We start from the raw sequence: 72,089 nt of genomic DNA on the forward strand, positions 1-72,089 counted from the left end.
CATTCAAATGAATTGCACATTAGCTGTACTTAAATTGCACTGAAATGTTTGGTTAATATGAATAGTAAGTTACTGCAATTTGCCTTTAGTTGATTTACCTTAATGTACATAATCTGACCTGAAGGTGTCATGGTTCTGAATTAGTGTCAAATCTTTGATTTTGTTTCTCTGCCTGTAGTATTTTTCTTTCCAAAATTCAGAAAAGAAATTAGAGTTATTTGAATGTTCTGATAAGAAATCACATTAGGAGCTTGCAGCTGAACTTAATGTACAATTATTATATTTTCGTAATGCAAATTGTCGGACGTGCAAGCAAAAAATAGACCTATAACTCATGAACTGTGTTATTATTGGGACTTAAAGAAACAATACTATGTACATGAGGCTGTCCTTAGTATTGGCTTCTTGGCTTGGCAGACATTACATTATGTGCTATCACTACCATTGAAAATTTTGAGTTTCTCGTATCAAATTCTCAATATGTAATTCGTAGTGGAATTTCTTTTGCTCTATATTCTGAATATGTAATTTTTTTTTGTGTTGACTCTGCATCAGTTCTTCTGAATGCATGTCCTCTTTTGATGTCCTACCCAAATGTTGTTGAGATCACAGATCAGTCAAGTGTTGCATGCTATACAAAAAATTGTTAGTAAATAGCGATAAATTTTAACTGAACTGATGTACAAAAATACACACATATATATTGTAACTGCCATTGTGTATGATCGCATCCTTATTTGTTTCTTTAAAAAAAAATGGTGTGTTCAGTACCTTATAGTACTGTTGGTTGCCTGGTTTCCACGCATATGTTGAGAATTTGAGTCAGCTTTTGTTGTTTTCAGTTGCTTAATGGGTTTTGTGTCCGACTTGTCTTCAAATCGGGCAGGAAAAAGGTTTTCCTTTCTTTACGTGCTGTCAAAAGGGCGGGAATACATGTCTTCTCTTTTCGGTTGGTCCTGAAAAACCTGATTGAAATCTATACTACTTAAAAGATGTGTTTAGTGTCCTATTCCGCCGATTCCCGTTTCGCTCTAGATTTTCTGCCCGATTCCCGTTTCACTCGCACATTCCCGTTTCCGCTCCCCCATTCCTGTTCCCTGGTCCAATCCCGCTCCCCGTCCAACGCACGCGCCACCGCAGCCCTCATCCGCCCCTCCCCCTCTCACCTCCCTCTTCAATCCAATCCCTCGTGCAACCTCCCTAACCCGCAACCCCCGCCATCACTCCCTGGAACCCCAGTGGCGGCGATGCGCCACCAATCGCCATCGCCTCCTCGCCTGGTCTCCACGCCACCGCCTCCCCTTCTAGGGTTTTGGTTCCATGCGATCTCGCAGCCACGACAACCGGGAACACTAGGAGCGCCTCCTCTCCATTTGGATCTTGAGTCGGCGACCCAATGGGCAACGGCGGGCAAGACGAGGGCAAACGGTGGGACAGATCCGCCTCTTTCCGGGGCGGAGGCGGCCACGCGGATCTTCCCGCCATGGGCGTGCACCCTGGGCGAGTGCCCCGTGGAGCTGGGCGTCTCGGCAGACCATGGGCTAAGCTCCGAGGAGGTAGCGACGTGGCTGCATCTATATGGGCCCAACGAGCTGGAGAGGCACGCGCTGCTATCAGTGTGGAAGCTTGTGCTCGAGCAGTTCGACGACATGCTTGTGCGTATCTTGCTCCTGGCAGCCGTGGTCTCGTTCGTGCTCATGCTCTATGACGGCGCCGAGGGTTCCTCTGTGGGGTGCGATTGCCCAAGAAGTGGAGGGGATGGATTTGGGTCAGTCAATGAGGAGCTGGTTGTGGTCGACGGGCAGATCGGCGATATCCTCCACTCATTGCAGTAAGTTCAATCGATTTGACTCGTTGCAATTTGGGCTGTTTGTATTTGTTTATGTTTCCCACAAATGATCATTACATCTCAATTTGCTTGCTGTGATCTTGCGAGTGGAGCACAAGTTTAGAGAGCAAATTATTGACCTCTAGGGGAAAAAAAATGTCTTTTTCAATGTTTGCGGGTTCTGCTTCTGGATCTATATAGAAATGGTAGCATAACGTGGTGAAAAAATAGAGGTGGATTGATTGATGCATTGGTTGAATTGTGTGCAGAAATAGGTTCCAGAAGCTGGACAAGATCAAGGATGCTAGTCACCGGAGCAACTAGCTGGAAGAGCTTACTGATAAGATGCGAGATTGTAAAAGGTGATTCGTTCTCTTTTAGTTTGATCCCCTTTCTGTGCTATATAGCTTTTAGCAACACCCTCCTTCATAGAGTAGGGCAGTTGGAAATGCTAAATATAAATACGATGCTCGTAGAGAAGTGGCACTGCTTAGCTCATGTTAATTTAGTTTTTTTTTCTTATAATCATTTCTGTATCTTATCACAAATATGCTGCACTGCATATTACCTTGTTTCACTATTCTACTGCTGGTGAGTGGTGACTACTTGCAATCTCTGCTTTTAGAATCTTAGTGATGGGATCAACCAATAGTTTGCAGGACAAACAGATATGTGGTCACTTAATTTTGATATTGAATGAGCAGCTTCATGAAAACTGATATTTTGCTCTTTTCATGTGGTTTTATAGACTTATCAAAGACTTCGAGCAAGTTTCAAAAGGCGAGGCAGGGCGTACTGATCTGAAGACCACAAATAATGCTACATGACAGAAAGCAATCGATGGTACTATTGCCGAAAATTGTTCTAAGATATGTGAATTTATACATCTTCCAGTTCTGATTAAACAACTTCTACTAAACCATAGTTTGCCTTTCTTTGGAGATCAAAGAATTAAACTCTTATGTTGCTCTTAAGAAACAGTGAGTTTTGACGTATCTCCTTGCACCATATTCTCATAGTATATCCAACTTTTCCTTATGCACCTATAACAAGTTGAACTTGTGTTACTAACTTCAACAACATGATTATCTTTCTCATAAACTTTAGGGAATGCATCTCCTCTAGGTTTTGGTAACTTTTGATGATACTTACATCAGAGATTTTTTGGGTTGGAGACATGCAAGTGAAAATAAGCGAGTTGGTCTTTTTGACAGTCCAAGTGTTGAAGATGGCTTTGGTGAAGAAAATATCCTGTTAGGATCAAGTAAGTGGCGACACCACACTCCCTAAAGTGCACCAATGTGTATGATCCCTTTCAAGTTCGAAGGCTAAGAATATATTAGACAAACCTATTTCCTAGGTGTTATGTTTAGTCATGAAAGTTTTGAAAGGAACAAGCCTCTGACATCATCGGCATGGATTTGTATAGCTCTTCAGATTACTGAGCCATGTTTTTTTGGCAGACATGACAAACAAACAGTTAATGGACCATGGCAATCAACTAATGGATGATACTAATCAAGCTATTGCATGATCTAAACAAGTTAGTTTTCTCTTGTGCCAGTGTTCATTTATAACCTACATCTGAGCTTCTAGCATCATCTTCCAAGGAGCAAATGTTGATCTTGTGTTAACAAGTTGAAAAGTTTGTGTTTAGAAAGATTAATTTTGCATCCCCATATGATCCTGTCAAGATCATATGGACTCAAATTGTAAGATTGCAAGATTGCGCGAATGAAGCGGACACAACACAATGATAGCCTGACTCCCGTTTTGCAACACATTATGTCCAGTGTGCTACATTATATGATTGCTAGGTGCTTCGCAACAAACACAATATTGTTGATAGTGGTAAAAATACATGCAATTATTATTGATGGGAAACACATTTGCACCAGCATAGCTATGACACAATCTTTGCAAAGTTCCTTCACGATTGCGCATAGAGATTTTTTATAGGTTATACGAATCTGCAACTACTTTAGAGTTGGACAGGAATCACCTATACACATTTCATTTTTCTATGACCTACTAGACAGACCATGGCAATTGAAAATTTGAGTATGTTATATGAATGTCTTCCCCTTCGGTTGGATGCTACAATTCGAACCGCTTTATATGATGTGAACAGTTTGGAAGACTTTCAAATGCACTAAAAAAATTGTAAAGCATAATTAAATAGCCTATAAAATACTTTTATTATGATGATGGCTGGTTTTAGATGAGTCAATAGTATTATTGTGTGTAAATTTTTGGCTCCCGTTGCTACGCACGGGTATTCAACTAATAGTTGTAGACCACGACCGTGTCCAGCTGTAGATTGTTCATAATAACCATTTATAACACAATTGGCATCACGTTATCAAGTGAATTCGAGCATTGAATCTATTAAGCATTTTTTTTGCTTCCGTCATAACGCACGAGCACTTTACTTCACTCTATTGATATATTAGGCTTGGCGAGCATGGTTGTACCTATTCTCCTCCCCTCCTGGTTGAGCGGTCATTTGATATGTGTTTTTGTGATTTGAAGTCTATTGATTCACATAATACTGTTCTCATATACTGTTGTATGTGGTAATTGATGTAATGTATTTTGGGATGTCAGATTAGTCCTGATGTCATGCATTTTATTTTCAGTGTTGAGTCTTGTGCCCTTAAATATTAGATTCTAATCCTTGATGGTATATTGCTTAATGGATTCAATGCTCAAATTCATTTGATAACGTGATGCTAATTAAAATTATCTATCATCTTTTTTACATATACGAGGATAAGTTACTAAGACATGTTGTCATTTTGTATTAGCTTTATCTTTACTGTCTTATAAAATTTTTTAGCTTATGCGCACATGCATACATATCCCATGTTGCAACCGTGCATGCTTTTTTTTTCTTTCATCACAACGCACGGAAACTCAACTGGTGCCAAACGATTTCAGTCAGTTTTTATGCTTTTTTGCCTGTAAAAAGCTGACTGCAATTCAGATCTATTGCAGTCAATTTTTTACTTACTATTTAGGGGTCAAAAAATGGCTGAAACACATAGTAGAATCAGTTGACTTTACCGTTTCCCAAAAAGTGATGGATTACGTGTCAGCTTGCTACTAGCTGAAAAAACTGACTGTGATGTAAAAGAAGATTAGCTGAATACCAGGTAATCACTCCCTAAAGAAAACTCGTAATTTTCCATTCCTCGCAAGCGAAAACGAAAGAAATAGCAAAGAAAAATCGCGTACGAGATCACCCCACCGGGGCCCAGCCCAACACATGTCCGGCGTCGTTTCCCCATGTCCTACACCAACCTGTAGCCCCCGGTCGCTGCCATCCTGCTAGCGACACGGACGCGGACCCCGCCCCCCGGCCTCCTCCCCGAACCAACGGCTCACGCTTCGCCACTGCACCCGCGCCCCGGCCTGCCGCGCACGGGAAACACCACGAGTTTGCTCCCTTGCCCCCCTGCATGGGCCCAGGAACCGACAGCCCTCGCCAAGCGCCGGGCGCCCTGCGAACCGACGGCTCTCGTTCCGCCTCCCCCATCCCGAGGCCCTCGCGCTTCGCAGTCTGATTCACCGGACGAGCTTGTTAAGAGTAGTTATATTTATCGAATATAATAGTATTTAATTGGTTATATTTATTCAATAAATTAAGTTAAGTTATTATTTAATTGATTGGATCTGAAAGTGTGAGAATTAAAATTATAATTAGTTATTTACATAAAAATAATTTTAGAAAATCGATAAGTAGGTCTGACCGCATGAATTGATATAGAGCTTGCATATATCATATCAAGCTACAAGTGTAGCTCTTTTTGAATAAGATAAAATCGTATATTTATATTTATCGAGCTAAATTAAAATAATAAATATAAATAATCAAACACGTTTTGTCTAAAATTATATACATTCAGCTAAACTAGTTGAATATAAATAACAAACACATTTCTTTTTTTAAATTATATACATTCGCTAAATTAGTTAAAAAATCTAACAACCAAACACATATTTCTCTGCAGAATTATAAGCATCCACGGACTACGCTGCCTCCTCGCCTCCTCGCCTCCTCGCCTCGGCATATACGCCTCCCCCTCGAACCCGTCGCGCCGGTGCCGGTACGCGAGTGGCCCCCGCGCCCGTTTGTGGCCGCGCTGGTGCGGTCATCGTGTGGCGCGCGTGAGCCGGCCACTACGCGTGAGCCGCCTGTCACCCGCCCGATATTTTCCTGATCCTCGCTCCGTCGCCGCCTACTTCTACTTGAGCCCCCGCGCGCTGCACTCCCTCGACCTCGAGCCGCCAGCCAGCCGCTTCGCTTTCCCCCGGGGCTGCAGTCAGCGCAGGGTAGAAGGTATATCCGCCATTTCCATTTCGTGCCATTTCTTTGTTTTCCTCCTCCTTTCTCCCCCTCGTTTTCATTTCGAAATGCAACCAAAGCGCAACGGTGTTGTCAGTCTTGCAGTTTGACTGTGGTGAGAGATTTTAGGGGTGCTTTGAGGTTTTGGTATTGTAGGAGGGGGAAATGGGGGCTTGTACAGGGGAGTTTAAGGGTTCAAGGATTATATGTTTTGGCCACTAGGAGGTTGTCATGTGTGTTTGCACTTAGGAAGAGTGTGATGTGCGCAGCGAGGTCTGCTAGCTTCATTCCTGCCTTTTTCTTGCTGTTTCACAATGTAGCAGCTGAAGCTCCTTCTCCACCGATCGAATCTGCCTCCTGCTCCTGCACGCTCCCGATTTTGTGATATGTGACATCAGGTTCTAGGAGAGTAGTATAGTCTGTGTTCTGCTCGAAAACTTGCCCCACTTACGAGGTAGGTGGCCAGAGGATCCGAGAAAGTAGTCATGGGGTCAAATTCTCCAGAAGATGTTGTACGCTAAGGTTTCTTGGTAATTGCTAGGCAGTTTCGATGAAGATCTCAGAAACCTCACAAATTTTGTGTAGATTTAGAATCTTGGATAATAAATGTGGCCTTCACTGCGATGGTGTCACATTTTAAAGTGGCGGCCCATTTTCGTGATATGGGACTGCTATGCCAACAAATTAGCCCCTTAAAAGACTTCAGCATCTTCAATTTGACTGCTGTAATCTCAAACAGTGGCGGATCCAGGATTTTTTTTATAGGGTAGGCATCTAAATTTTTAATACTATAAATTTGGTAAAGGGGTATAAAATTGCACAAAAGATAATACAAATTCGGTAATTCGGTATAATATTATAAATTTAACAATAAATCACAAATTTATAAAACCGTAATATAAATAGTCTCAACATGATATAAGGTCTTACATAAATAGAAGATTACATCATATTATGATACTATTCTAGATTCTTCACTTTGCGCTTTTGCATGGTCATGAAAGACTTGATTATGTCATTCTCATTTACCTTGGAGAAGATATCCAGCTCGATATATGTGACTAAACAATCATTTAATAACTCATCACCCATTCCATTTCTCAATTTATCCTTCACTACACCTAATACCGAAAATACTCTTTCAACACTTGCCGTCGCCACCGGTAGGATCAATACCAACTTAAGAAGCAAATACACTAAGTTATAAATAACATGCTTATTTGTTTCAACAAACCTAATAGAGAGCTCACCAAGATTGTTTAGACCTTTGAATCTATCATCTTTCCTCATGTCATAAATGAAGTTATCAAGTTGGAGTTCAAGTCTTATCAATTCCACGCTTGAAAAGTCTTTGGGATAAAACTTGGCAAGCCTAAGGACTTTGTGTGCATCATAAGAATCAAAAGAATTGAAGGGATTCAAGGCTGACATGCAAATTAGCAACTCCATATTTACCTCATCAAACCGATTGTCAAGCTCTTACCGAATTTGATCAATGACACCAATATATACTTCTCTTCTATAATGATCATCAATTGTTTGAACTGGATAAAACCGTGGGGATCTTGCATGAGGCACATATCTACCATCCAATGCAGGAATATCAATTCCATGTTTAATGCAAAATAATTTAACCTTTTCTTCAAAGAATTCTTCCCACCCATGAGACCTCATTTGTTGCAGTCTTCCCTTCGCCAAAGTCACAAGTGACATTGCATTAACAATATCTTGGTCCCTCTTTTGCAAAGATTGAGACAATTCATTTGTGTATCCAAGAATGATAAGTATCAAGTGTGCATTAAAAACAAACTCAAATGACTCCAAAACATCAACCATAGCATGTATATTCGGCCAATTATTTCTTTGTTTGGGATCCTTTCCAAGAGTTATAAGTACTTCTCGAATTGTAGAATACATATCAATAATGTGTAAAATAGTTTTGTAATAAGAACCCCACCGAGTGTCACCAGGTCTAGTTATCACCATCTCTTGATTTAATCCACTACCACTGTCTATTTCACCCAACTCTAGTGCAGTCTTAAGTTTTTGAGCTCTAACATCTCGAAGCATGTCATGGCGCTTACAAGAAACTCCAATAATATTCAGTAAGCGAGAAACTTGTCCAAAGAAAGTAGCACAACCAACATTTCCTTTGGCAACAACAACAAAAATCAATTGGAGCTGATGTGCAAAACAGTGGATGTAATAAGCAGAAGGAGACTCTTTCATGATCTATGTTTTCAGCCCATTAATCTCTCCTTTCATGTTACTAGCCCTATCATATCCTTACCCACGAATTTGAGTAAGAGTCAAGTGGTGACTAACAAGTAAAGACTGAATTGATGTCTTAAGTGACAAAGAACTAGTATTAGCTACATGAATTACTCCAAGAAACCTCTCACATACCCTTCCAAGTTTATCAACATAATGTAAACAAAGAGCTAGTTGTTCTTTATGTGATATATCACTAGACTCATCAGCTAGAATTGCATAGTGGTCATCACCAAGCTCTTCAATTATGTGTCTAGTGGTTTCCTCGGCACAACATTTAATAATTTGTTTTTGTATATTAGGGGAAGTCAAAATACAATTTCTTGGAGCATTTTTCAGAACAACCTTATTAACCTCTTCATTATTTCCTGCAAGCCAGTCCAAAAGTTCAAGAAAGTTCCCTTTATTGCTAGATTCCTCACTTTCATCATGTCCACAGCATGGCAAACCTTGACGCAAAAGAAACCTTAAACATCTAAGTGAATAGGTTAACCTAACCTTGTAGAGACTTAGATCATGTTGTGACACCTCAAGAATAACATCATCAATTGGTTTACCTTGCACAAATAAATCATATCTCTCTTGCGCAGCTTTGTGAGCACTATCGATACCTCCCACATGTTTCTCAAGTGCATCATTACCTATGTTCCAATTTCTCCAACCATCCTTAACAAATTTACTGCCTCATTTGCTAAACAAATAACATACCATGCAAAATGCTGCATCCTTCTCAATACTATATTCAAGCCAAGGATATTTATGGAACCAAATAATACTGAAGCGACGATCCTTACCGTATATGTTCCTGGTTGGGTAATCATGGGCATAAGGTTGGCATGGACCTTTTAAAATATATTCTCTCCGTATCGCATTTTGATCATTGACATTATAGCTTGCAATAGGCACTCTTAAACCAGGATCATGTTCGAGACGATCAACATCACAAATTGGTGATGGTTCTTGTTCTTGATGCCGCTCTTCAGTTACAACCGGAATCAAAATATGATGTAGTTGTTCTTGAGATTGCTCTTCAGCCATAGCCGGAACATGAGATGGTTCTTGTTCTTGAGTTTGAACATACTTCTCAGCCGTAATTTTCTTTGTCTTTGCTTCATATTTTCGGAAAAGCGAGGCAATATCTCCTTGCTTTTCATCTGTGCAAGGTCGTCAGTCGTCACCTGAACCAAAATTCCATGGCATAAAAATCAGCAAATCAGCACGGCACAAATCAGCAAAATTCCATGGCATAAAAATTGAAACAGACAAACCGGAAACAACTAGATGGCTGACACTAGCTCACCTGTGAGGAATTAAGGCTGTGACTGCAGGAAGATGTACATGTATTGAATATTGATTGACACGCTTCAGAGACTTTGTCTCAGCCTCTCAAGTTTGACACTCTAGTACTCTACGACAGTATGACTTGTCACTTCTAAAAATCTAAGCCCATACCTCTGTTCGGTTTCCCTCTGACTCTGAGCGTCCGCCGTCCGCGTGACCGCGTACGGCGTCACGGGCGTCCGCGTCACGGCCTCACGGGAGTTTGCATGGCTGGCGACTCGCGATTCGCGAAGACCCGCAGGCAGCCGGCAGCGACGCAACGTGCCAGCGTCTGGGCGTCCGGCCGTGCGCAGTAGCGCTGGCGCTGACGCGCTGTGGCCTGAGGCGTCCGCAGAGGCCGTGAGGTGTCCCGTCCGGCCATCCGGCGTTCGCACTACGCAGAGTGGCAGAGTCGCAGATGATAATCGCAATCGCCAGATGAGTTCGTGACTGCGTCAGGTGAGGATTACGAGGAGTCGAGGAGGTGAGGAGGCGTCGATTTGGGCTGTTTTCATTTTTTAATCGGACTAAATATTTTAGAATGGGCTAAATTTTGGGCTGGATCAGGGTAGTCCTGGGCCTACCAGAACCACCCTGTGGGTCCGCCCCTGATCTCAAACACCTCGAAACCTCAAAAAAGTTGTACTTGAATTTAATCTCACGAATATTTGTTCGATGCCCGTCTAAAGCCTGAAAACCATAATCATTAATCAACATGTGGAAGTGTGGAATCAGTATGTTCTTGACTTTTGCGCACCAATTTGTATGCATATATATATATATATTTTTAATTTGAGATGCATACTTGTGAGTCATGACTTTATAAGTATTTAACATCAAAATATTTGTGCTTCTCTCCACTGAGAATACTGTGCTTAGGAAGCGTTCATTTATCATGTTCTCGGAATCAGAATAATGTGAAAAACTTATTATCTTCTTTTGGCATTTAACAGGTCATCACTAATGGCTGCAACAATGGGTTCAATTTCCGCTTATCGTTCTTACCAAACAAATGGCCCCGATTCACTGAAGCAGTCATGTCACATGCAATTCCAACAATGTTGTAGCAGTGGAGTTAGGTTCTTGAGCAAGCACTTCCAATCCGTGCAAAGTAAGACACAGCTGCCCAAAAGATCTACAAACAATGGAATTCATCCTAAGGCTGCTAGGTCTCGGGCACCTATTGTATGTTCTACTGGAATGACCATAGTTTTTGTTGCAACTGAAGTGCACCCATGGTGCAAAACTGGTGGCCTTGGTGATGTTATAGGAGGACTACCCCCAGCTCTGGCTGTAAGTATTCTTTGCAACATATTGTTAATTTCTATAACCAAAAGTTCCAAGGCTCGAGTCCATGCTGCAGACCAGTTATATTCTGGTGTCCCTTGCCAAATTCTTAGGTAATTAGGTTCAACTTAGAATATCTGATTACCTTGAATTGAACTATGGAGACTAACTCAAGATAGTTTCTTATTGTACAGATGCTTAATGCAGGCTATTTCATATTTATTTCCTTTCTTTTGAGATTGTATTGCATAGACATTTCTATGTATTACTATGTTTTACGTGATGGACACCTCATTTATTCATAGGCAATGGGACATCGGGTCATGACGATAGCTCCTCGCTATGACCAATACAAGGATGCATGGGATACAAATGTCCTTGTTGAGGTATAAGTTTTAATTTGGTCTGTATTGCTACTTACCTTGCATTTAACTTGTATCAGCTTTATGACATTTTATATGCTAAATATGTTTTACTTCTGCAGGTAAATGTTGGTGACAGGGTAGAAACAGTTCGCTTCTTCCACTGCCACAAAAGGGGAGTTGATCGAATTTTCGTTGATCATCCTATGTTTCTTGAGAAGGTCTGTTAAACTGTATAGCTGTGTCCTCATCCGAATAGCCAAAGCATGTGTGGTAACCTTCCAGTGTTGCACTTGAATCATAATACTCCAGGTATGGGGCAAGACTGGAGCACAATTGTATGGTCCTACCACTGGAACTGACTATGGGGATAACCAATTGCGGTTCTGCCTTTTGGCCCTTGTAAGTAATTCCAATTCAATTTACATTTCCACATGCTTGGAAAACTAATGCATTCACATTCCAATGTTAAGGTATGCTTTAAGGTTCTTAGTAGTCTTTAGCAATCTTCATCTCTTGGCACTACAGCTGAATCTTGCTGTAAACTTCTCAGTTTTCCTTTTTGCGTTACACAAACTAATAATATAATTTCAAAGAAAAAAACTAATGATATAATGGGTCTTGATATTTTTCACTAAAAAGATTGCCACTTAATGCTTTTCACTACAACAATTGGAAACCACATGATGCCACTCAAAAGATGAAGATTGTTATGATTTGCCATTTTCATCTTTTATTTTCTCATTTTCCTTGTCATTTAGGCATTATTACCACATCGAAAATGCCCCTTCCCCCTTTATCTCGTCCGCACCCTCGGCAAGGTTTAAAAAAGAGCCTGGATACATCATAGAGTAGCAAATTGTTGACCCTAAAGAGTTTTTAGCAATGGTGAACAAACCATGTTTGTTATTGCTTGATTAATACTGTACCCTTTGGCATTTGCTCTTTTGATAACGCAACGTCTTATTGAACATTGATTTTGTAAGCCTATTAAGTGGGTATGTACTAAAGCAAATTATAACTACTATCGTTAGATCTCATAAACATGGCAAATTTTTTAGGCAGGGCACATCCTCTTTCTCTAGACATCTTCAAAATTGAAACTATAAATCTTGGCAAGGTAATGCTGACCTAAGTTTTCTAGGGTCATGTGGCTAGATTGTAGGTCAGATCGGTCTTGGGACTCAGATCTGGTGGACAAGCTGCATGTTTCATCTATAAAGCCTGAAATGGCTGCTGTGTAAAGTTATAGATATTCTATTGTTTTTCTCTATTCTTTATACAGCTTATTCGTTAACATAATCTTTTGTTTTCGTGAAAGACTTTTTACTTTAGTAAGTTGATGCAGTTGAGTATGAGTATATTGCCCACCTTTCCTCAATAAATTAAGTTATTGGGCCAATCAGTTTGTGATGAAATTTAATATGGTAGTGCTAAGGGATCTGGAGTATGAGACTTGAATGGAGTAACTTGAAGATAAAAAAATGTGTCCACTGTCTGCTCATGTTGACCTCTCAAGTCCATGTAGTAGATTTGAACTTTTGATGAAGCCTAGATGTGATAGGAAGTGTTGAAGTATGAGCATATTGGCCACCTTCCCTCAAAAGGTTATGCTTTTGGGTGAATCTGTTGGTGCCGAAGCTCAGTATTAGGTAGGCTCAGATTTGGATCTTGGATACATGGAGTAAGGTGATCACTAACCACAGTTTGAAGTTTTGGGCAAGTCAACTATTGATTTATTCATTGTACATTGGAATCCAAATAATTTCTCTGTTTGATGTTATGTTAGTGGAATTTATTCTAATCCAATTACCTTTTTTAGGCTGCATTGGAGGCTCCAAGGGTTCTCAATCTCAACAATTCTGAATATTTCTCCGGACCGTATGGTAGGTTTTTCTATTAGATAAGCTAATACAGTCACACTGTCTTACTGACTAACAATCATATTTTTTCAATCAGGAGAAAATGTTGTCTTCGTAGTGAATGACTGGCACACTGCAGTTCTGCCATGCTATCTGAAGAGCATGTATAAGCCAAATGGAATTTATGTGAATGCTAAGGTATCCCATTTCCTCCTCTCTTTTTTTCATTTTTGAGCAATCTTGTGAACTCAATTGGTGGGGAGTAGGAAAAGGGCTTTCTAGTTTTGGTGCCTCACAGATTTTCGTTTTATGTTTTCATTTGTGTACTGTGATCTTGTAGGTTGCTTTCTGCATTCACAATATTGCCTATCAGGGTAGATTCGCCAGAGCAGACTTCGATGTTCTTAATCTACCTGACAGTTTCTTGCCTTCATTTGATTTTATTGATGGGTATGGGCCATGATATTCTATTGCTTCATTAGATATTCAGTAATCAGTATGTTCTGTTTAATTCTTTGACACCAGCAGCATGCAAATGTGTGCAGGCATTTTAAGCCTGTAGTAGGAAGAAAGATTAACTGGATGAAGGCAGGGATCAATGAAAGTGATCTAGTCCTAACGGTTAGTCCACATTATGTCAAGGAACTCACTTCTGGCCCAGATAAAGGTGTTGAATTGGATAGTGTCCTTCGCACAAAGCCTCTTGAAACTGGAATTATTAATGGCATGGATGTTTACGAATGGAATCCAGCAACGGATAAGTACATCAGCGTGAAATATGATGCAACAACGGTAATGCCACTATTACGAGATTACATGTAGTTTCCACATATGGAGATTTCTTATTGGATTGGGGAATTTTTTGACGTGTTACACCCACACCCTCCTCTCTTCCATTTATATCACTATTTCATATACACCCCTCTACTTTTATATATATACATCAACACTCCCCCTCAAGATGGACTAAATATATTGATCATGCCCATCTTGTTGCACATGTCCTTACTCACTAGGGCCTAAACCCTTGGTAAGACAGTCAGCTAATTGGTAGATTTTACATACTTCAATCTTAGCACTCCACTATCTAGCTTCTCTTTGATAAAGAAGCTATCAATCTCAATATGCTTGGTATGATCATGTTGCACGAGATTATTTGCAATGTTGATAGCGGACTTGTTGTTACAGTGCAATACAACCGTCTTGTTCCTCAACACTTTGAGCTCAGATAATAGACCCTTCACCCATATCATCTCACTTAGGCTCAATGACATTGCTCTATACTCAGCTGCTGTTGTTGATCTGGCCATCACATCTTGTTTTTTGCTTCTCCACGACCCAAGATTACTCCCACAAGAACACAATACCCTGAGGTAGATCTCCCGTCATCTATGCTGCTTGCCCAATTAGCATCACAATATCCTTTCACATTCAAGTGTTGGTTTTTTTTGAACCAGAGACCTTTTCCAGGACAACTCTTCATTCAAATATCTTACAATCCGATATACAACTTCTAGGTGTCCAGTCCTCGGATCATGCATGTAGCGACTCACCACACTCACCTAATAAGAGATGTCAGGTCTTGTGTGGCACATATAGATGAGCCGTCCAACTAACCTTTGATAAGTCTCCTTGTCAACTGGATCATCAAACTTAGCACGGAGTTTTATTCTTATCAACTGGTGGAGCTGTAGGACGACATCCAAGCATTCCTGTTTCAGCAAGCAAATCAAGAACATATTTCCTCTGAGAACTATACCTTTCGAGGACCTGACAACTTCAATTCCAACTATACTTTGTATGTAGGTGAGATACTAGAGTATGACATGAAATTGGTTATATCACTATGCTCGAAACCATAATGAGCAGGTGGCCTACAAGTTTTACGTTCACATTGTAAAGCAAGCAGTAAATTTGCATGTTCAATGGGAGGAGGGGAATTATTACCACTTGTAGAGGAGCTTGATGGAGAGTTCTGGGGAGAGAGTTGGGACTGGAGCACCTGGTACATTGGATTGAGATTGTTTATTAAGCTGCATTGAGTCCTCTATACCTTAATCAAATTGTTTGATTTATCCCCCTGTTTCCCAAAGCGCCTTCTCCTTGATTTCGTTGTGCTTGCCACCATCTTTATCATTCCCCTCTACCTGACCCCCGGAACTCACTTGCTTCACACAACATGGGATAGTGCCAACAACTATTTCTTTCCTTGTCACACTGTTCCCATCATCAACTGGTTGTTCCTCTAACTCTTCCCTCACTGGCTCAACTAGAGCTGGAATAGTCCCTCCAATCACTTCTTCAACATTCTCCCTCTCTCGACAGTCACTCTTAGTGGCAGGAGAGAATGCCTCCCACAAATGGGCAAGATCATCTTGATGCTGGTAGTATGGCTCCCATTCCCAAAACGTTACATCTATACTCACAAACAACCTCTTTCCAACTGGATCCCAACATGTATAGCTTTTCTGACTAGATGCATACCCTACAAACACACACTTCATTGCATTGGGGTCCAATTTTCCAACACGAGCCTGGTGATCTCGTACAAAGCATACACATCCAAAAACCTTTGGAGGAAGTTTGAACTCCCTCTTTCCTAATAGGAGTTCAGTTGGAGATTTCATACCAAGAACTCTTGTCGGCAGACTGTTGATGAGGTATGTCGCCGTCATCACCGCCTCACTCTATAGGTACTTTGGAACATTCATTTGAAACATAAGAGAGCGTGCTACCTCCAACAAATATCTATTCTTTCTTTTAGTAACTCCATTATGTGAGGGAGTCCCAGGGCAAGTAGTTTGATGAAGCATCTCCGTCTTAGGTATGTTTCAAACTCATGATTGACATATTCCGTCCCATTATCACAACGGAGGATTCAAACATTTGCATTAAACTGGATGGTCACCTTCTTGTGAAAATCTTGGAAGCATTTGATCACGTCACTCTTATGTTTCATCATGTAAATCCAAGTCATACGTGTAAAACAATCAATAAATATAACAAACACCTTGAGCCACTCACAAAAATAATAGGGCATGGACCCCAAACATTAGAATATATTAGCATGAAAGGTTCACAACTTCCAAGTTCCATACGTAGACCGTGCATGCTTGCCAAACTCACAAACATCACATACAAGTTTCCTCCTGTCTACCTTTATTGAACATTTCGGGATACATCCTACTCGAACTCTCAAAAGATATGTACTAGTCTACGATGGTGCAACAAAATATCTTACTCTTTCCCTTCTTCCACTGCCAGAGCTACATCTTCTCAGCCAATGTACCACAACCCATTATGCCTGACTCCAGTCCCAATCCTCTTCCCAGTTCTCCTCCTGAAAGACATAAGATTCTCATAAAATAAGGTTGTGCATTTGAATTGATCAATGATATAGTTTACACTTTACAGAAAGGAGATTGACTGAAAATGATGGAACATAAAGAACAGAGGGTAAAGTAATGTGGTGTGTGTATTCTATAGATCCTACACCTTTAATGGGTTGAGAGGTGCCATCTGTTGTTTGAATAATTTCTAAATGTGTGTAGGATGTGTAGGACATGAGAGTGTCATACGAACATGCCACATGCCTAGGTGCACCTGAGTCTATGATCCTGTTTAAATGTGGGTGATATGATACAAGTGCCTATGCCTAAGTACCTTTGCCCGCACAAGCATAGTTGGCAATGTTACCAAAGTGAGTGGCATGAGTTATCATAGTCTTACGAGGAAGTGTTAGTGGAGCTTTCAAAGGCTTTGCCCTTTTGCCACTTCACTCACTGCATGGTCTGCTCTCCTGTCAGGGTTACTGATGAAACATCCTCTGTAACTGCCACATTGGCACTGGAGCCACCACGACCTCTACCTCAACCTCCATGGCCATCACCCCGATCTCCTCGGCTGCCACCACGACCTCCACAAGTCCGAGCCCTACCACCATTATGGTTCTCGATTCAGGGCAGTTGTAGCTTAAGTGCCCTTTCTCTCCATAGTTATAACACTCCCTATCATCAGTTGTGGTATAGACTAATTTCACAGGGTTGTTATTGCTCATGACACGAAGTTTGCTTTCCTCCTGAACCATGACTGAAATGGCCGCTTCCATAGTAGGAAGACTATCCTAGTGATAGAAAGCAGCTCTCCTGCTCTCAAACACAGGGTCAAGGTTCTTCAAGAAATGAGTGACCCTTCTATCCTCCACCCATTTCCGTATAGTCTGTGCATCGTTCAGAGTTTCCATTTGGAGTGGAGCATAGTGATCCAGCTCTCCCCACAAGTACTGCAATTCACTTGCATATTGTGCAACTGGCCTCCCTTCCTACTTTACTTCATCCACCTTGCTCTGAATTTCCACCATCATCATCACATTCCCTGTTCTAGAGTACATATTCCTCGATGTCTTCCATATCTTTACCGCACTTCGCATTGCTTCCACCATTTTGCCGATAGATGGAGACATACATGCTAGTAGCTATGCCGCTATGACAAAATTTGTAGTGTGCCACACACTCCCTTCACTGCTAAGCTTACACACTCCCTTCACTGCTAAGCTTGGCAGTCCTCCTCTAAGAAGTGCTCGTCCTCTTTCACGTAACACCACTTCCACTCTTCTAGCCCAACTCAAGTAATTCTTGCTTCCCTCTAACTTCATCTCATTTGGCATAAGCTCTAGCTTCAGTTCATGTTGTCTTGGCAATGTCCAAGGGTCAATCATGTCCATCCTCATAAGCTCCTGAATCATACATCTCATCTCAGTTCTTGTGATCAATGGATCATCAACAATGATTATAGCTTCTTTCTCCTTCCTCTTTGCTTCCATTTCCTCCTGAGTTATCATCGTCACACAAAGAACAAGTTCCACCTGAAAAGCTCAACTTCAGCTTCCACCGCGATTGACGACTGTATCATCCAGCCTCTCGGCAACCTCCACGACCCGAGCCTCATGCTTGAGTTGCACAAGCTCCTTCTCCTAGGTGTACTGCTTGGCACGGGTGCGCGGGTGAAGATGAGTTGCTGCTAGAGGCTACCGTGTCAGAGCCTCTCTCCCTAGCCCTAACGTCCATTGCTCCTGGACCTCCTTCGGCTCGGCCTTTGCGGCGACCTCTGCGAGGTAGAGGTCGACTTTCTTTCGGATGAAGACCTTCTTGTGGGAGAGGTCGGCACTAAAGTCCTCCTCGAGGTGACGGCGCAGGGTGGCGTTGGTTGTTGTGTTGAGGTCCGAAGACCGTAGCACCTCCCGTAACGCTGCCGTGGATGACGCTCTAGTCGCTGAGGCCCTTGCGGCCTTGAAGGCTCGTCGCCCCCGCATGCTTCGCCGATGACTCTGCCGTCGCCGTCTTGGCCGTGCTGCTCACGCTTGCCGGTGAGGGGCCCGGGGATGGGGTCACACATCGGAAGCTCCTCACCGCCGATAGGAAGTAAGCTCGGGGAAGTCACCCCACTTCCTCTCCACGCCCGGCTGCTTCCTGGTCCCACCGAGGCTACACCCGAGCCACTGCCAGCTCTCTTCTAACCTAGCCTTGATACCGAATTTTCTCGCGTGTTACACCTACACCCTCCCCTCTTCCATTTATATCACTATTTCATATACACCCCTCTACTTTTATATATATACATCAACATTTCTCTACTTAATGAGGTAATTTGTCAGGTAACCGAAGCGAGGGCTCTCAATAAAGAAAGGTTGCAAGCTGAAGTTGGATTGCCTGTGGATTCGAGCATCCCTGTTATAGTTTTTGTTGGCCGTCTTGAAGAACAGAAAGGGTCAGACATACTTATTGCAGCCATTCCAGAATTCGTGGAGGAGAATGTCCAGATAATTGTTCTTGTATGTTTTAATTTAAGAAAGAATTCTAGTGCTTTCACATGACACAATACAAGCTGATGGTCGCTGAGCGAAATTTCTTTTGCTCTTCAGGGTACAGGAAAGAAGAAAATGGAGGAGGAATTGACACTGCTAGAAGTGAAATATCCAAACAATGCTATAGGCATAGCAAAATTCAACGTTCCACTGGCGCATATGATGTTTGCTGGGGCTGATTATATTATCGTCCCAAGTAGGTTTGAGCCCTGTGGTCTCATTCAATTGCAAGGGATGAGATATGGAGTGGTAAAATTTCTTGTTTCACTTGTTACATTCCAATTTGAGTACTTGAAGCGTTAGGGCACATTTTCTTACCATGGGTATTATCTTGGTTCTCCATAACATGTTATAAAATACTACATTATTGATCTGCATAGTCATTTTGTGGTTAATAATTTATGCCACAAAGACTTGTATAAGTGGAAAAGGTGGAAATGGCCATGAATGAAAAAATGCTGCAAATATTTTTTAGGTCCCCATCTGTTCGTCCACTGGAGGACTTGTCGACACGGTAAAGGAGGGTGTTACTGGATTTCACATGGGTTCGTTCAACGTCGAGGTAGACAATAGTAGGCAATCACTGACTTGTTACTCTCAGGTTCAGGAAATAGTTCTTGATTATATCCTTCATTATCTTGTAGTGTGAAACTGTCGATCCAGTTGATGTCACAGCAGTCGCTTCAAATGTCAAAAGAGCTCTGAAACAGTACAACACACCGGCATTCACTGAGATGGTTCAGAATTGCATGGCGCAGGACCTATCTTGGAAGGTATGTTCAGATGCAAAGTTTTCCGTTTACCATTGACATGCAATTCTTTTTTCTCAAGAAATGATAAATGGATAACCCCCTCTTCTCTGACACAGGAACCTGCGAAGAAGTGGGAGGAGGTGCTTCTGGGCCTCGGAGTCGAGGGCAGTGAGGCAGGCATCGACGGCGAGGAGATTGCACCACTAGCCAAGGAAAACGTGGCTACTCCCTGAAGTCCAATGCCTTGGGAGTATGCATTAAGCGATAGGAAGCATCTTTTAGGATCCCAACTGGATGGCTTGGGTTAAATTTATTAGCCTTCAATGTAATTATGAGTCAGACACCGGCAAAGCAACCATTTTCGCCTCCACTTCATGTGTAATATAATCCCTGATTTTCGAGAAAGCCATGCCTGGTTTGATTCCCGTGTAACGGTAGCTGTGGCTTGCCCCCCTTTGTTCAATTGCCATCCTTGTGTAAATAGCTTATGCCAGCGGGTATCTGGAATAGTCCCATCTAGTAGGGTCTTCAAGGACTTGTTTGTCTTGTATGAAGTAGCTCGTTGTTGTGCATAGTTCACTTCTTAGTGGAGCATTAGGACTTCGTTTTCCTACTGTTGTGTAACAGCAGGGTTGTGTAGCCTACTACATCAATAAATAAATCAAACTAGAACAAGTTGATGGATATCAAATAGAGTTCCGGAGCCTTCAGATTACAATTAGACGTTTCCGCGGGGCCATGATCTTCTCGTGCGGACAGCCGCTAACAGTACCAGGAGATACATGGTGTGTATCCCTATATCTATATTTATTGAAGAAATATCAACCAATAAATCAGTCTCAAAAGGCGAATAAACAATGAACATTAAACGTAGATATGTGGTTCCGATGCCTACAAATTATTAGCAATATAATTAGACACATTGTGTGTATCCCAATCTCTATATATACTGGAGAAAGATCAACAAATAAATCAAATTAGAAAAGTGGATAGATGCCTACAAATTGAATGGATAGATGCGGTTACGGAGCTAGCCTTCAGATTTATTAACAGTACGAGGAGAAATGTAGAGTGTATTTTTGTCTCTATATTCATTGGAGGAACTAGCATGTGCGCGCGTGCAAATGCGCGGTGTTGGGTATGATCTTAACAATAAATCCGTAGTATACTAGATGATGAACGTATTGATCTACGTTTTTATTAGATGTATCTCGAACTAGATCCAAGAGCACAATAATTCACCAAGATTTAGCCCTTCCAGAATAATAACTCTAAATCCTGTGTATTGTCTTGTGAGTTAGGAAAACTTATTACAAAGTGTTTTCTGTTAACCTTACAAGCAGAATCTTCAACCTTTTATATATTAGGGAAAAAGATGCACAAACAAACGAACTGTGCCAAACCCTATGGTAGATCTACCTTTGATGGAGCCAACTACCCTTAGCCCATCATAATGTTGGATAGGCATGTCTGTTATGCTCTGATTGTCCTGCATGCCCTATACCATCACCGAGCACCATCACGCTCACCCTTCAGACCATACCGTGGTATTAAATGCTACAGGACGGGTCACTGCAACTCCATGCTACCCAATGACCATGCCTCGCCGAAAGCAAGCGTCTAGGGAAGAAAAATACTTGAATGGGCAGCATTGAATGAGACTTGACTGATTAGATGAGGACCTGCTTTGCGACTAGCAAGTGTTGGTTGCAAGATCTTGCTTTGTGACCAGGGGTTGGTCGCATGAGCCTCGCCCTGGTCGCACAATGCGGTCGTGGTCTTGATAATACCTACTGTCAGTTGACACTTAGTGGCGCGGGACCCGCCTCATGGGGTACCCCCTTACCTATTACACTGAAGTAGTCTCCAAGCTCCCTTGTGTATATGGTGGACTAATGGTTCACCATAGGGATTCATCGTCGCCGCATGTACGTGGTTGTGGATGGGTCTGGTTGCACCCCTGGGGCCTAGGTGATCATAATTTTGCCCAGGGAGTGGTTGATGCATGCCACGTGGTCGTGGTCGGGTCTGGTCGCACAACTTAGTCCCCAGGTGATCATAAGTTTGCCCAGGGAGTGGCCATTGACGCAGTCCACATTAATGATCGACTCAGAAAACCGTATCCTGAGGGGAGGTTAAATGACCGAAGAGAGAGAGAGAGAAAGAGGAAGATGTGGGAGAGAGAAACATTAATCGCCACCAGACCCGAGGGAATTTCGGTTCCCCACGTACTCATCTTCAAATTTCGTGTGGATCCAACCCCAAGACAGTTGAGACACCATGGCAACCCTTTAAATTGGAGTACCCACGGCTCCCCACGAATCCTTTCGTCATCTTCCTTAACCTACAAGACTTCGCACTCAGACCCCTTCGTCTCCGTCTCCATTCTTGCCCTCGCCGCATCCTCCATTTCGTCCGATGGTGCGCGCCAGCAACGGGCTTGCCTTCTCTAGATCCAAGTGCGACGAGGCGAGGTCGAAGTCGATGTACGATGCCAGTCTGCTCACCCGCCGCCTTTCCTCGGGGTACCACGCCGGAGATAGCACGCACGCTCCCCGCTAGGAAAATATCATGTTGTTCCTCTCATTCTACTTGGTGGGCCTCGTGCCACCCTTCTCTGAGTTCTTCACCACCGTCATCTCCTTCTATAACATCTGCTACCTCCATCTTAACCCCAACTCCATTCTCATGCCAGCATCTTTGCTCACCTGTGTGAGAACTTCATCGGGGTTGAGTCGTGCCTCAACCTCTTTCGGTTCTTCTACACTTGCCGGTAGGTGATTGGGCCACCCACCAGAAGCTATGAGTTTTGCCTTCCCGACGACGCTGTGGAATCCTACATTGAGGTGGGCCTCAAGTCGTCTCGGTCGGGCTGGAGGGAGGATTGGTTCTACCTCACAACAAACAGTTTCTTGGACAACCAGTGCATGCCAAACGCGCCAGGGCATGTTACAGACAATGGGGGGAATTCGCCCATGACTACCCTAGAGTTACTAACCCTGGCCAAGCGGGTTGGCCATCTTCGAGAAGCCAGGCTGACGGGGTCGGATGTCATCCGTGACTTCATTAAGCGTTAGTTGTGCCCTCTCCGGTGGTGAGCACATCCGGTGTCTGGTCCGAGCGATATCACCCGAGAGAGTGGCACAGGTAACCCCATCGCCGTTTCATTGGTGTCACCTTTTTGTTTGGGTGTGCGACCTCTCACGTCTTTTCTATTATTAAGATCACACTGACGATGTTGTTGACTCGTGGATCCGGATCCTAATGTCGGCCTCCTTGAGGAATGACGGTCCTCCGGCCGGTGCACTCCCACTGTGTGATCTCACTCAGTTGGAGAGAGCGCAGCGCGGGAGGGTAAATTGGTACTTCAAAAATTTCCGCCCCTGAACCTTTTCAAGACTTAGATTTTCACGATTGGCGCCATTGCAAGGCCTACCTGAGGTCGACGTTATACATCCAATCATTGACAAGGTTCTAGAGGTCTCCGATCTGGCCACCTTAGGGAGAGGAATTCGCCGCGGTCACCATCTCGACTCCCGGCAGAGCATGGCCCCGCCTCCTCCTAATCCATCTAGTTGTGCCTCCGAACCATATGGTCATAGAGATGGCCAGCCTGCCCGGAACCAAATGCCAACCATGTGCGGAGGTTCTATGAGCACTGCTGATCAGCAGAGAAGCGACCAGCCTCACCCTGAGTCAGCTGGGGCCGACCAGATAGCTCATGGTCCATTGTCGACCCTGGGTGGAGGTCCTGCGAGTGGCATCGGCCCGCAGAGGAGCGATCAGTCTTGCCTTGAGCTAGCCGATGGTGACCAGGCTGCACGCCAAGCCTCCGCTTAAGGGGAGAAAAGGTCGGCGAAGGATTCAGCTTCCGTAGGGGAGCCCAAGCGCACTCGTGGGACACCGACCACTCCTGGCTTGATGGCGAACATGACCTCCTCCTCGCCCGGTCAACTCAACAGCTTTGCAAGGTCGAGAGTTGTGCTTACCCCCACTCCCAACCACGTGGTAAGCCTTCCTGGTAGGCATAGGTATTTTGAGTCCTTTTGTGACTCCGTAATTTATTGTTGCTACAGATCTTCTACCCTGGTCAGGACCCCTCCCCCAGCACCTAGGCTAGATATTTCAAGCCCCGAGCCTGCAGTGGCCCCGACACCGGAAGTACCAATCGTGACCCCTGCTTCTGCTGAGACTTTCGTAGGGCCCGCTCTTGCCTCCAATCTACTTTCCTTGGTCGCCAGCCTCCCTGCTTCTATTAGCAAGATGATCACTGAGGAGGCGGTGGACCACAAATGCGCCGATTTGGAGAGGTTGGTGGCCGAAGAAAAAGAGGTGAGGCGCTCACTTCAGTGGGAGAATGTCACGTTTTAGTGGGAGAAGGTTGTACTTCAAGAGGAGAAGGCTGCGCTCATCGCTCATCATTGCAAGCTACCAGAGGTTGAGCAAATGACGTGTGGCTTTCTACAGGATGCCTTCATGGCAATGTGGGGGCCTCTAAGGAGCATTGGGCTGGAAGAAAATGAGCCAAAGGAGGAGTTCGTGTAGGGCTGGGCTTACGCCATCCATGTATTAGCGGAGAAGTTCACCCAGCTCTCGGGCATCCTGATGATGCAGGCAACGGAGGACATTGTGAAGGCGGTGAAAGACACAACATGGTACGCGCTCCAGTGGTACCACAGTTGTGAAAGTGCATCTAGGCCCCCTAAGTGGGTTTTGGCTTATTGATGACAAAACGATTAAGGATCTAATATGTTTATCTAAGTCATGAACATGTTTAAGTCTTAGTTGAGAAGACATATGACGTTTGATGCCCGTCGAAAAGAAAGGAGAAGCAACTAAGAGTACTCAATAGGATTTAAATTCTTTTATTTTTGAAATTGAGTCTAGGATAGCCGCTCTATTAAGAGGGTTGCATTTGATTGCTTGATTAGTGTCTCAATGCTCAAGATATCCTTTAGAACCAACAAGTTGAGAGACACACTCACCCACAGACACCGGGTTAGTTCTGCAAAGTTCACTGAGTCCGGATACTCCGGTGTTCACCGGATACTTCGGTACTCAGTATTTAGTCCGGAGTCTCCGAGGTAGACTCCGGCAGAGGGTGCTCGATTCCGATTTATTTTTGTTAAAAAAGGACCGGAGTCTCCGGTGTTCACCGAATACTCCGGTAGTTGGTGAGTTTTAAGGCCGGAGTCCCCGAGGGAGACTTCGCCAGAGGTCAATCGGTTAAGTCTTTATTTTTATTAAAAAGACCGGAGTCTCCGGTGTTCACCGGATACTCCGGTAGAGAAAAAGTTTTAACCGGAGTTTCCGAGGGAGACTCCGGCAGGGGTGTCTCAGTTAGCATTTATTCTTTTTGATAAAAAGACCGGAGTCTCCGGTGTTCACCGGATACTCCGGTACCTGGAGAGGCCGGAGGGTCCGGCAAGTCTCCGGACTTAGTCTTTTTGAAAGCCCTGTCAGGACCGGAGACTCCGGTAACTTAACAGAATTGTAACGGCTAGTTCTAACACGTTCTGTGACCGTTTTGACGCCGTTTTTGGATTTGGGGCCGGATACTCCGGTGTTCACCGGATACTCCGGTCAGGTCTGACAGAACAGTAACGGCTAGTTTTTGAGAGAGGGCTATAAATACTCCCACACCCCATGGCATTTAAGGCTTGCTGTTGCTGATGAACTTTAGACTCCTTGAGCACTTTAAGAGCATTCAAAGTCCCTCCAACCACCTCTAGTGCATAGTTTGCAAAATTTAGTGAGTTTGGGTTTGTAGAGAGTTTAAGCCACTTGAGCATTGAGTTCTTCCTCGAGCATTCGCTGTGATCTTTACTCTTGAAGCTTCGTGCTTCTAGACGGCAAGGTATCGCTCGTAGAGCACCCAAACTTTGTGGAGTGCCACGGGAAGTTTGTAATCAACTTCAAATTGAGTAAGGAAATTCTAGCTTGATCTTTGTGGTCGCTAGAAGAGGATAGGGTTGGAAAAGATCCGGCTATTTGTGAGATCCTCAACGGAGACGTAGGCACTTCTTTGTGAGGTGGCCGAACTCCGGGATAATCTCTCGCGTTCTTATTTGTGCAATTTACTTAATCATGTGAAGTTGTGATTCTTCATATAAATTGCCTTAGTGATCATCTTACTAGTATCAATTGTTATTTTAGCTTTGTGATAACTAGTAGACCTAGCTACAACTTTAGATTCTAGCTGCTCGCTTTAATTCATAGTTGTTCTTGATTTCCTGTATAGACCGGAGACTCCGGACTAGACTGGATACTCTGGACCAGACCGGAGTATCTGACCTTCACCGGAGTATCCGGCAGATTTAATCCGCTGTTTTAGTTTTAATTTTCAGAAAAGCCTATTCACCCCCCCCCCCTCTAGGCACTTTCAAGTTGCAACCCCAACTTCAACCTTGAGGCCATCAGGGAGGGGGTCATGGCCATCAGTCTTGAAGCCAAGGCAAAGCTGCAGGCGGAGTGCCAGGGGCAGTGAAGTATGTAGGGTATCTCTTCTGGGTGGAGACTATCGAAGAGTAATTATCATGTTGCAACTTAGGCATGTATCATACCTTGAATGAAGTTATTTTGCTTCCCTGATGGGCTTGTGTCATTGTTGTGGTCGTAGAGTCCTTGATCTGTCCAAACCTCTTGCTCGCTATGAGCCCACAACCACAGCCATCGAGGACACCAATGACCAGCGCAGTCAAGAAGTGGTGGCCGAGTGTGAACTTGGGTTCACGATCGAGCGAGAGGAACTTGCAGAGAGATCTTAGTGGTGCGAAAGTCTTGCCACATACTAAACCAAGTGTAGTCTTAGGCTAGTCGAGCAATTCCCAACTAGCTAATCCCTGCGTGCTCTGCGACCTGTTTTTGACTAGCTTGTCAGGAGGAACTGTTCGCGGTACAAAGGGACTTGGAGCAGACGATGAGAGAAAATGACTAGCGGCGGACATATTTTTATGATTGCCTTAGTCGGGCATTCACCCCCTTTGACTCGCTGCTTCAGGCCATTGGCGTTCATATCCGCCCAACCCCGAGTATACCATGACTGGTTATATTGACTAGTTTTTGGCAGCCCCCGAGGAGGCAGGTGACCATGAGCAGAGGCTTTGAGATACCATCGGTGACCACCTTTTTGAGGTCATAGTTTCTGGCGCCTGCCTTGCCCTTACCTGCATTAGCAATCACTTCCCCGACCTCAACCTTGCTCTGGTAGTTTCTGCAGGCTTTGGTGGTGTTCAGCAGACCACAACGGAGCTTGGCGACCATGCAGACTCATTTCTGTACGCCGCTTGCTCCCTCCTTTGGACCGTCCAGTTTGACCCGCTGAGGGGCCTCTTTGGATCCTGGGGACACTAAAAAAAATCATTAGAACTAGTCCTTGAGCTATACCCAAGCAATCACCTTATAATATAAGGACTTGCTTTTGTATAACTTTTCCCTATGTTCATGTGGTGATTAGGCTCGTTATTTCTTAGAGGGGATCAAGGATTTCCATACCGTTTGCTACCTAGGATTGTGGTGTCCAGGACTGCCCTTAGAATGACAAGCTCTTAGATGGTGACCAACACTTGACCTGAGTTAGGACTTGTGGCCTCGTGGTCATTATCCCTCGGCAGCCCATATTCCGGATATTGCGCGAGCATCTATTTTCATTCATTCCCTCTATTTGGTACTCACAACATGAGCGACTAGGCACAAAAGACTAGAAGCAAGAAAAGGAATCCTAAACTGCTCTCGTGGCTACTGACCAGATGGTTTAAATTCTGAATCAGAAAAACTTACAAGCCGATGGGAGACCTTTCTTGTCTGGGAGATCCTGCAAAACAGAGCGTATGGTATTTGAATCGGAAAAACTTACAAGCTGAGGGTAGTGCGGTCTTGTTCGGGAGATCTGCAAAAATAGACAAACAAGCTCTGCTCGAGTAGCCCTACACATAGAACTTTCGCAACTGATTTATGTTCCAAGAATTATGCAATTCAGGATCGGTCCTCCATAGCTAGCTTGACTATACTAGGTTGGGTAACCTCGACCACTGTGTAGGACCCATCCCACTTGAGGAAGAGCTTATTCTGACCTGCCTTATTCTGGATTTTCCTTAAGATGAGGACGCCTATGACCAGGGTCCGCTCCTACACCTTGCGGTCATGGTAGCGCCTGAGACTGTTGGTACTGGGATACTCAGATTAAAGCGCGATCGCGGAACTCTTCAATCAGGTTTATATCATCCTCTCATAGAGCCACCTAGTCATCCTCTGAGTAGTCGGTTACTCGAGGAGACTGGAGAATGATCTCAGAGGGGAGCATTGCTTCAACGCCAAAGACCAAGAAGAACAGAGTTTTGGTTATGGCCCTACTGGGGGTCGTTCGCAGTGACCAGAGTATTATGGGGAGTTCATCCACCCAGTGTCTCAAGTAGCTCTGAAGTCGATCAAACACTCAAGTTTTGACCCCTTGCAGTACCATCCCGTTTGCCCTTTCGACTGGCTCGTTGCTCTGGGGGTGTGCCATAGATGCGTAGCATATTTTTGTCATGATCTCTTCATAGTAGTCTCTAAAAGCACAACTGATAAACTGACTCTCGTTGTCCGTGAGTATGCATTTTGGACTGCCAAACCACACTACCACGAATAGGAATTCGACCCCTCCAGGGCCTTGGGGAATGGTCCCACAATGTCAATCTCGCAGACAGCAAAAGGCCTAGAGAGTGGTATGGTTTGTAGTGGTTGAGCTGGTAGGTTAGTCTATCAGCCATGGTACTGACACGGCTCGCATTGTTTCACTAGTTTGCAAGAACCCTAGAGGGTTGTGGGCCAATAGAATCCTTATCGGGACACATTTTCGATCATAGTGCGGTATGAAGCATAGCTACCACATATGCCTTCATGGATATCAGAGAGCAGCATGCTCCCCTCTTCCTGAGTGATGCACTTCAGTAAAAGGCAGTTGCTCCCCTACAATAAAGGCATCCCTCTACCAGTGAGTATCAGTGGGCTTGCCACGTGACCTTTTCTACTGATGCATCATCATTAGGGATCGCTTGATTATGAAGGTATGTCAAGATCTGATCTATCTAGGTTGTACCTGAATCAAGCTGGGTGACCACATGATGGCCGCCCAAGGACTGCACCAAAGGAGGCATTGCCTCCAAAGGTATTACCTCAGGTGCTCCATTTCCAAGAGGAGCATTCCCTTCACCTTGGCCCAAGATCGCGGTGGATGGTCATGTGAGTCTTTCTTCAAAGACTCTGACCTGGACAGGTGCGCGAGAAGAAATGACGAGGAAGTTGTCCCTACGCAGGACATACTTAACCTCGAAACTGATAAAGCGTTGCTCCATCTTTCTCACTTCAGAGCACTAAAATTCCTTTCGCACTTGGTTTACGATCAGTAGCGAGTCCCCTTTCACTAGCATGTGCTTTATACCACGTGTGGAGGCCACTTTCATTCCTGACAAGAGTCCCTCATATTTTGTAACATTGTTATGGCATAAAAATATAACTGAACCACGTACCTGAGGGTGTTGCCAGTATGTGAGGTCAAGACCACTCCAATCCCACTCCCTTCAGCGTAAATGACCCATCGAAGTGCATGGTCCAATGCTCGTCTACCTCTGGTTGTTGTTCCTGCTCGTGCTCAAAGGAGGATCACTCAGCCACAAAATCAACTAGTGCTTGGGATTTGATAGTCGTTCAGGGGATGAACTGAATATCAAATTCCCCAAGCTCTACTGTCCACTTTGTTGTTCTTCCTATCATCCCTACTGTGGAGGATTTCTCTAATTGGGAGCGAGGAGATTACCTTGATTTTGTGGGCTTTGAAATAGTGCCTGAGCTTGCGAGAGGCCATCAGTATGGCATATAGCAGTTTTTGTGCCTGTGGATACCGAGCCTTTGTGTCATGGTGGACTTCACTGACGTAGTACACTGGTCGCTGAAGACCCTCATGTTCGATGACCAGAACTGCACTCGTGACCTGTGGGGTAGCTGCAACATAGAGCAATAGCTCATTGTCTGGTTAGGTTGCGGTTAGTATAGGATGGGAAGAGAGGTACATTTTGAGATCTTGGAAGGCCACCTCAGCTTCTGGCGTCCACTGGAAGTGGTCACTTTTCTTTAGGAGCTTGAAGAGTGGCAATCATTTCTCCCTAATCCTCGAGATGAACCTGCTCAAAGCTGCTACACACCTTGTTATTTTCTAGACCTCCTTCAACTTAGTCAGGGATCCCATTTGGTCGATAGCTCTGATCTTGTTTGGGTTTGCTTCTATTCCTCGACTGGACATGAGGAAACCCAAAAAATTCCATGATGGGACTCCGAATGTGCACTTCTCCAGGTTCAGCTTCATACGATACCTTCGAAGGTTGTCTAACATTTCCTAGAGGTCTGCGACCAGATCATCCTTCGTTCTTCTCTTTAAGACTACGTCATCAACATATGCCTCAGCATTTCTACTGAGCTGTGGTCGAAGGATGAGCTGGATACATCACTGGTAAGTGGCACCGGCGCTTTTCAAGCCAAAAGGCATTTTTACATAGCAAAAGACTCCGAAGAGCGTTACAAAAGTAGTTTTCTCCTCATCTACCCTATTCATACTAATCTAATGGTACCTTGAACGAGCATCTAAAAAGCTTAGAAGATCACTATCGACAGTTGAGTCAACAAGCTGGTCGATCTGGGGTAGAGGGAAAAGATCTTTTGGGTACGTCTTGTTGAGGTCAGTGAAGTCGACGCATATCCTCCACTTACCATTAGACTTTCGGACCATTATGGGGTCAGTCAGCCATTCTAGGAACTGTTCCTCTCGGATGAAGCCTACTTCTATGAGATTGTAGATCTCCTCGTGAAGTGCTTCCTTTCTGTCAGGTGCAAACTGACACTCCTTTTGCTTGATAGGTCATGCGCCAAGTCATAGAGACAACTTGTGCCTGATCACGTCCCTAGGGACTCCAGGTATATCAGACGGACTCCAAGAAAAGACATCCACGTTCACCTAGAGGAAAGTGATAGCATGAGTTCCTATTTAGGGTCCAGGCTGGCCCCTATCTGGACCATCCTGGATGGGTCAATGTCGTTCAGGCAAACTACCTTGAGCCGATCATCGGGATTGACAATAACATGGACCTTCACCGGGCGACCACTAGGCTCGGTATTCTCTGGCTACGACTTGGGAGTTAGCTCTACCATGTCGAGGCTCCTCTTCTCGCAGTGCAAGGCCATCTTTAGATAGCCCAAAATAGTGATGGCTCCTTTGAGACCAGGGATTTTGATCGCCTGGTACACATAGTTGGCGACGGCCATAAACTGGGCCATTGTTGGTCGCCCTAGGATCATATTGTAAGCGGTCCCGAAGTCCACCATATCAAATAGAACCTTCTAAGTCCTGAAGTTGCTTTGCGAGCCAAAGGTGATAGGCAACTCGATCTGCCCCAACGGCTTGGCCAAAGAGCCAAGGGTGATTCTGAAGAAGGAAGTATACGATTTCAACACACTTGTTGGGATCTGCAAGGCGTCCAACGTGTTGGTGAAGAGGAGGTTGATGGAGTTCCCTCCATCGACTAGCACACGCCCTATTTGGAGATTATGTACCGTGTGCTCGACGACAATGGGGTAACAACAGGGGCACTTAACGTATGTGGGGTGGTCCGTCTGGCTGAATGTGAGGGGTACATCCAACCACTTCAGGCGTGGACTCAGGCCTGGCATGGTCGAACATTCTTCGCAGACCACCGACTTGTACTCCTTATTTGAGGAGTACGTTGCCGTGCCCCCAAAGATATGATGGATCATGTGCTCGGCCTGTTGGAAGCCCAAAGCTGACTGGTCGGGGTTAGCCCCATCATCGTTGCGCCTGGGCTTGCATTCCCTAAGCTGTTGGTCAATGATGCCTCGCACGACCTTGCATTCGGTTAGGTCGTGGGCATCGATATGATGGATCAGGCAGTAACATCTGCCCTTTTTCCCATCCTTCTTCTCAAAGCATCGGCGCGGTTGGTTGGTTTGCTTGACAGCCATGATGTCGGGCGGTCCAAACTTGCGCTTGTTTTTCTTTTTCTCCTTCTGACTGACTCCTTTGGAACAAGCGGGCTGGTCGAAGGTTTGCTACGACTTCACACTGATCTGGTGCTCTCAGGCCTCGGCGGCTTGTGCGCATTTGTCTATGAGCTCAAAGAGCTCTGTGGTGATCTAGACTTCCTTGGTCGCTAGCTTTTCGACCATCATCTGGTCTCTGATCCCCCTTCGGAACGCTATGACCACTGACTCGCCCGTGATGTTTGGAATGGTATTCCAGCATTTGGTGAAACACCAGATGTATTCTTGCAGCAACACGCCATGCCACTGCCTGACCTAGTACAGGTCACCGTCGACCCCTGGTCAGGCGTTGGTCCCATGGAAGTTGGCAATGAACCGATCACACAAGTCTTTCTAGACCAAACTGACCCGCGGGGGAGGTTCATCAGCCAAGACCGTGCTTAACTGGCCAAGGTAGTCGGGAAATAGTTTATCATGACCTTCCCATCACCTCCCACGACCTCACTATGGTGGTGTAGATTTGCATGAACTCCTATGGGTTGGTCGAGCTATCGTATTTTTCAGGTAGGACTAGCTGGAACTTGTCCAACCAACGCACCTCTCGTAATCAGGTAGAGACATCATTGCACTTCATCCCATAACGGGGAGCCGCTCGCTGTTGGGCTGCTGCACGTGCTCGGGAGAGAGCTGACGGTCCTGCAGCCCTAGCGAAGGAACAGAGGAGTCTGATGCCTCCCCATGGGGGGAAGGCGAGTGATAGGGCTGCTTGCCCTTGTCTTGATCTCGCCGGGAGCAGTCCTCTTGTTTCCGGGTGGCCCTCTTGCCCTGGATTACATCGCGAAGGTCGCGGTGGCAAAGCGTGTCGCACAGGTCAGTAGGTGGACTATCCCAGTGTGGTGGGGGTCTCCTCATACTCCATGTCACTAAGGGAGCCTGGAGTTAATCTTACCGCGGGGCCCACTACAAACCCTGCCGGCCATCATCTCGATCATCCCTTATGGTGGATGGGGTGGCGGCTGCCATGGTTTGGCATTGAGCGATCTCTACCAAGAGGGCGAGGTCGTGCAGCCACGGTGCTATTGGTGACCCTTCTAGTACCGCCACCGGCGGGTGGCTGAGAAGTACTCGTGAAGTATGTAAGTTTTGCGCGGGGGTCTTGGTCTCGTAGTCGAGTTGCTGATCGCGGAGCAACGATACATCGTGAGGGGGAGCCCCCATCATTCGTGCTCCACGTGCGGTGAGATGGCCTGGAGGACACCATTGCCAAGGTCTCTACCTTATGCGGGTGTTTCTTCATGTGGCATTGCTATTGCTGGGACAATATATGACCATCTCCATTCCTGGTGCCGAACTGGTTTTCCTCTTGGCCTACAGCCTGGGGCTCACCTCCGGTTCATGTAGCATGAGTGTCATTATTGCCCTCCACTACGTGGGCCGCCATGCAAACTTCTCGTTCGGTCTCAAAGTCTTCGGACTCTGGCTTGGTGTCCCACGCTTGGAGTACACCAGACTCATCTGGGTCGTACCCCATGATGAAAACCTTGTGATGGTCAGGGTCCATGAAACGGGATTCTGTAGCCATCATGGATCTGGATGTGGATAGCCCAACACAGCCTCCAAACTCGCAGAAAATGCGAAAAACGCGCCTCTACCTGGCGCACCAACTATCAGGGTATGATCCCTGACAATGAATCCAGGGTATACCAGATGACAGACGCGTTGATCTACGTTTCTATTGGATGTATCTCGAACTGGATCCAAGAACATAAGGATTTATCAAGCTTCAAACCACCCGAGGAATAATAGCCATACGTCATGTGTATTGTGCTATGAGTTGAGTGAACTTGTTATAAAGTGTGTTCTCTTGTCCTTACAAGCAGAGTTTTCCTTTATATATTAGGGGAAAAGATGAACAAACAAATGGACCATGCTAAACCCTGTGGCCAATCTACTCATGATGGAGTCAACTACCCTAGCCTATCATGTTTGCTCTGCTTTGGTCGTCCTGCATGCCATGTACCATCACTGAACATTGTCACGCTCATCCGTTAGACCATCCTATGACTTTAAATGCTACGGGAGGGTCACTGTAACTTCACACCGCTCCACGACTATGCTTCGCCAAAAGCAAGCACTTAGGGAAGAAAAATACTCTAGTGAGTAGCATTAAATGAGATTTGACTGGTTATGTGAGGATCTACTCTGTGACCAGCCTCGACCAGTAAGGACTAGTCATAGGATCTTACTTTGCGACTAAAGGGCTGGTCGCACGAGCCTTGCCTTGATCACGTGATACGACTATGATCTTGACAATACCTACTGTCGCCTGACACTTAGCAGCACGAGGCTCATCTTGTGAGGCACTCTTTACCTATTACATCGACACTAGGGTAGTTATATTATATTGCAAATTTTACCTAGCATATATGCTATAATTTCCTTACCACGGCACTATGCTTTAGCTTACGGTCGACCATTAAAAGCGGGAATATTCTTTCTTCATATTTCCACAGTTCGTTTGGACACATGATATAGCTCATGAATTGGAGTTGAAAATGAAAATTTCAGCAATCAATGTAGTTTGTCTTTTATTTGCCCTGTTCGAAGAAAATGTGGTTTATTTTAACCAAGACTTCTAGATTATTCATACAAAATGAGCCGCATCGATTCTCACTACTACATATAAGTCTGTTACAAACGATTTTAAACCCTGTTACAAATAGATTTTTAGGCCATCTAAAAAAAGTATCAAACGGATAAAAATGCATCTGTAACATGGGAGGCATAGACGTTTTATTTTAAGCCACAGACGATTCTCATGAAAACCACCTGTAATCTATGTAAAAGGGCAAAAAAAAAAAAAACAGCTTGCCTAGCTGCCCCCTCCCCCCCCCAAAAAAAAATTATCAGAGAGCATTAGATTGAAGCAACCTTTTTAGTTATACAAGAGCAACAGGGTATTCTAAGTTAATCTGACAACAGATATATTGGAAATTTCAAAGAATCTCCTGGCAGTATCTAAGTAGATTCTAAATTGAAATTATAATGACCTTTAAAAAGAAAGAGCTCTGCTTCTCTTCTCTACCTCAAACCATCAGAGCCCCAGATCATACTACAGCTACCTACACTACAGCTAAATACCCCAAAAAGTGCAGGATCACATCCCTCCAAGTGATACTCCATTTCGCCAAAACATGGTATACACCAGCACTGCATTCAAACTCCTCAAGTTGTCCTTTTGAGCTTCTTGGATGGATGAAACTATTGCCATTTCATGAAGCTGAAAACATAGATTATGTTACTTTATGCTCAATAAAACTCAGGTGACAAAGGATATTTAAGTGTTCACCTGCTGCAGGTACTCCTCGACAGTAGTTGCTTCAGACAAAAAAACATCCTCAAAGGTGGTCTGCAAAACATCAAATCGAGCCACGATTTACACACATAGGCAATCCAAGATGTGATGTTCAAGGCCTGCAAATTTATGATGACAAGCAAGCCACAGAAGTGCATAGAGCAACAGAGCAGAAAGTTGTACTGAGGCATTTTTCTGATCAATTAGATGTCTATTTGGCATAAGGCACCATGTCAAACGCAGAGGCAGATTAGGTTATATCGAATCAAAATGATGTGGGGCAAATCATGGTTTGTTTGATAAAGGAATAAAAGTCCAATCATCTTATTGTAGGAAACACAATAGGGAATGGTTAATTGCAACATTACAACAACGATATCTGCATATTTCACAATTGGAAAACGCACAATTCCTGGTCTGCGGTATAGATGGTTATGTAAATCATACTGATGCGTCCGTACATTGCACCTGCTATGCTGCTTCCAACAAAACCTAGATCCTCACTAATAAATTTGCAATAAATACCACATTACAATACATTTGTGACTGGGAGACGGGACATGGAGACATGCTCTCGGGGCTAATTAAAGGGGCCCCGGAGATCTATTTAACTGGTGGCGGAGAGTGACTGGGATGGCGCCTTAGTGCAGATGGTCTTGGCCTTGAGCTTGGTGGAGAGTGCTTCGAGCTGGTCCAGGTTCCTCTGCGTGAGCCACAAACGAACCCTTCAGGGGCGGAAGCAAATGCGCCGAATTGGCGGTGGCGGCGAGGGAGAGACTCGGCGGGGAAGTAAACGGAGCACGCACCTGGACGGTAGGGAAGTGCGGGGTGGGCGCGGCCTGCTCGAGGAGCTTGGTGGAGGAGTGGAGGCCCGTCCACCCGCTCATCTCTGCGTCGCCCCCACCGCTGGTGCTGCCGTTGACGCCGACCATAGCCGCAGGAGCTGGTGGCACGGGCGGTCACCATCTGGGTCGTGGATCTGCAGAGAGGAAGGAGAGGTGAGGGGATCAGGCCAAGAGAAGCAAGATAGAGAATGGGAGAAACACCGAGGGCTGCTCGGTCGGGAGGAAGTGATTGAGAGAGAGAAAGGGGAATGTTAGGGTTTAGTTATTTGGGCCACATTTGGGTCGCGAAACGGGATCAACTATATACTACAGATGGTTTTCTATCAAAACTATCTGTGATGTAAGATTGATGTATGTGCATGTCACAGACACATTTTTCTAAGATTGTCAGTGATATAAGATCATATATGGTTTTATATAAAAACCGTCTATAATCTTTTAGATGAGTCGACATTACACCCATCTCCAACACTGCCACAGGTGGATTATAATAAAAATCGTCTAAGGTATGTAGCAATCAGACACGACACGATTCTATCACAGACACTACTACTGTAGAAACTCCATTCACTTCCGGCTCCAAGACCACCTTCACTGTCGGTTTTAGAGCCGGCGGTGGGCAACGGACAGTGATAGTCGTGGACTATCATTGCCGGCTAGGTGGACCGGCAGTGAAGAGCCTTATCACTGCCGGCTCAAGGATTCAGTCGGCAGCGATAAACCTGAAATCACTGCCGGCTGAAAGATTCAACCAGCAGTGTTTTGCCTCTTCTCCCTCCCCTCCTCCCTCTCTCTGTCCTCTCTGTACTCCCTATCACTCCTCGATCTCTCCGTCTCTCTCTCAATACATGCATACAATGATATATATATTTAAAGTAAATAAATAATAAATGCACCTCATTAATACACAGTAATGAACACATATTTTAAGTCATAGGCATCGACAAACACACATATGTACATAATAGTTCTCACAGGTCACCCCCTGAAAAGTCCGTCGAGTTCAGCCAGTCCAGCATCCCTCTACCTGTACCTCTACTTCCTCTCTCCTGATGAGGACCGCGTCTCCGCACTGTCGACTGTTGGCGTGTGTACATCCGGGGACGCGGGGGGCCCGATGGTGGTAGAGTGTTGGACCTGGTCACGCTTGATCGACTGCAGCGTCGTCTAAGCTCCAGGCTCGCCGCCGTGTAATCAGTACTAAAGTCTTAGAAGTAATAAAGAAATACGGCCTTGAGCCATATCATCATCGCCACTATTTTATTGTATTTCAAAAGAAATATTTGCTTCTCCATAGAGAGCATTTAATGTATGAGGCTAAGCATTATGGCATTATGTCAACTGGTTTTCGCAAAACCAAATATCAAAGCAATTATGAGCATTATGGCATTATGAGCATTATGGCATTCTGTTTGCTTCCTTTGAACCAAATACACAGCTAGAAGATCTTGATAAACAATTCTCTGAAATACTACAACATCCTCGACAGAGTTACTGAACAAGTGACTAAACACTGGAAGAGAAAGAAGCTCCTGTATAACAAGAAGCTGTCTGCGCAACAGAATAGCAGGAGCTTGAAGCCTCAGACACAGAATCATCAACCTACTGCTCTATCATACATCAACTCATGTCCAGGAGTTTAATGCAAATTAGGCAGTAAGCTAAAACCAACAAAATCTCAAGATCGACATACATGAACCGATCATACAGAAACAAAGCTCAAATACCAGTTACTGCCTATGCCTTTAGCAATCAGAGAACTAACAAGACCTTATCTATTGTACTCACTTATCTAGTCCGATTTCAATGAACTTAATCATCACTGAGCAATAAAACCATGCATCCAGATTGTTGAGGGCGGGGGATTTACCTTTGCTCTATCTGTCGGCGAGGCGGGCGGGTGCAGATAATGGCGGCACGAGCGGGACGGTGGTGTAGGGGATGAAGATGGTGGTGTAGGGGACGGAGACGGTGGTGTAGGGGATGGGGGCATGAGGGACGGTGGTGTAGGGGATGGAGATGGCGGCCTCAGCTCCAGGACAGGGACGAGGGGGCTCCGGGGAAGGGGACGGCGGTGCTCCGGGGACGGCGAAGTCGAGGAGGATGCGGCAGGGACGGCGGCGTTGGGGTAGGGCTCAATTTTTCTAAGTGTTAGAGGGTGGGTGTCGAGCAATATAATATAGGCGAAGGCTTTCACTGCCAGCTCAATTCGAGCACCAGCGGTGAAAGGGTACTTTCACTGCCTCGGCTCAATTTGAGCACCGGCAGTGAAAAGGTACCTTCACTGTCGGCTTAATATGACGACCGGCAGTGAAAGGGTACTTTCACTACCGGCCCAAAAACTTCACCGACAGTGAAAGTTATTTCACTGCCGGCCTAATATGTCCACCAGCAGTGAAACCCCTTTCCATGCTGGTGGCTTGGGGTGCAAATTTTTTTCAAAGTTTCACGCGCGTGCGAAGAGATTCGAACCCATGACTTGCATAAGTAAGACCGAACAAACCGCTACGCTACTCAAGTGATTTTGATTTATTGTGTACTATCTATACTTATTAACATTCTGTTGACCTAAAATCCTAATACATATTTATTTAAATTTGAACTTGCTATATACCAAAATTATGTTCCACCATAAACTAGAAACTGAAGGTTCTATAACAAAAGTGAGGTATATTAATTGCATCTAAAACAAATTCATACATAGTAATTAATACAATTTAGCTACTTTGTCTTAACAATTCGCCCTTCATTATGATCACGGCGTACATTGGAAGGTTCGTCGGTGTCTTCCATGGGACCTAGGTCGACGTCCTCTCCGAAAGGAGGTAGTGCATCGAATTGATTGTAGTCTTCCTTGTCAACAACATTCTCCACTCCAACAATCCTTCTTTTTCCTTGAAGAACCACGTGGCGCTCCTCCTTGTTAGCCGGGTCTGGGTCCTTTACATAGAAGACTTGCATAACATCGTTCGCAAGTACGAATGGTTTTTCTCTGTATCCAACGAGTTTTTGTTCACTGTAGTCATACCGTACTTGTCAATCTTCACACCTCTTGGGAGTCTGACCCATTGGCACCGAAAAAGAGGAACCTTTAACACTCCATAGTCGACCTCCCAGATCTCCTCTACGAATCCGTAGTAGGTCTCCCTATTTCCATTGCAGTCGTAGGCATCTATACGGACACCGCTATTTTGCTTGGCGCTCCTATTATCCTAAGTTCTCGTATAAAATGTATAGCCATTTATGTCATATCTTTGGAATGTGAGGATTGTAGTTGACGGTCCGTGAGCCAACACAATCAACTGAGCACACTCTATCTACTTATACATCACTTGTCTACATAACCAGGTGCCAAAATGATCTCGGTGCTCTCGTGCTATTCAAACATCGGACTTCCCTGGGTTTATGGTGTGTAGCATCTTCTGGTGTTCTTCCACATATGGGTCCACTACAACTGATTGTTGTAGAACTGCGAAATGTGCTTGCGTGAATGAAATGGGGTCGCTAGTGCGGAATGAGTTTGCACCTATTGTCCCTTTCCACTATAGCCTCCCCTCATGGCGAGATACATGCACACCAATCGATTTGAGATTCATGTAGTCGACGCAGAAATCAATGACCTCCTCGGTTCCCCAGCCCTCGGCCATGCAGCCTTACGGCTAATTTTGGTTACAAACATATTTCTTTAGAACTCCCATGAACCTCTCGAAAGGGTACATCTGATGCAGAAACACGGGACCAAGAATCCGTATCTCTTTCACAATGTGAACAATGAGATGCACCATGATATCAAAAAACGATGGATGGAACACCGCCTCAAACTAGGATAGAGTCTCGACCATGTCTTCCTGCAGCTTATCTAGCTTGGTCGGATTGATGGCCTTCTGTGATATCGCGTTGAAGAACAAACACAGCTTTATGATTGGGTTTCGGACCTTCGACAGCAGAATACCTCTAATTGCAATTGGAAGCATCTGTGTCATCATCACATGATAATCATGAGACTTCATGCCAGTTAATTTCAAATCTTTCAGTTTACTAGTCTCTTTATGTTGGCGGAGTAACCCGATGGAACTTTGATTCCATGCAAGCACTTGGACATTGCAATTTTCTCCACCTTGCTCATACTGTAGCTAGCGGGACCAAGATATTTATCGCCTTGTTCCATATCTTCGGGATGTAGATCCTGTCTGAGTTTCAAACATTTCAGGTCCTTCCGTGCTTGGAGTGTATCCTTTGTTTTGCCAAATATGTCTAGTAATGTAACAATCAAGCTATCACACATTCTTCTCAATATGCATGACATCAATTGCGTGTCAAACCACCAAATCCGGCCAATAAGCTAAGTCATAAAAAAATAGATTTCTTTTTGAACATAGGAGCTCTAAGATTAGTTTTCGGAACCGGTGTACTCTTGCATCCCTTTCTAAGGATAACCCTAAGTCCATTTTCCACGTCATATACCTGTCTCCCAGTGCGATGCTTAGGAGGTGATCGAGTCTCAACTTTCCCATCAAAAGCTCTCATGTTGTTGCGGTATGGGTGATTCTTACGAAGAAATTTACGATGACCTAGGTACATCATTTTTCGGCTATTCTTCAGCCACAAGCTCTCTGTTTCATCCAAACAATGCACGCATGCACAGTAGCCTTTGACAGTCTAGCCCGATAGGTTGCCAAGGGCAGGCCAATCCTGGATTGTTACGAACAACATTGAGCGTAGGGTGAAGTTCTCTCGTTTGAATTCATCCAATACCTGCACACCATCGTTCCACAGTATTACAAGATCTTCCATTAATGGTTTCAGGTACATCAATATCATTGCCAGGTTGCCTCGGCCCTGGTATCAGCACCGGCATCATAATGTTTTTGCGTTTCATACACAACCAAGGAGGAAGGTTGTAGATACATAGAGTCACAAACCAAGTGCTATGACTACTGCTCATGTTGCCGAATAGATTCATCCCATCCGTACTCAACCCAAATCTTATATTCCTCACATCTTCTGCAAAGGGCTCCTTGTATTTCCTATTGATGTTTCTCTACTCCGTAGAATCAGCGATTGCATCACGATCACGCTTGTACCGTGATGCACCACAGACGAGACACACTTCCAAGTCTGCATGCTCTCTGCGATACAACATGCAATTGTTTAGACATGCATGTATTTTCTGCACTTCCAACCCCAATGGGCACATAACTTACTTGGCCTGGTATGTGTTTTCTGGCAGCACATTTCCCTTTGGAAGCAATTTCTGCAAGAACAGTAACAACTCTGTGAAGCTTGTATCAGACCACCTGTTGCTTGCCTTCAATTGTAGCAGTGAAAGTACGGTACGCAACTTTGTGTGCTCCCTCTCGTAGCCCGGGAACAACAGTATTTTAGAGTCCTCTACCATACGCTGGAACTTTTGAACTCTCTTTCATTGGTGAAGTTCCCCTCCCCATCGCGCAACATCTACTCCAGATCATCGGCGTCGGCGTCGGCCAACATCTCCTCTAGATCATCATTGACCAACGTATCTCCGGCAGGTGGCATATCGGTGTATTCGTCAGCCGGCATATCGGTGCACAAGTCTTCGTCTTCTCTGCCAATGTATTGCCCTTCCTGTACGATCTCAGCTTCACCGTGCTCGGTCCAACGAGTATAGCCAGGCATAAAGCCCCTTGGCATCAAGTGGGAATATATTTGCTGGGTGGTGGAAAACTGCTTCTTGTTCTCGCAATCGACGCATGGACAACATATGTATTGAGACTATGTATTTGACTTGTGCGTCGCAGCTTGTACCAGAAAACAATCCACGCTGTTCTTGTACTCTGCACTAACACGGCTCGCATCGTACATCCATCTTCTGTCCATCTACAATTATATCATTATTGTAAATCCAAATTCATAACATCTAGAAAATTTTGCGATCACCAATAAATAAATTACCTCGTCATCTCCTACCGGCAATTGGCCCGAGTTGGAGGAGCTGCCTTTTATATGCTTTCGCGTACTCTTCCAATGAGTATTTGTTGGTGCCATCCCTAGAATTTTTCTTTATTATTAAACCCTTTTGTAGGACTAATTAAGTAAAAATAAAAAACTACTCATATATAAAGTTTATATATTGTAGCTTGCTAATTAAATAAAATATAAAACATATAATTGGATCTTACTACATACCTAAATATCATGGAGAAATTTTCTAATTCATTAAAAATCAAAATAAATACATTCATACCTAAAGTTTTCATATAGGAGCATGCTAATTAATTAAAATATAAAAATATAATTGGAGCTTGCAACGTACCTAAATATCATAGCTAATTTTTCTAATGCATTATAAATCAAAAATAAATATGCTCATACCTAAAGTTTCAATTTAGGAGCTTGCTAAATTAATTAAAAAATAAATATGCTCAAACCTATAGCTAATGTAAATCAATAATAAAGACACTTTCCACCATAAGCTACTAATTGAAACTTCCGTATAATAAATAAGATATAATTGCATCTACATTGTCTTAAAACATCATGGCCATAGGTGCATCTTTATCTTTTCAAAATCTAGAGCAATTTAGCAAATAAAATTCAACTAGAAATAGATTAGAGATGAAGTTACATACCTTAGAACACCTAGCGCGTGAGGATTCCTCAAAATTTTGAAGCCACTAAGAACTTGGTGACCAAAAATAGCCGCCACCGAGCAAACAGAGCTCCTCTCTGTTGTATGCTCAGGCTTGAGGAAGGAGAAGGTGGCTTTTATATAGTTGAGACATCACTGCCGGCTCATATAACAAGCCGGCAGTGATGCCCTGCTATCACTACCGGTCGGTGGATTAAACCAGCAGTGAAGATGGAGCAAGGCATCACTACCGGCTCAAGCCAACAATCGAATCAGACTACATGTGTTGGACCAAATATGTGAAGAGCAGAATGTGTTACATGAAGACGTTGGTATCGTCAAAGAACCCGAAGTTGAAGTAAGAAGAGAAGATGACGAGGATTTTGGTGTAGGTGATGATGACTGTGGTGTTGCAAGCGACGATGATAGGTTGGATCAGATGTTGTGCTATGCAGACATGAACTTGAGTACTCAGAGAGACTTTAACAAATTCATGTGCTTGATCGAGGACTCAGAGAAGCCATTGTTCCTTGGATGCAAACCGGAATACACAAAGTTGTCATCCGTGTTTGAACTGGTTAAATTGAAAGCAAGCGATGGTTGGTCGGACAAGAGTTTTATGGCACTATTAGAACTCTTATAGGACATACTTCCAGATGGAAATGAACAGCTCAAAAACACATACGAAGTAAAACATGTTCTTTGTCCATTAAGGATGGATGTAGAAAGGATACATACATGTTCGAATGACTGTATCTTCTACAATAAAGATCTACCAGATCACGGAGGCGACGGAGCTTCACCCTTCTCCTCCATCCACTGGTGGCGGCGGAATGGAAGTGGTAGTAACAGGGCTCTGTCCCTTTCTCCTCTCTGACCCCCCTCCGCTGCAGATCGAACCTCCATCCCTTCGGTTAGGATTCGAAGGGATTTGGTGGGAGATAGAATGGGGATTTGGTTTAGGGCTTGATTTTAATCTCACTGATGGCTTCTAGATGATCTTCCCTTCGCATCTGAGTTGGATTCGCAAGGGATTTTGGGCTGGTTTGTTGTGAGAGAGAGAGAATACGGTTGAAGGTTGAAGATGAGGCCGGTCCTTGGTCCTGCGCTGCTTGGAGTGGAAAGAAAGGGAAAAGGCAAGTGCTATACGTGTATATCAATCCAGCGACGATGAACTCAATCTGGGATTTTGGGTGCCCATTCCAAACAGAGTCCAAACAGTGTATACTTGTCACGTATTTATGTCGTATTGTATGTGTCGTGGTAGTTATACGAAAATAATAGAATATTGAAAGTCTGTTAGGGAAAGCAATGGGGAAGAGAATGCTGTTGGAGTGCAGGAATCTGAAGGGAACGAATCTGGGAAGGTAATCCCTCCGGAAAGGGATTTTGTACCGGGAAGGGAAGGAAACGGTTGTAGATGGTCTTAACACTCACGCACCAGGCGCGTTGCCCGTGCCGCCGTGATAGGCCTTACTTTTCTTTTTTGAATTTTTTTCGGAAAACTATTCCTTAAAATTTTTTCTGGGCAAACTTTTTCTTAAAACTTTTTTTATAATTTGTCAATAATTTACCTTGATATCATTTTTTGAAAACTTTAAAAAAAGTTGCGGAGGGAAATTTTTTCGAAAAAGAAAAGTTGTGAGTTATTGTTCCAGCACGCGTGTGTGGATTAGAATTGTCATCTTTAAGCTTTGTTTGATATAGCTTCAAATCCAAGATTTTTAAGAGCTAGACTAAAAATAAAAGTTTAAATCACTTTATTTTATAATACAAACTTCAGATCCAACATAAATCTTGAAACTGAAGCTGTACTAAACAGATCCTTAAATACGAGTTGATATACAAAGCCAGATGGGCTACAGCAGAACACGATGAGAGAAAGAAAAATGACATTAGAGTTTTCAATTATGGTTTTAAGAGGAAACCTTTTATGCATATTTTGATATGCATCTTGTGAACTTATTCATGCAACAAAAATTAAATTTTAGTAAGTTTTCTTCTTGTTCTTCTTGCTTGTCGTTTCGCGACAATTTTCGGTAGATGCTTAAATGGTTACAATTTGTCTTGATTTGATCGGTCTAAAATCATTCTAGAGCATTAAATTAACTCTCTGAAAATTTTAGTAGATCAAATTTTCATAATTTTTGTGATATTTATGTTTGATATATTTTCATCATAGCCTGTCTCAGTCGGTTTACGAATTTTATATTTTTATTCTAGATACCCGATTGATCTAATTTTTAAGAATAGTTTTGCATGATTGCCTAATTTCTATAGCAAAATTTTGAGGGCAATTCAATGATAGGATATTTTCGAACATTATTTTTAGTGACATGGTAGCAGTCTATCTATAACGCATTTCACAATTAAATTACATATTTAATTAAACTAATTTAAAATTTAAAATTAGCTTTCACAAGTATTCACCCCTCTGATTTACGCGTAAATAGCCATCTCGTTCCCAAGACGTGGTCCTTTCTTGGAAAACTTGGGCCGAATCAAGCATCGCAAGCTAGTCGCTGACCGGTGTTCTCTTGTCGCTGACCGGTGCCCTCTTTTTTGCCGGTCTGCACCGGCTAGGATGTGGGTCCTGCCAGCCGGATCACTTTGGACCACGTCTTGAGAACGAGATGGCGAATTATTTTTTTAATATTACATTTTTTACTGATATTACAGAAACAATATTGAAAATGAGAAAATTGTAAAAATAATACCTATTCGTCTAATGATTTAGCGAAAACATGTTTCTGCCCTACCATATGACGAAAATACTATTTTTTATCAAACTGCATGGCGAAAATAGATGACGTGACACTAGCGACAGGTTAGGGGTGCCTGGCTACAGCATGGAGGTAATTTTCACCAAACCGTTTGGCGAAATTTAATTGTCGTCAAACTGTATGGCAAAAATTAAATTTCGCCAAACCGTTAAAAAACACTGTGTGAGGTCAGTGAGCCATATCTCCTGGCCCGGGAGCTCAGTGTGAACCATATCTCCCGCGTCCGAATGGGTAAATTCTTCGTCGAAAAAATATTATATCACATTTTTATTTTGTAATTGAACTTATTTCTGATACGAAATGTAAAGATGTAAAATAAATCATAAAATCGCTTGTTTGCCGAGTGTTTTATATCGTGCACTCGGCAAACCTATTTGCCGAGAGCCAAATACGACACTCGGCAAAAAAAAGTGACCTAACGGTGCCAATGCGTTAATGGCCTCTTTGCCGAGTGTCTCAAGGATACACTCGGCAAACACGAGGACACTTTGCCGAGTGTCTCAGGGATACACTCGGCAAACACGAGGACACTGTGCCGAGTGTCTCAGGGATACACTCGGCAAACACGAGGACACTTTGCCGAGTGTCCGTGTATACACTCGGCAAAGTGAGCACAGGATAGCACCCAAATAGCACAGTTTGGCGACACGTGCCACGCATTGCCGAGTGTATCCCGTGGACACTCGGCAAAGTGGCATCCAAAATGCCAGATTGAACAGCCTTGTGACACGTGTCCGTTTTGCCGAGTGTAACACTCGGCATAGCCTTGTTTGCCGAGTGTAACACTCGGCAAACTGTTATTTAGCAGGTCGGCAATTTATCCATACCAGATTCAAAACTGTCACTGCAATTCAAAACAATATACATATATTTCACAGATTACCACCTTCACATAAACATCGCATATTATGTGATGCGTCACATAAACATCGCATATTACGCAAACATCACATAAAGCGTCGCATAAACATCACATATTACACAAACATCACATAAAGCGTCGCATAAACATCGCATATTACACAAACATCACATAAACCGTCGCAAGTGACACAAACATGATAAATTGTCGTGACAAGATAGCAAAACATAGTCCAAACAAAAAGAAAATGTAGCAGGCCGTAACGGACTCAACACTTGATTACCACCTTAACCTGCATCAATTAAGGAGCAAAAACGCTAATTAAGAAGTATGCATTTGAAAGTAAACAGAAATGGTAAGTATGGATATAGGGTTACAAAAGTAAGTTTTCAAAGTGAGGAGAACAAACCAAAGTGAGGTGGAGTACCAAAGTGCGAACCTCCAGCTCCAGGCGTATTCGATCCCTCTGATGGATACTGCACAAAGTAGATAGTTAGCACAACACTCTATGGTTGTAAGAATGGTAATAATGGTGATTACAAGGTTATAAACTAACTCACAGGAGTGTTTGGAGCCTGTGGAGCAAGTGGACGAGAAGGGGTTGGCATCGGTGGCGGAGTTTGACCCATTGCAGCATAAAGGGGCGTCATCATCGCATACCACTGGGATCGTTCTGCCGCCAGTGTTTGGAGCCTGTGGAGCAAGTGGAAGAGAAGGGGTTGGCATCAGTGGCGGAGTTTGACCCATTGCAGCATAAAGGGGCGTCATCATCGCATACCACTGGGATCGTTCTGCCGCCATCCTCTCCTCGAACGATCTCTCTAATTCGTGCCGGAGCCTCTTTTCTTCATCCAGATGGGCCTACAGTATGTCATCGCAATCTCATCATCGTTCCAATGCAAAGCATGTAAAGATAGTGGAGGATGAATGAAACAGAACTAACCTGCATTTCGTTCATCGCAATCCGTGTAGGCTCTGGGCGAGGGCGTATACCCGGACCTGAGCTCGTGCTCTGAGCTCTAAGCTGAGAGAGAGAGGGAGTGGTGGCCGTATCGAGTGTGCCGTCGCCAATCCAGAACCGGCCATGTTTCTTGCCTCCTCCCGCCCTCATAACCACTTCCCCATCAAGATCCTGCTCGCTCGGATCAAAGTCTGGGCCGTGGACCTCCTTTGCCATCGATGTGTATCCATCCAGGCGAGCCTTGACGTTCTCGTTGGTGTACGCTGAGGCCGGGTCATTCGGGTCATAAGCAACCCCGTGCATCGCCTTTGACTTATGGGCCAAAGCATAAGCCTTGAACTGGGAGAGAGGCTGACCATCATTTTTTGCCGACTGCAACAGAAAAGCAATAACATTCATAAAGGGGACGCCCGCACAGAAATTAAGGAGAACTGAGCTTGGGAACAACAGATGCTATTGCATACCCATCTAGCCGCGAAACCAGTCAGGCTGAGGTTGCCTTGATGGTGTGGCGCGCCAGGCATCAACAATCGCCTTTCCCGGCAAGCATTGTGACTCTCCTCCCACTCGGGAGCGCACCACTTGTCCACGATCACAAACTAGCACGGAAGGTCTCCGGCGCACCACCCCGGAGGCACCTAAATAATCAAGTGCATGATATATAAGAAGAAGAAATTAAGTGTTAGTAATCTAAGGAACAATAAGCTTTATTGTACTTTACCTTCAGGTACTGCTCCCGGGTCAGAGATATGGTCCTAGCGTCTTTTTTTGTCACCTTCGCTCCAAGGTGTTCCGCGTGAAATTTGATCACGGCCTAGACGCGCGCCTCATAGTGCATATCCTTAACAAGTTTCTTGGCAGCTTTGTCGATGACAGCAGCTGCCCTAGCCTCCAAGCCCGGCTCGCATCTAAAAAAATTCTGCATATAGACGCGACGGATCCAGTCATTAGTTAAATAATTTCCATGCGATTAGTATTGACTAATGTAGTGCGAACGAAACTTACCCACAGCTCGGCCTTCACCCGCTCGGCTCTATTGGGAAACACCCTTCCCTCCCGGTCACGAGCGTCCGGCGCGACTACATAGTGGGCCCATGTGTATGCCGGCTCGGTTACTCCGCCCAAAGTAACCATGCCAGGGAACTTCTCCTTGATCAAAAGTCCAAGGATGCCGTTTACATGGCGTGAGTGGTCACCCTCTCCAACCCTCAGCCAGTTCCTGCACAAGTGTAAAGGCAATTTATTAGTATGTGTTGAAATATTGAAGATACAAAGGCAAAAAAATAATAAGAGTAGAGAGAGCCATTTACTTCTCTCCATCTGGTCGAATGAGCGGGCGTCTAGCCATTGGCACCGGTCGCCTCGGGAGGCTCGAAGGACCACGCAGCCACACACGAGAAGAAGTAGAGCTAGAGCTACCCCCCTGGTCAACCTGCTCCTCCTCTACCTGCTCCTCCTCATCCCCAGACTGAGTCGCAGCCGTAGGTATAGGCGAGTCAGACTCAGACTCAGCCGCACCTAGAGGCGACTCAGTCTCCTCCTCAACAGCAGGTATAGAAGCACCTCCTGCACCCCTGCCTCCGCCTCTCGGCCTTCCTGGAGGTCTTCCCGGGGTCTCTTTCCGGACCCGTCACCTGCATCCGTGGCTTTCCCCGTCGCCTTTTTGTATAGCGACGTTAACTTCCTCATACCGCCCACCATGCTATGAGAACAAGTAAACCAATTAGTACGGATGTTACAACTTGATGTAAATAAATGAAGCATACTAAAAAAAACATGCTATGAGAAAGAATAAGTCATACAGTTATTACAAATAAACATACAGTTATTAGAAATAATCATCATCATCGGGATCAGCTGGATCATAAGTCTCATCATCACTATCACGCGTGTCGAAATAATCATCCTGATGCTCGGGAGGAGGAATGGCGTCATCACTGTCATTGTCTAAATGTAACCGCTCAAGTAATTCTAAGTCCCTTGTATTCTCAACCTCGTCTTCTTCGTCCTCGTCAGCACCAGTTTCATTGTCTACTTCCATGCCCTGAGCTTCCATCAAGTCGATCTCAAAATTCCCTGCGAGCCCATCTTCTTGAAAGAATTCCCCATCATATGTGTTGGGGTCTATGTTGTAATCTTCATTGTTTGGGACTGGTAGTTTACCGTGTGGCGGTACCTTGTACACAACATCCCAACCCTTAAGACGCTCAACGGTTTTGCACGGGTACGAGAGATAATAAACTTGCGTGGCCTGTTGAGCCACAATATAGACATCGTCTCCTGGTAAGACGGTTGATTGTCGAATTTCGACTAGCCCAAGATTAGGGGTCCGTCTCACTACTTCTGGATCGAACCAATGGCATTTGAATATGACGGGATTCAGAGGTTTGCTCCCATCAAAATTTAGTTCGTATATTTCTTCAATTCTTCCGTAGTACTCAGCCCCATCTAAGCCTGCAGTAAAAACTCCGGTATTTGTTGTTCTACGATTGGGACGACTCTGCTCGTGGCTTGCTGTGTGGAAGCGATATCCATTCACATCGTAAGCCTTAAATGACCTGACCCTATAGGCACAACCATCCGCAACTTGTCTCAAGTCGGCACTCATAGACTCGTCGGTTGTTCCCTACAAGTTTAAGCGGGATAGCTTGGTGTATTAGTCGCATGTAAGAAATGAAATCAAGTTAGAAATGAAATCAAGTTGATGTAATAGCCAAGTTAGAAAGTACTTTCTGTTTGAACCAAGAAATGAAATCGGGCATGTCATTTCCCACACCATCTCTAAGAAGGGCCGAAGCTTCCTCGAGGGTAGGTTCCCTTGATTCATGCCAGAATTGCTCATTGAATTCCCTATAGCAATGAGAAGAAGCGGAGTTGGACACAAACTTGTGACTAGTTGAGAAATAATGTATTGAGCACTTACTGCATGTACGGCTCCACTTCGGATAGGTTGGTCAAGACATACAACATAATAGTGCGCCACTCTTCATGTTGCAAGGTCTTGTTAGTCGCACCACTTGCACTGCCAAGTTGCCCTCTAAAGATGCTAAGCTTTGATTCATCTTCGGGGTTTCCAACATTGTAACGAGGGGGTGGATTATGCACACTGGGAAGATTGTCAGCATAGTATTTTGTTGTGAAGTTTGACACCTCCTCCAGGATGTATGCCTCGGCTATGGATGCTTCAATTTTGCATTTATTTTTACATTTATTTCGAAGAATCTTTTGGAATCTCTCAATTGAGTAGCACCAGCGGCCCTGCACGGGCCCCCCCATTCGTGCTTCATACGGGAGGTGCAAAATCATATGTTGCATCGGATTAAAGAAGCCGGGTGGAAAGATCTTCTCCAACTTGCAGAGCAACACAGGCGCCAGTCTTTCCATGTCTGCTACCACGGTATGAGATAACTCTTTGGCACAAAGCTGGCGGAAGAAATTGCTCAACTCCGCAAGCACTAGCCAAACATCCTCGGGGACATAGCCTCGAATCATCACCGGCAGTAGCCGCTCAAGCCATATGTGATAGTCATGACTCTTGAGCCCGTTGATTCGCAAAGTAGCTAAATTCACTCCCCTCTTCAGATTCGCTGCATACCCATCAGGGAACATCAAGATTTGGAACCACTCAAGTACTTCCCTCCTTTGGGCCCTTGTAAGAACGAAATTGGCCTTTGGCTTCGTCCACGATTTCCCGCCTTTGGGAGGAGCCATGTCTAGCTGTGGTCTATTGCATAATCTCGTTTGATCGACTCTAGCCTTAACGTTATCCTTCGTCTTCTCAGGAATGTCCATGATTGTGCCAAAAATGGCCTCAGCGACATTCTTTTCAGTGTGCATTACATCAATGTTATGTGGAAGAAGGAGATCATCGAAGTAGGGGAGATTCCACAAGCATGGCTTGTGAGTCCAGGCGTGTTGCTCACCATATCCCAGAAATCCATCTCCTTGGGCATTGGACTCGAGAGCGTCTAACTGAGCACGAACCGCGGCACCGGTCATCTTAGGTGGTGCTAAGCCTTCGGCAACTACATCTTTCGTAAAGTTCTTCACGTCTTGTCTGAATGGATGGTCAAGAGGAAGGAATTGTCGATGCTTGTCGAAGGAAGAATATTTGCCACCCTTTGTCAACCAAATGAACATCAGAGCCGCCCTGCATACTGGGCATGGGAACTTCCCATGCACACACCAGCCACAGAATATCCCATACGCCGGTAGATCATGCAGGGAGTACTGGTACCAAACATGCATTTTGAAGTTTGTCTTTGTAGCTCGGTCGTATGTCCAGACCCCATCCTCCCAAGCACGGACCAAATCATCCATCAGCGGCTCCATGTACACACTCATATTCTTCCCCGGGTATTCAGGCCCCGGAATTATCAGCGACAGGAATATGTTCTGTCGTTGAAAGATGACGCCGGGGGGGAGATTGAGGGGAATAACAAACATGGGCCAACAACTGTATGAGGCACAAGTCATACCATATGGATTGAACCCATCAGTTGCGAGCGCAATTCGTACATTACGAGCCTCTAGAGCTTTTTCACGATGAATCAGATCGAACGTCTTCCATGCTTCACCATCTGATGGATGTACCAGCTTGTCAGGATTGTATCGACGCCCATCTTTGTGCCATGTCATCTGTTTAGCAGATTCCACAGTCATATACAGCCGTTGGATTCTCGGTACGAATGGAAGATACCGAAGGATCTTCACGGGGATTGCGAGCTGCCTCTTCTGACCATCACCAGAGTCTACCTCAAGATACCTAGAGGAATTGCACTTCACACAGTACTTTGCGTCCGCGTGTTCTTTCCTAAATAAGATGCATCCCTTTGGACAAGCATGTATCTGCTCATATGGCATCTTAAGTGCACGGAGGACTTTCTTCGACTCGTACATGCTCTTTGGCAGAATGTGACCTTCTGGGAGAAGGCTACCAACAACTGTCAGCATTGCATCGAAGGATTCTCGGCTGTCGCTAAACTGGGACTTGATAGCCATTAGGCGTCCGATGGCATCCAGTTGAGAAATCTTGCAATGCCCGTGAAGGGGTTGCTGCGCCGTAGACAACATATCATAAAAGGCCTTTGCGGTTGACTCCGGCACTTCCTCCATACGTGCTTCATTAAAATGTGCGTCATGGAAGTCATCTAGCATGTCTCCGACCCCGACATCATAGTCATTGGTGCGTTGACGCACCACCTCCTCTCTGGCACGTTCGGACTCACCATGGTAGGTCCACCGGGTATAGTGTGGCATAAACCCATTCTTACAAAGGTGTTGACCCATGACCTCCTTTGTTTGTTGACGCGTGTTTGCACAAATACTGCAGGGGCACCAAGTTCCACGAGGTCCCTTAGGCCTAGCAAATGCTAATTCCAAGAACGCATCGGTCTTCTGGATCCATTCATCGGTCAAAAAACCCTGACTAGAGCGGCCAGTGTACATCCACTCACGATCATCCATCCTCTAACATATTGGGAAACATACACATATAATATTTTTTATTCAGCAAGTAATATAAAAATCAAATATTTGTGTTTGACCATAAGAGGGAATCGGCATGCATCAAACTATCTAATAGGTAAAGATAGGTCCTAATCCCACCCGACGATGTGTAGATTGAGCCGTTTCCATGCTCTACTCCGATCCGAGACAGAATTTCGGCAGCACCTCCCCGCTGTTCTCCAAATACACGTCTCGGCAACAAAGCCAAGAGAATGTGTATCCGGAGAACAACGGGGAGACGCTGCCGAAACTCTGTCTCGGATCGGAGTAGAGCATTGAAACGAACCCAATCTACACATCCTCGGGCTGTCCAAAAAACGTGGACAATTCGAAACAGTTACGGTTATAGATATGCAAAGACTTGCATATTTGTAACCATAACTCTTTCAAACGGGAGACGCATAGGTTACGCGACATGCACAAAACTTGCAGTTTTTTCCCTTTCTTTTCGAGAGAGAAATCAAATCAAAGCGCGCATTCAGTTCAAGAAAATACACACTTTGTGGAGTGTATAGCTTTAGTATTTCTGGAAATAACTCTTATCACTTTAGTTGGCATGGTTCTGATTTTAAATCAAACTAAACCACCAAAAGGAAAATACACTTTATGGTTATTCTAGCTTCAATCAAAGTCAGTACTCTAGTAGTGGTCTTAATACGTATATAATACACTCATCCATCACAAAGTAAAATGAGTTATATTTGTTTTTCAGTGTATGAATGCAAATAATTAAGGTGAATCGCGTAGCTATCTAACTCGAATATGCCTCTACATGCATATTGGAAACTTCTAACAGGATATGTGTACAAGGAAAACCTCGAAAAAAGTTTCTATCAGATATAGTCCTGGAAAATTTACTTATTAGACAGTACTTTATACTAATTATACCCTTTTCAAGGATGAAGCTGGTCATGATTTAGCATTCTACAAGTATATCAATTGCATGTTTACAATTAGGTTACTTGAATTAATTAAGTAGGGATAATAAATCCACAGATAGGATTCTCTGTAAGACAAAAGGCTCTATCCTCTAGCCATATAGAAGTGTCCCATCAGCAAGAGTTTCAGTAAAAGGAGTCAACCAAAATAGTAGGCTGATTGGATTTTCCATGTGTGTGGCAATATGTTGCCTTCTATATTCCTTGCAGTACATTTTCCGGCATGACAAATCTAACCTTATCTATAGACTGCCTCAGTTAGAAAGGGAACTGGAGAAGAAATAAGCACACGCTTAAAGTTAACTTTGACCTTGTAGCTAGAAAAGAGCCGTCAATAATTCGGCCATAGACATTATATCGAGTTACTATGTACAAACCAGCTGATCCCTAAAGCCTAAGCTGGTATAGACATTAAAGACGAACAATTCATTTATACTTTAGCAAAACTGCATTATGGTACAAGATAATTGCATTATGGGGCTAACATGGAAACTTGAAAAGAATTGTGTAGAGGGGTAGCAGGAGGTGGCTATCTGTAGGAAGCAACTGCTTGTCTACCCACGGTGGGAAGGTGTACATTGGCTGTAGCAGGAAACATAGGAGTACAATGCTTGCATTCGTGACACATTCATGAGAGAGAGCTAACACCACTGCCAATACAATTGATACAACTAGTTTCATAAGTAAAATGCTAGAACAAACTGTAAATTAAGAGAGAAATTTTCAGCGAGAAACTATGTATTAGGTCAGCCCTGTTAATTTGGAATGCAAGCGGTACCTTATACCCGGGCGTCGGAGGGGGGCGGCGCGGGGTGGCGCTGGCCGGCGCGGGGGAGGCGGCGTCGGGCAGCGCGCGGCAGCCGAGGCGGAGGGCCGAGGTGCCGGCGGAGGGGGGGGGGGGGGGGGGCGGGGGCACTGCCGGCGGCGGCAGCGGCGGGCCGAGGTGGCGGCGGAGAGGGGGCGGCGGCGAAGGCGGTGCAGGGCCGCGGGCCGAGGCGGCGGCGGCCCGCAGGGGCGCGGTGGTGGCGGGCCGAGGCGGCGGAGGGGCGCGACGGCGGAGGGGCGGTGGCGGGCCGAGGTGGCCCTGGCGGCGGAGGGGCGCGGCGTGGGATGGGCGCGGGGGCGCTGGCAGCGGAGGCGGGTCGGCGGCGCTGGCGGGGGGGGGGGGGGGGCGGGCCGAGGCGGCGGTGCTGGCGGCGGCGGCGGTGGCGGGCCGAGGCGGCGGCGGACGGGGGGCGGGGGCGGGCCGAGGCGGCGGCGGCAAGAGGGTAGTCGCGCGCGGGACAGTTTCGATCTGTCCCCGCGCGCGGGGTGGGGAAACCCTATATTCGCTGCTTTGCCGAGTGTGAAATCTTTGCCGAGTGTCAAATCTAGGACACTCGGCAAACCACTGGTTTGCCGAGTGTGAGAGCAAGGCACTCGGCAAACACCTGAAATTTTTTTTTGACTACATATTCACTAAATGAATTAGAAATAGCAAACGGACCCAGAAAAATACCAAATTTTAACATCAAATATGCTATGTTGTATGTTGAGTGTAGAAAAAGTTTCAAGGTCAAACGACGATTCAAACGTCACTTCGGGTTCAAACCTAATCCGTTCCCTCTCGAAACCATGATTCTTCCTGGGAGATGCTTCGATTTCTAAGCATCGTACGTGACAACTTTTGTGAAACCTTCTCAATTTTTTATCTCAACCTCTACGTATCATATCATGCCACTATGGCAAGTCTCATGTTTTTTTTGACTTCGTTTGCTTTTTTTAGAATTAAAAAACCAATAAGTTACATGTTGCTGGTCGAGTGTTGCCGCCCAGATGTTTCAAATTTCTTTTCATTTCTTTGGTATGGCCTAAAAATAGACTCAACAACATGAATATGATTTTTCTACCCATTTTTGTTCATTATTTCATGTACTTGCAGATCAAATTTGACTTATATCCATTAAAAGCCTAGAAATGCACTTAATGAATTAAAAATAGCAAACGGACCCAGAAAAATACCAAATTTTAACATCGAATATGCTATGTTGTATGTTGAGTGTAGAAAAATTTTTAAGGTCAAACGATGATTCAAACGTCACTTCAGGTTCAAACCTAATCCGTTCCCTCTCGAAACCACAATTCTTCCTCGAGATGCTTCAATTTCTAAGCATCGTACGTGATAACTTTTGCGAAACCTTCTCAATTTTTTATCTCAGCCTCTACGTATCATATCATGCCACTATAGCAAGTCTCATGTTTTTCTGACTTCGTTTGCTTTTTTTTAGAATTAAAAAACCAATAAGCTACATGTTGCTGGTCGAGTGTTGCCGCCCAGATGTTTCAAATTTCTTTTCATTTCTTGGGTAAGGCCTAAAAATAGACTCAAAAATATGAATATGATTTTTCTACATATTGTTGTTCATGTACTTGCAGATCAAATTTGACTTATATCCATTAAAAGCCTAGAAATGCACTTAATGAATTAAAAATAGCAAACTGACCCAGAAAAATGCCAAATTTTAACATCGAATATGCTATGTTGTATGTTGAGTGTAAAAAAAGTTTCAAGGTCAAACGACGATTCAAACGTCACTTCGGGTTCAAATCTGATTCGTTCCCTCTCGAAACCACGATTCTTCCTCGGAGATGCTTCGGTTTCTAAGCATCGTACGTGAAAACTTTTGCGAAACCTTCTCAATTTTTTATCTCGGCCTCTACGTATTATATCATGACACTATGGCAAGTCTCATATTTTTCTACCCATTTTTGTTCGTTATTTTATGTACTTGCAGATCAAATTTGACTTATATCCATCAAATAATTTCTTATGAAAAAGAGTTGTCCATAAAGTTAGATTTCGATGGAACATAGCAAACATGTTATCCATCCAAGAATCGCCAAATGAAGTCAATTTTTTGTTCCACCACTTCTCACTATGCTACCAGCTACCTCCTCTGATGCACTTAACGATGAATCAAGCAAAACCCATAGATCAGAAGGGCAGCTTAGTGTGTCAAGCTAATCTACTTTTGCTTCTTCCACTTGGCAAGCATTGAAAATTCCTTTTTTAAGGCAAGGAAGAAGAATTGTTATTCTCTTTCAGAGCACAACTGATTCCAAGGGCCGCTCCCACGAGTCCACATCTGCTGCATCTCAATCTTGAAGCACGACTGAATTCTAACTCCAAGTTCATAACAATATCATTCTTAAATCATACTGTAGTAGTATCGGAATCGATGTGGCGGCCTTTGGTTGGTTGTTATTACGAGAAAGAAAAGAGAACAAAAGGAAACAAAAGAGGAAATAAATAAAAAAAAGGTTTGCCGAGTGCTTAATATCAAGCACTCGGCAAACACATTGTTTGCCGAGTGTCCGTTAGACGACACTCGGCAAAGGGGTGACTCGCCGTCAGCCGCCGAACGGAGGGACACGTGGCGCGTTGTTTGCCGAGTGCCCGAATTCGCCGAGTGTTTGTTCTCAATTTTGCCGAGTGCTATGGTTTGCCGAGTGTTTTTTGATGTATTTACCGAGTGCCTATTTGTTTGCCGAGTGCTTTAGTCCGGCACTCGGCGTAGGTGGTTGTTTACCGAGTGCCCGATATATAGCACTCGGCATACATGTAGGCACTCGGCATACACATCGTTTCCGGTAGTGATAATTGGCATAGGAGGCTACAATAGTAGTTGTAAAGCATAAAACCCGATACAGAGGTTACATACGCTAATAAACATTACATATGATATGGGATTTTTCGTATCTCCATGTCCACCCATCACTTGTAGTCCTCATTATGTTCCATATCGAGCCATTGCCTGAAGTCGTAGATAGGTAGAGGAGACTAGACAAAAGAAACAAGAGGAGAGATTCGTAAGAGAGTGCATGAAATCGTATAGAAAGGACCACAAGAGTGATCTATGTCGCTATACCGGTGGATACTCGTATGGTCTATGTCGATGCTTGTCATACTGGTAGTTGGCACACATGAAGAAGCATATGCCATAGGTGTAGGATATGTCCTGGGACTCGCGAAGCTTACAAGGGTCGCCATAGAAGCACATCGGTGGTTCGACCCTCTGGGGGATGAAAATCTCCCAATATTTCTTGTGTGGGCTTGTAGGAGCTAAGGAATATATTTCAGTTGAGGGAGCTGAGGAAAGAGTGGTCTATCCATTGATGATGGTGTGGTTATTTATAATGGATGGGGGCTGGTGCATGGACTGAGTGCACAAGCTTGGCTAGGGGCTGGAGCATTGGATGCCTTGTGAAAGATGGAAAAGTTTTGGCATTGATGCTTGGCAGAGATTCCCTGTCGTAGCTGTTGCTTGGTGTGGTCATTTTATTCTACAAAAGTTCAGCAAGTAGTTATTGTAGTTGAAAGTGTTATAGTTGTAGGGTTTTTTGATGCGATGGTTTTGTATTTCGAAAGTTTGAACTGAAAAAATTGAAAGGGGATATGAAGGGAGATGAAATACTCGGTGTGTATGCAGTGAAGCGTATAGTGAATGCATTGGATCCAACTAGTGATTCTCTATGCTATCGCCAGCTATTCCCACCATACTAACATAGTAGAATACGATAGTAAAATAAGGTACTAGCATCATAAGATAGTATCATCAGAGTAACTAAACTAATCTGTAAACCACCAGTCTGAACTAATGAAAATGGAAAGCTGAATAAATGACATTTATTAATCATAAAAGCAACATAGACTACTCCTGATCCCTACCCCGACCCATTCCTTGCACCCTGCCTCTGGCACACTTGTGCCTACGTGCTGATGCTGGAACGTCCGCCTCCTCCTACTCCTAAGGATGCTCGTAAGAGGAAGGTGTGTACCAATCAGACGCGTGGCGCTCACGTCTGAGCAACTGGGGACCATAGATGCCTTCTGCCTCCTGCTGCCTAGTCTAAGTGGGCGGTGGTGCACCGTACAAATGTGATGACCCCAGCACTTCCGAGACCCCTACATAGTCAAAGAATGGGTTCCTGCTAGAGTGCGACGAACCCCCAGAAACCTATGTGGTTGTATTGATGCGGATCAAACCTGCATTTATATCATGCACAAACAACCGAATATTGGCGGAGAATGCGTAATAACTTAAACATTATGGAATAAAGAGTCGTGACATACCTAGCGTAGGAAGGCACACATGTGTGGCAAAACTAGAGCCTCCTGCATGCACATGATGCGGAGGCTGAGGAGTATCGTAGCCATGCCCAGTCCATCCAGAGCCTCCTGTGAACTAGGGGCGGCCCATCCAAAGCCTCTTGTGAAGCGGGGACTGACCCATCCAGATCCTCCTATGAACTGGGGGGTGGCCCATCCAGAGCCTCTTAGGAATTGGGGGGTAGCTCATCCAGAGCCTCCTGCCTAAACAATTAGTCAAATTGACACCATATGGACCGTTATGCATTTGACCATTAACATAGAAAACTATAAGATTTCTAGCGTTTGACATAATTACGATAGAAAATAAATATATCAAACAAAATAACAAGTTAATTAACCTTACATAGAACTAAAACAACATATTGCTAAAATTACGTAAATGTACAACAATATTATAAAGGAATAATTACGCACAAAATATTTATTTTTCAATGAAATAAAAAATTCTTAGACTAAATAAAAAATCTTGTAGTAATAAAATTACCTGATCAAGGAGCGAAGGTTGAGGACTAGTATATTGCTAGTGGCCGAAGGCGAAGGAAGATCGTGGGGGCCTATGAGTGGAATGCATGGCCGAAGGCTTGTGTACAACAACATCGGGCTGCCAGCACGATGTGCACTCCATGATATGTCGGGCCTTGGCGGAAAAGCGAGAGAATGCTTCAATGATATCATTGATCACCATACCACATGTGCTTTGCTCGCGCAGTCTTGTAACTGAACTCATCGCCTCCTCGTGAATCGCTCTCACAACCTCGGACTGCGATACATGACTAATTATTAGCAACAATAGTAATGTGAATGTTGAAAGCTGCAAGAATTTGAACATTTCACGTACCACAACGTGTAGCGCCACTCCTACGTGTCCGGGGTACAGGGCAGCAGTGCTAGCAGAGGAACAACATGGGGGTCCACGACACGAATGAGACGTGTGCGAGTCCGTGTACTGTACCATCACATCTGCAAAAGCATTGCCCCACTGTTGCACCCAGGGCTGCATCTTGATGGTCAGGTCATCCATGCTCCTTGGTGGCCCCTTCGTTGACAACCTACAATGGAGTGTCAATTAGAGAAAAGCAATACACATAATAAAATGAGGTATGTAATATTAGAACTCACGTGTGTACAGAAGCAGGAACACGGTCTCCCAGCAGGACCGGGACCTCCTGGCGCCATCCAAACTGGAGCATCGGTGGACGGCATAGTCTTCGACAAATATGTCGAACACCAGTTTTTTCCTCGTCATCCAAAACGCTGAGTCCCTGAAGCGCAATTCGGAGATCCCACGACCAGCGGATCGTTGCAGCACAAAGTCGGCGGTGTACGGCTCCCAAACGACCATATCAGCCCTCAGGTGGTCGAATTGCTCAGTGAAAGCCTCATACGCTAAACGAACCTGAACTCCTGCCCACTGTGGCTACAAAATTATAGTTCATCTAAGTTAGGTTATCAATGTTACAATAGTAAAATTTGAATGGTACTATGATGGGCACACTCATCGGCGTGTCCATTGTGATCCCATCGTAGGCTTGTCAATGTCGTTGCCAGCATACATCGCTGAGGTGTAATGCATAGGCACCATGAGGGGTCATCCAACCTAAGACACCTGAGGCACGTCGCTGACTGCTACGTCAGCAATAGCCTATGCATAAGCTATCCAACGTGCGTCCATAGTGTTGCTGTGGTTGGAGGTGAACATTACCCAACCAAGCAACCACAATAAGTAAGCCTCCAGGTGTCTAGCAACCTGGTACTCTATGGGATCCTCAGGTATCCTATCCACCTGCATAATTCGATTGATTGTTATTACTGATAATAAATGGACAAAGCATGTGCAATATGAAATTAGAGAAGCAACATAAAAAATTACTAACTATGAACTACTCCAATCATTGCTTCTTGGGCCCATGCTTCTGATGCTCCTCAATGGGCCACACGTTTAGTGGCTTAGGTAGAACTCCCTGAAACCTCTCAAACAAGTTCTGCTGCCAACCAGCTAGAGTGACTGAGGAACCGATTGGTTCACCAGAAATTGGTAACCTAGTCAGCATGGAGATGTCCTGCAGCGTGACTGCCATCTCCCCAAACGGCATGTGGAACGTGTGTGTCTGAAAGTGCATCTAGGCCCCCTAAGTGGGTTTTGGCTTATTGATGACAAAACGATTAAGGAACTAATATGTATATCAAAGCTACGAATAGGTCTTAGTCTCAATTGTGAAGACTCACGACGATTGACGCCCCTCGAAAAGAAAAGAGAAGCAATATGTAGTACTCAATAAGATTTAAATTGTTCTATCTTTGAAATTGAGTCTAGGTTAGCCGTACTATTAAGAGGGTTGCATTTGTTAGGTTTCATGGTGTCTCAATGCTCAAAATAACCTTTAGAACCATTGAGAGACACATTCACCCACGGACACCGGGAATATTGGCAGAGTTTACTGAGTCCGGAGTCTCCGGTGTTCATCGGATACTCTGGTCTTCAGTGTTTAGGCCGGAGTCTCCGAGAAAGACTCCGCCAGAAGAGCCTCGGTTCCGAATATTTTTAATTGTCCGGAGTATCCGGTGTTGACCGGACACTCCGGTAGTTGGTGAATTTTTGGCCGGAGTCTCCGAGGGAGACTCCGCCAGGGGTCGCTCGGTTAAGAATTTATTTTTGGTAGAAAATGGCCGGAGTCTCCGGTGTTTACCAGATACTCCGGTAGGAAAATGTTTTTGGCCAAAGTCTTTGAGAGAGACTCCGCCAAGGGTCACTCGGTTAGTATTTATTTTAAAAGATCGGAGTTTCCGGTGTTCACCGGATACTCCGGTATCTGGAGAGGGCGGAGAGTCCGGCAAGTCTCCGGACTTTCTCTCGGTGGTAACTAAGTTTGGGTCGGAGACTCCGGTGTTCACCGGAGACTCCGGGCAGTTTAACAGGACCATAACGGCTAGTTTTGACATCGTTCTGACGCCGTTTTGGATTTTTGGCCGGAGACTCCGGTGTTCACCGGAGACTCCGGACAGTTTAACAGGACCGTAACGGCTAGTTCTGACACAGTTCTGACACCGTTCTGATGCCATTTTGGATTTTAGGCTGGAGACTCCAGTGTTCACCGGATACAACGGGGTAGGTATGTCAGAACAGTAACGGCTAGTTTTTGAGGGTGAGCTATATATACTCCCACACCCCCAAGCATTAAAGGCTTGCTGTTGCTGCTGAGCTCCACTTTCATAAAGCCTCCCAAAAGCATTTAAAAGCCCTCCAAACATCTCTAGTGCCTAGTTTTTGCGCCAAATTCGTGAGATTGTGTTTGGAGTGAAGTTGAGTCAATTGAGCATTTAGTTCATCATCGAGCATACATTGTGATCATTTCTCTTGGAGCCTTGTGCTCCTAGACGGCAAGGCGTCGCCCGTAGAGCACCCAATCATTATGGAGTGCCACGGGAAGTTTGTAATCGACATCGACTTGAGTAAGGAAATTGTAGCTTGATCTTTGTGATCGCTAGAAGAGGATAGGGTTGGAAAAGACTCGGCTCTTTGTGAGCTCCTCAACGGAGACGTAGGCACTTCTTTGTGAGGTGGCCGAACTCCGGGATAATCTCCTGTCTCATCATTTGTGCAATTTTAATTAGTTGTGTAGTTTCCCATATAATTAGTTTTTGTGATCATCTTGCTAGTATCTCTTATTGTTTAAGCATTGTGCTGATATTAGAACTAGTATCACCTTTTAGACCTTAGTTGTACTTGCTTAACTTCAGTTGTTCTCGAGTTCCTGTATAGACCGGAGACTCCGAACTAGACCGGATACTTCGAACAGACCGGAGTATCTGACCTTCACCGGAATATCCTGCATCTGTTTAATCCGTTGGTTAGTTTTAATTTCCAGAAAAGCCTATTCACCCCCCTCTAGGCATCTTTAAGTACATTTAATTGGTATCAAAGCCTAACCTCCTGCAAGGCTTTATCGCTTGGAGGAAATCAATATGTCAACATCCAGAAGCCCGAGGGGTTTAAAAGATGATCCGTCGAAAAACAACGATGGTAATGGTAAGGGAAAGGGAAGTGGAATTCCTTTTAATTATGATCGTTTAAATTCTTCGAGCAATTATATCTCCGTGCCATCCGGGTGTGCACCATTCTTTGATGGTACACATTATGCCGCTTGGAGGCACAAAATGAAAATTAATCTCTCTTCATCCAAGTATTTGCAAGATAGTTTGCACAGGCTTTGAATTGCCGGATGAAGATCAAGAGCTCACATCAAATGAAGAGCAAAATATGCACCGCAATGCTCAAGCTACAAGTGTATTGCTTAGTGCCTTGAGTCCGGAGGAGTTCAATAAAGTAGATGGGCTCGAGGAGGCTAAGCAAATTTGGGATACTCTCCAAGTTGCTCATGAAGGCACAACAAGCGTGAGAGAGTCCAAGATAGAGCTACTTGAGGGCAAGCTAGGAAGATTCGTAATGGAAGATCATGAAACTCTTCAAGCCATGTATGATCGGATGATGGTTCTTGTAAACAAGCTAAGAGGGCTTGGGAGTGAAGACATTGATGATCACAAAGTGGTGAAAAGATTGCTTAGAGCTTTTGCTCCTAGAAATCCCACTTTGGTGACACTTCTTCGAGAAAGAAGAGACTACAAAAGGCTTACACCAAGCGATGTGCTTGGAAGGATACTCGCTCATGAGCTCATGGAAAAAGAAGCTAATGAAGTGAAGATTCATGCCAAACAAAGCTCAACCTCCAAGAACAAGGAGGTTGCATTCAAGTCAAGCAAAAGCAAACAAACTCAAGAATCAAGTACAATTGAAGAAGAAAGCTCCAAAGGTGAAGAGATGGCCTTCTTTGCGAAAAGATTCAAGAAATTCATGACAAAGGGAGCCTACTCCAAATACAAGAGAGACATGCCCAAGAAGAGAACATCTAGAAGGGCATGCTATGAATGTGGCGAAATTGGCCACTTCATAGCCGATTGTCCGAACAAGAAGAAGAGAAAGGACAAGGAAGATAATAAAAGCAAGCCATACAAGAAGGACAAATACAAGACCCACAAGAAGAAATATTCGGGTCAAGCACACATTGGAGAAGAGTGGGATTCAAATTCCGACTCCGACTCCGATGATGAAGGGGTCGCCACCATTGCCATCCGCGAGTCAACACCAAGAAAATCACTCTTAATGAGTGATGATGATGATGACTCCCCCAAGTGCTTCATGGCTAAAAGCCGCAAGGTAAAATCTCAATCCAAGCTCCTAGATAACGATAGTGAGTATGATAGTGATTGTGATAGCTTGTTTAAAGGCTTGAATAAAAATATCATGGCTAAAATAAAGGAGCTAATGGATACAATAGATAGTCATAAGGAGACCCTCGAGAGACAAGAGGACTTGCTCATCCTTGAAAAGGAGAGAAACCTTGAACTCGAGGAGCTCTTTGCTAAAGAGAAGGAGAAAGTTGAGAAATTGTCAAATGATTGTGATTTGGTTAATTCCTCAATAGCCGATCTTAAGAGTAATAATTCTATGCTTCAAGAGAAATTATCATGCTTGGATAAAAATTATAAACTCTTGAAATGCAAATTGATACCCTTAAGAGTGGATCATCCAACTCTAATGAAGAAAACTTACTATCTAGTGCATCCAATAGCAATGGATGCTCTCGTTGTTTCAATGTTGATATAAATGCTTGTACTACTAATGTTGAATCCTTGCAAGCGTTAGAAAAGGAGAATGAGAGGCTAAATGCCTTGGTCAAATATAGATGCATCAAAACCTATAAATCAAAAGATGCACTCTACAAGACCATTCAAGCCAAAAACAACAAGCTAAAGAGAGGTCTTGGATTTCACCAATACACGAGCAAGTCAAATGGTCGTGTGATGATGAATGGAGTGGAATACCTCAAGTTTGTCAAAGGAGGCAAGCAAGTTGATCACACGGTTCAAGCAAAACAACCAAAGGCTCATGCTCCTCAATGCACATTCTATGCCTCGTATATACTCAAGAGAAACCACTATGGTAAAGTGGTTGCTCTCTATGTTGATCCCCGCACAAAAGATAGAGTTGTCAAAAGGAATGTGTGGGTACCAAAGGTGCTTGTGACTAACGCTAAGGGACTCAAACAAATTTAGGTACCTAAAATAAAAGTATAACTTTGTTTTGTAGGCATACTCCTCCGGAGGATCAAGTTGGGTCATTGATAGTAGATATACAAATCACATGACCAGAGAAAAGAGTATGTTTTCTTCTTTTGAAGAAGATGGAGGACCCCATGAAAACATCGTTTTTGGTGATAATGGAAAAGGAGAGGTAATAGGCCTAGGTAAAATTGCCATCTCCAATGATCACTCTATTTCAAATGTTTTGTTGGTCAAGTCTCTCAATTATAATTTGTTATCTGTGTCACAATTATGTGAGATAGATTATAATTGTCTTTTTACTAATGAGGGTGTGATCATCTCTAGAAGGGAAGACGCCTCAATAGCTTTCACCGGTAAGTTGAAAGGTAAACTTTATCTTGTTGATTTTTCAACGGATGAAGTGAAGCCTAAAACTTGCTTGACGGCTAAGTCTAGCATGGGTTGACTTTGGCACCGCCGACTAGCCTATGTTGGCATGAGGAATTTGTCTAAACTTCAAAAGGGCGAGCACATCCTAGGACTAACAAATGTTTCTTTTGAGAAAAATAGAATTTATAGTGCTTGTCAAGCGGGAAAACAAGTCGGAGCACCTCACCCCGCCAAGAACATAATGACAACTACAAGACCATTGGAGCTCGTCCACATGGACTTATTTGGGCCGATTGCCTACATAAGTATTGGCGGTAACAAATATGGTTTAGTTATTGTTGATGACTTTTCACGTTTCACTTGGGTATTCTTTTTGCATGACAAAAGCGAAACACAAGCAATTTTCAAGAAATTTGTAAGAAGAGCCCAAAATGAGTTTGAAGTGAAGATCAAAAGGGTGAGAAGCGACAACGGAAGCGAGTTCAAGAATATACAAGTTGAAGAGTTTCTTGATGAAGAATGGATCAAGCATGAATTCTCGACACCTTACTCCCCCCATCAAAATGGAGTTATCGAGAGGAAAAATAGGACTCTAATTGAGTCGACAAGAACAATGCTTGATGAATACAAAGTATCAGATCAATTTTGGGCGGAAGCAATCAACACCACATGCCATGCCATCAATCGGTTGTATCTCCATAAGATATTAAACAAGACCGCATATGAGCTTCTAACCGGTAATAAACCAAATGTTTCTTACTTTAAAGTCTTTGGTAGCAAATGCTTTATTTTGAATAAGAAAGCAAAGAGTTCTAAATTTGCTCCAAAAGTATATGAAGGCTTTATGCTTGGTTATGGATCAAATACCTACGCCTACCGTGTTTTCAACAAAACCACCGGTTGCGTTGAAATTGCGAGAGACGCGACATTTGATGAATCTAACGGCTCCCAAGTGGAGCAAGTTGATCCTAATGTGCTAGGTGATGAAGAAATTCCAAGCGAAGCAATCAAGAAGATGGCAATTGGTGAAATCAAGCCTCTAGAACCACAAAAGCTACAAGTGGCTCAAAATGATCAAGATCAACCATCTTCATCAATGCAAGTGGAACCATCAACGTCAATTCAAGATCAAGGCGATAAACAACTTCAAGACCAAAATCAAGCCTACGAAGACTCCAATAAATTCTTAGATGATGAAGTGGAAGATATTCAACATCAATCTCAAGTGCCACACCCATGTGTTTATCAAAACATCCAAAGAGATCACCCGGTAGACAACATACTTGGTGATATAAAAAAGGGGTAACTACTCACTCAAGAATTGCAATTTTTTGTGAATTTTACTCTTTTGTTTCCTCTTTGGAGCCTTTGAAGGTAGAAGAAGCCCTTGATGATCCGGATTGGGTGATGACCATGCAAGAGGAGTTGAACAACTTCAAAAGGAATGAAGTCTGATCCTTAGTGGAAAGACCAAAACAAAATGTGATTGGTACAAAATTGGGTCTTCCGTAACAAACAAGATGAAAATGGGATAGTAACAAGGAACAAGGCAAGGTTGGTTGCTCAAGGGTTCATGCAAATTGAAGGTTTGGATTTTGGTGAGACTTATGCTCCCGTAGCTAGGCTTGAGTCAATTCGTATATTATTAGCCTATGCTACTCACCATGATTTCAAGCTATATCAAATGGACGTGAAGAGTGCATTCCTTAATGGACCAATTTCCGAATTGGTATATGTGGAGCAACCGCCCGGTTTTGAAGATCCCAAGTATCCTTCACATGTCTACAAATTCCATAAGACGCTCTATGGGCTAAAGCAAGCCCCAAGAGCATGGTATGAATGCCTTAGGGATTTTCTTGTTAAAAAAGGCTTTGAAATAGGCAAAACCGATTCTACTCTTTTTACTAAAAATATTGATAATGATTTATTTGTTTACCAAATATATGTCGATGACATCATATTTGGTTCTACTAATCAACAATTTTGTGAAGATTTTAGTAGGATTATGACAAGAAGATTTGAGATGTCAATGATAGGAGAATTAAAGTTCTTTCTTGGATTTCAAATCAAACAACTCAAGGAAGGAACTTTTATTTGTCAAACAAAGTATATCAAAGACATGCTCAAGAAGTTTGACATGAAGAATGCCAAACCTATCAAGACACCCATGCAAACCAATGGTCATCTCGATCTCAATGGAGAAGGAAAAAGCGTGGATCAAAAGGTATATCGCTCCATGATAGGTTCTTTACTTCATCTTTGTGCATCTAGGCCCGATATCATGCTTAGTGTGTGCATGTGTGCAAGATTTCAAGCCGCTCCAAAAGAGTGCCATTTAATGGCCGTTAAGAGGATTCTTCGATATTTAGTTCATACACCTTACCTTGGCTTATGGTATCCTAAAGGGTCATCCTTCGACCTTATCGGCTATTCAGATTCCGATTATGCCGGTTGCAAAGTAGATAGGAAGAGTACCTCGGGGACTTGCCAATTCTTGGGTAGGTCTTGGTCTTCAAAGAAACAAAACTCCGTAGCCTTATCCACCGCTGAAGCCGAATATGTTGCCGTGGGAGCTTGTTGTGCTCAACTCCTATGGATGAGGCAAACACTAAGAGATTATGGCCACAACATGTCCAAAATTTCACTTTTGTGTGATAATGAGAGTGCTATCAAAATAGCTAACAACCCCGTGCAACACTCAAGAACCAAGCACATAGATATTAGACATCACTTCTTGAGAGACCATGCAACAAAAGGGGATATCGACATTCACCATGTGATTACAGAAAGACAACTAGCCGATATCCTCACTAAGCCACTAGACGAGCAAAGGTTTTAAGAGTTGAGAAGTGAATTAAATATCCTAGATTCTCGAAACATGGCTTGAACTGTTGTATATATTTGATTGTTATAGAGTTATAGCTTTCTTAGCTAGGAGTTTGCGAAAATTGCAATGTTTGAGTGCTATTTTCAAAATTATTTGATTCTTTGATCTTTTGATCATAATTTGCTACTTGTGATCATGGTTATGTAATGATGCTTGTTGGCTGATCACAAGTGGCAAAATAGTCTTATATGTCCAACATTCATCTCCCAAAAAATTCCTCCTCAAATCCCAGCTTTCTCTCTATCCTGTCACAGTTCCAGGTGCCGGAATGTCCGGTGTTCATCGGAGTATTCGGTACCTAATACTGTTCACGTATCTGTTGATTCCTGTCCAGACTCCAATTCCCGAAAAGTCCGGTCTTCACCGGAGTATCCGGTAAAGTGTCAGGTCCAGAGTCTCCGGTCTACACCGGAGTCTCCGGGCTCTCCAGATTCTTATATCCCCTCTCCACCCGAATAGTTACCTTTCTTCCTCAAACACATCTTTTCTCAACCTCTCTCCTCTCAAGTGTTCCCCTCCGGCGATTTTCAAGAGCAACCAAGGAGTTTCATCATCCCTCGTTATTTTTCATCCGAATCCAAGGTCGGAAACTCTGGACATCCCTATTCATCAAATCACCGGAGTATTTTTGCCCTAAAAGGTACTTTTCCAAAAAATCTCCCGATCTCTCAATGCCCTTCTCTAGGATCAATTTCCTTTGGTAGACTAGCTCCTTATACATCTTAGAACTTGTTGCTCCATCAATTTCATCTTTTATTGGTCGAATCTCCCAAAACCCTAAATCTTTGAGACTGGCTCGGGCTGACCGGAGTATCCGGTGAACACCGGATACTCCGGTATCTATCAGTTTTTCAGAATCAACCCTTTCATCAAGCATATCTCGTGACTTCTTAAATCCTTATTTCTCATATATCTCAGGAATCTTGACATGACGGGAGATAGATATGTGAAAGGTCACATATTTGAGAGAAAGAAGAAACAAAGAAGTGATCCTCGTGCACAAGAGCAAAGTGCACCGGCTCAATCGGAGGATAGTGGTAGCGGACATGCAAGTGGTGAACGAGTTTGGAAGGTGGTAAAGAAAGTAAAATCACCTCAAGCCACCGTACGAGGCATTCATATTGAAGAAGAGACTTTTGTTGAAGGATCGCAAAGAACTAATGTTGGTCCAGGCAGGACCAAAAATCAAGCTGTCAGAGGTCGCGAAAGTGGACGTGGAAGGGGATTGGCTCCTGTGACAGCAGGAAGGGGTAGAGGTAGCATGCCTTCTCGGCAAGAGAGAGGCAAAGGTATTGCTATGGGGAGCAACTCTGAGTCTCCTGATGCAGTTGAAGAAGGTCATGAAGAGGAGCAAGAGGAAGATAATGTGAAAGGGCCTCTAAAACTTCATAGACCTCTCAGAATAGCTTCACCTTTTGATACTCCGAAGCAGACATTCAACTACATGAAGCATGTTTCAAAGGTGAACTCTGAGAGGCAGACAAATCCTTTTGATTATGAGAAGAATGTCACAGACTACCGTTTCTGGAATGATTTTCAAGCGAACTTCTACGAGACGGTAATTCTCACCAAGAAGAAGCCTATAACCCACATGCAATGGATAGATTAGGACTATATGGCATAGAAGAATGATCCTGTGTTTAATGAAGTTATAGCTGCATGTGAGCACAAGAAGGTGAAGAATATCATGGCTTTCAAATATGATTGGTGCGAAGAAGTCATCGCACAATTCTATGCTACAGTCTGGTTCGATGGATAAGAAAACCCTTTCATGCATTGGATGACTGAAGGAGAACAGTACAAAGTGGGCTTTAGAGGTTTTGCTCACCATTTTCGGTTTGATACTCGTGATACCCATAAGGATCAGATTCACAACGAGCATCAACTCACTTTGGAAGAGCTAGGCTTTATGTATCTTAATCATGGAAGAGTTGAGTTTGGAAAACTCACCGGTATGAGGCCTTTCTACAGATGTTTGAACTCACTATTTCAACTCACATTGGCACCCGAAAGTGGAGATGCAACCACAGTGCAGAGTATCTTAAGGAACCTTCTCGCCGCTATGTCCAATGATCATGCACCTTTTAGCGTTGCATATTTTCTGTGAGAAGAAATAGTTTTCACTTCAAAATCACCTGTCAAGAGTTGTTGGTACGCTCCTTACATCATGTCAATCATCGAGCGTGTATCCAAGAATACATTTGTGAAAGAGATCAAACACGAGCCATATCGGATGAGGCCTTTGAATATCAAAGCTCCATCTCCTTCGCCATCTCCTCCTTGTGTCCCCCCAAGCACAAGGAAAATTGCCTTAAGACGTGCTCCTCCACGAGGATCATCTTTTATAAAGAGCGTTCTCAAGGCCATCTTTAATGTGTGTACTCATAATGCCACTCGGATTAAAGAGCAGAATGTCCGACTAAAGAAGATGGAAAAGTGCCAAAAGGCAATGTATGCCTCAATGAACCTTCAGCTGCCCTGCTCTCCTATTGCTTCAGACGAAGCAGAGAGTGCACCCATTGAATTTGAGAATCCGTGGGCTTGGTATGATGAAGCCCAAGCGGCTGCTGAGAGCTCTTAAGCACAACATGACGATGACTCCTCCAATGCCGAAGACGTCCCTGCAGTGAGCTCCTCTCACGATGGCAACAACGATGGAAGTGGGGATGACGACGACGGAGATGATATCTACGAAGAGATCAGCGATTAGTCCCTCTCCTCTTTTTGGTGCTTGATGCCAAAAGGGGAGAGATGTCAGTTTCTTAGTTTCCTTCTTTTTTAGCTTTGAACTCTTATCTTTTCATTGCAGTTGGACATTGAGACTTATCTATTGTTTGTAATGAACTATGTGATTTGTTTAAAATTTGTAAGACTTTTCATGTTAGTGTGATGCTTGTCGTGCCTTATCTATTAGATTGAGTGTAATATGTATCTTGTCCTATGCATCTTGAATACCCTCCTTTACTCAATCTTGCATCCCACGGATCCTAGGATATAGGGGGAGCTCTTGCAAAATTCTCTCTTAAATATGTGCATTTGAGCTTAACTCTATTCTCAATCAATGTACACATTTAGGGGGAGCTCTCCATATCTTCTAGAATTCAAAATCTTTTTCAGCTATCTTTTGTAAGCTTTAATCGTGTTGTTATCAATCACCAAAAAGGAGGAGATTGAAAGTGCATCTAGGCCCCTAAGTGGGTTTTGGCTTATTGATGACAAAATGATTAAGGAACTAATATGTTTATCGAAGCTATGAACAGGTCTTAGTCTCCATTGTGAAGACTCATGACGATTGATGCCCCTCGAAAAGAAAAGAGAAGCAATATGTAGTACTCAATAAGATTTAAATTGTTCTATCTTTGAAATTGAGTCTAGGTTAGCCGTACTATTAAGAGGGTTGCATTTGTTAGCTTTCATGGTGTCTCAATGCTCAAAATAACCTTTAGAAGCAATAGGTTGAGAGACACATTTACCCACAGACACCGGGAATATTGGTAGAGTTTACTGAGTCCCGAGTCTCTTGTATTCACCAGATACTCTAGTCCTCAGTGCTTAGGCTGGAGTCTCCGAGAAAGACTCCGCCAGAAGAGCCTCGGTTTCGAATATTTTTAATTGTCTGGAGTATTCGGTGTTCACTGGACACTCCGATAGTTGGTGAATTTTTGGCTGGAGTCTCCGAGGGAGACTCCACCAGGGGTCGCTCGGTTAAGAATTTATTTTTGGTAGAAAAAGGCCGGAGTCTCTAGTGTTCACCGGATACTTTGGTAGGAAAATGTTAT

The 72,089-nt window shown here is 44.0% G+C and overlaps 2 protein-coding genes and 1 long non-coding RNA gene across 6 annotated transcripts; 1 reads left to right on the plus strand and 2 right to left on the minus strand.

Moving 5' to 3' along the window:
• Positions 1-6,017: 6,017 nt before the first annotated feature.
• LOC133892799 (granule-bound starch synthase 1b, chloroplastic/amyloplastic) lies at positions 6,018-20,467 on the plus strand. 4 transcript variants are annotated; one of them, XM_062333752.1, is made up of 15 exons: positions 6,018-6,170; positions 10,721-10,878; positions 10,996-11,060; positions 11,360-11,440; positions 11,539-11,637; positions 11,729-11,818; positions 13,239-13,302; positions 13,376-13,476; positions 13,619-13,728; positions 13,824-14,070; positions 18,932-19,108; positions 19,199-19,390; positions 19,617-19,703; positions 19,786-19,914; positions 20,010-20,467. In XM_062333752.1, exons 2-15 carry the CDS (start codon positions 10,731-10,733, stop codon positions 20,124-20,126), a joined length of 1,707 nt encoding a protein of 568 aa, XP_062189736.1. In that variant the 5' UTR covers positions 6,018-6,170; positions 10,721-10,730; the 3' UTR covers positions 20,127-20,467. The 4 variants fall into 4 exon arrangements, with proteins under 4 accessions (XP_062189736.1, XP_062189734.1, XP_062189737.1 ...); XM_062333750.1 differs by having other exon boundaries at positions 10,721-11,060; XM_062333751.1 differs by lacking the exon at positions 6,018-6,170 and adding an exon at positions 6,273-6,291 and having other exon boundaries at positions 10,721-11,060.
• LOC133892160 (uncharacterized) lies at positions 7,656-9,485 on the minus strand. The gene is made up of 4 exons (XM_062332881.1): positions 9,242-9,485; positions 8,765-8,896; positions 8,583-8,656; positions 7,656-8,357 (listed from the first exon to the last, which is right to left on the minus strand). Exons 1-4 carry the CDS (start codon positions 9,483-9,485, stop codon positions 7,656-7,658), a joined length of 1,152 nt encoding a protein of 383 aa, XP_062188865.1.
• Positions 20,468-34,829: 14,362 nt separating the features above from the next.
• On the minus strand, positions 34,830-36,389 carry LOC133893024 (uncharacterized). The gene is made up of 4 exons (XR_009904427.1): positions 36,082-36,389; positions 35,836-35,978; positions 35,270-35,329; positions 34,830-35,200 (listed from the first exon to the last, which is right to left on the minus strand). It is a non-coding gene; the product is annotated as an uncharacterized LOC133893024 (long non-coding RNA).
• Positions 36,390-72,089: the final 35,700 nt, after the last annotated feature.

The sequence above is a fragment of the Phragmites australis genome, chromosome 15 (assembly GCF_958298935.1).
Source record: "Phragmites australis chromosome 15, lpPhrAust1.1, whole genome shotgun sequence".
Taxonomy (NCBI): domain Eukaryota; kingdom Viridiplantae; phylum Streptophyta; class Magnoliopsida; order Poales; family Poaceae; genus Phragmites; species Phragmites australis.

Bases quoted from the DNA above. Each gene is read 5' to 3' on its own strand.
- LOC133892160 (XM_062332881.1), bottom strand. From the start codon at position 9,485: ATGGCTGAAGAGCAATCTCAAGAACAACTACATCATATTTTGATTCCG. The intron at 8,657-8,764 runs GTATTTTGACTT...ATGCAATTCTAG, and splicing joins GAAAAATGCTCCAAGAAATT to CTGATGAGTCTAGTGATATA. The intron at 8,358-8,582 runs GTATGTGAGAGG...TTTGCACATCAG, and splicing joins ATGTTGATAAACTTGGAAGG to CTCCAATTGATTTTTGTTGT.
- LOC133892799 (XM_062333750.1), top strand. From the start codon at position 10,731: ATGGCTGCAACAATGGGTTCAATTTCCGCTTATCGTTCTTACCAAACA. The intron at 11,061-11,359 runs GTAAGTATTCTT...ATTTATTCATAG, and splicing joins GACTACCCCCAGCTCTGGCT to GCAATGGGACATCGGGTCAT. The intron at 19,704-19,785 runs GTAGACAATAGT...ATTATCTTGTAG, and splicing joins TGGGTTCGTTCAACGTCGAG to TGTGAAACTGTCGATCCAGT.